At 34.3% G+C, this 72,089-nt stretch overlaps 1 protein-coding gene across 1 annotated transcript; it reads right to left on the bottom strand.

Moving 5' to 3' along the window:
- Positions 1–35,985: 35,985 nt before the first annotated feature.
- On the bottom strand, positions 35,986–64,482 carry LOC145242771 (uncharacterized). The gene is made up of 2 exons (XM_080105909.1): positions 64,432–64,482; positions 35,986–36,537 (listed from the first exon to the last, which is right to left on the bottom strand). Exons 1-2 carry the CDS (start codon positions 64,480–64,482, stop codon positions 35,986–35,988), a joined length of 603 nt encoding a protein of 200 aa, XP_079962035.1.
- Positions 64,483–72,089: the final 7,607 nt, after the last annotated feature.

The following is a 72,089-nucleotide window of genomic DNA, read 5'->3' as shown; positions in this document are numbered from 1 at the left end:
GGAGGTGTATTTCTTTTCTTCCTGAGATTGTTAAGACCCAACTATTGTCATTCAATCGGAGGTGTATTTCTTTTTGTCATGAGATTGTTAAGACCCACCTATTGTCATTCAATCGGAGGTGTATTTCTTTTCTTCCTGAGATTGTTAAGACCCAACTATTGTCATTCAATCGGAGGTGTATTTCTTTTCTTCCTGAGATTGTTAAGACCCAACTATTGTCATTCAATCGGAGGTGTATTTCTTTTCTTCCTGAGATTGTTAAGACCCAACTATTGTCATTCAATCGGAGGTGTATTTCTTTTCTTCCTGAGATTGTTAAGACCCAACTATTGTCATTCAATCGGAGGTGTATTTCTTTTCTTCCTGAGATTGTTAAGACCCAACTATTGTCATTCAATCGGAGGTGTATTTCTTTTCTTCCTGAGATTGTTAAGACCCAACTATTGTCATTCAATCGGAGGTGTATTTCTTTTCTTCCTGGGATTGTTAAGACCCAACTATTGTCATTCAATCGGAGGTGTATTTCTTTTCTTCCTGAGATTGTTAAGACCCAACTATTGTCATTCAATCGGAGGTGTATTTCTTTTCTTCCTGAGATTGTTAAGACCCAACTATTGTCATTCAATCGGAGGTGTATTTCTTTTCTTCCTGAGATTGTTAAGACCCAACTATTGTCATTCAATCGGAGGTGTATTTCTTTTCTTCCTGAGATTGTTAAGACCCAACTATTGTCATTCAATCGGAGGTGTATTTCTTTTCTTCCTGAGATTGTTAAGACCCAACTATTGTCATTCAATCGGAGGTGTATTTCTTTTCTTCCTGAGATTGTTAAGACCCAACTATTGTCATTCAATCGGAGGTGTATTTCTTTTCTTCCTGAGATTGTTAAGACCCAACTATTGTCATTCAATCGGAGGTGTATTTCTTTTCTTCCTGAGATTGTTAAGACCCAACTATTGTCATTCAATCGGAGGTGTATTTCTTTTCTTCCTGAGATTATTAAGACCGAACTATTGTCATTCAATCGGAGGTGTATTTCTTTTCTTCCTGAGATTGTTAAGACCCAACTATTGTCATTCAATCGGAGGTGTATTTCTTTTCTTCCTGAGATTGTTAAGACCCAACTATTGTTATTCAATCGGAGGTGTATTTCTTTTCTTCCTGAGATTGTTAAGACCCAACTATTGCCATTCAATCGGAGGTGTATTTCTTTTCTTCCTGAGATTGTTAAGACCCAACTATTGTCATTCAATCGGAGGTGTATTTCTTTTCTTCCTGAGATTGTTAAGACCCAACTATTGTCATTCAATCGGAGGTGTATTTCTTTTCTTCCTGAGATTGTTAAGACCAAATCATTGTCATTCAATCGGAGGTGTATTTCATTTCTTCCTGAGATTGTTAAGACCCACCAATTGCCATTCAATCGGAGGTGTATTTCTTTTCTTCCTGAGATTGTTACGACCCAACTATTGTCATTCAATCGGAGGTGTATTTCTTTTCTTCCTGAGATTGTTAAGACCCAACTATTGTCATTCAATCGGAGGTGTATTTCTTTTCTTCCTGAGATTGTTAAGACGCAACTATTGTCATTCAATCGGAGATGTATTTCTTTTCTTCCTGTGATTGTTAAGACCCAACTATTGTCATTCAATCGGAGGTGTATTTCTTTTCTTCCTGAGATTGTTAAGACCCAACTATTGTCATTCAATCGGAGGTGTATTTCTTTTCTTCCTGAGATTGTTAAGACCCAACTATTGTCATTCATTCGGAGGTGTATTTCTTTTCTTCCTGAGATTGTTAAGACCCAACTATTGTCATTCAATCGGAGGTGTATTTCTTTTCTTCCTGAGATTGTTAAGACTCAACTATTGTCATTCAATCGGAGGTGTATTTCTTTTCTTCCTGAGATTGTTAAGACCCAACTATTGTCATTCAATCGGAGGTGTATTTCTTTTCTTCCTGAGATTGTTAAGACCCAACTATTGTCATTCAATCGGAGGTGTATTTCTTTTCTTCCTGAGATTGTTAAGACCCAACTATTGTCATTCAATCGGAGGTGTATTTCTTTTCTTCCTGAGATTGTTAAGACCCAACTATTGTCATTCAATCGGAGGTGTATTTCTTTTCTTCCTGAGATTGTTAAGACCCAACTATTGTCATTCAGTCGGAGGTGTATTTCTTTTCTTCCTGAGATTGTTAAGACCCAACTATTGTCATTCAATCGGAGGTGTATTTCTTTCTTCCTCCTGAGATTGTTAAGACACAACTATTGTCATTCAATCGGAGGTGTATTTCTTTTCTTCCTGAGATTGTTAAGACCCAACTATTGTCATTCAATCGGAGGTGTATTTCTTTTCTTCCTGAGATTGTTAAGACCCAACTATTGTCATTCAATCGGAGGTGTATTTCTTTTCTTCCAGAGATTATTAAGACCGAACTATTGTCATTCAATCGGAGGTGTATTTCTTTTCTTCCTGAGATTGTTAAGACCCAACTATTGTCATTCAATCGGAGGTGTATTTCTTTTCTTCCTGAGATTGTTAAGACCCAACTATTGTTATTCAATCGGAGGTGTATTTCTTTTCTTCCTGAGATTGTTAAGACCCAACTATTGCCATTCAATCGGAGGTGTATTTCTTTTCTTCCTGAGATTGTTAAGACCCAACTATTGTCATTCAATCGGAGGTGTATTTCTTTTCTTCCTGAGATTGTTAAGACCCAACTATTGTCATTCAATCGGAGGTGTATTTCTTTTCTTCCTGAGATTGTGAAGACAAAATCATTGTCATTCAATCGGAGGTGTATTTCATTTCTTCCTGAGATTGTTAAGACCCACCAATTGCCATTCAATCGGAGGTATATTTCTTTTCTTCCTGAGATTGTTAAGACCCAACTATTGTCATTCAATCGGAGGTGTATTTCTTTTCTTCCTGAGATTGTTAAGACGCAACTATTGTCATTCAATCGGAGGTGTATTTCTTTTCTTCCTGTGATTGTTAAGACCCAACTATTGTCATTCAATCGGAGGTGTATTTCTTTTCTTCCTGAGATTGTTAAGACCCAACTATTGTCATTCAATCGGAGGTGTATTTCTTTTCTTCCTGAGATTTTTAAGACCCAACTATTGTCATTCAATCGGAGGTGTATTTCTTTTCTTCCTGAGATTGTTAAGACCCAACTATTGTCATTCAATCGGAGGTGTATTTCTTTTCTTCCTGAGATTGTTAAGACCCAACTATTGTCATTCAATCGGAGGTGTATTTCTTTTCTTCCTGAGATTGTTAAGACCCAACTATTGTCATTCAATCGGAGGTGTATTTCTTTTCTTCCTGAGATTGTTAAGACCCAACTATTGTCATTCAATCGGAGGTGTATTTCCTTCCTTCCTGAGATTGTTAAGACCCAACTATTGTCATTCAATCGGAGGTGTATTTCTTTTCTTCCTGAGATTGTTAAGACCCAACTATTGTCATTCAATCGGAGGTGTATTTCTTTTCTTCCTGAGATTGTTAAGACCCAACTATTGTCATTCAATCGGAGGTGTATTTCTTTTCTTCCTGAGATTGTTAAGACCCAACTATTGTCATTCAATCGGAGGTGTATTTCTTTTCTTCCTGAGATTGTTAAGACCCAACTATTGTCATTCAATCGGAGGTGTATTTCTTTTCTTCCTGAGATTGTTAAGACCCCACTATTGTCATTCAATCGGAGGTGTATTTCTTTTCTTCCTGAGATTGTTAAGACCCAACTATTGTCATTCAATCGGAGGTGTATTTCTTTTCTTCCTGAGATTGTTAAGACCCAACTATTGTCATTCAATCGGAGGTGTATTTCTTTTCTTCCTGAGATTGTTAAGACCCAACTATTGTCATTCAATCGGAGGCGTATTTCTTTTCTTCCTGAGATTGTTAAGACCCAACTATTGTCATTCAATCGGAGGTGTATTTCTTTTCTTCCTGAGATTGTTAAGACCCAACTATTGTCATTCAATCGGAGGTGTATTTCTTTTCTTCCTGAGATTGTTAAGACCCAACTATTGTCATTCAATCGGAGGTGTATTTCTTTTCTTCCTGAGATTATTAAGACCGAACTATTGTCATTCAATCGGAGGTGTATTTCTTTTCTTCCTGAGATTGTTAAGACCCAACTATTGTCATTCAATCGGAGGTGTATTTCTTTTCTTCCTGAGATTGTTAAGACCCAACTATTGTTATTCAATCGGAGGTGTATTTCTTTTCTTCCTGAGATTGTTAAGACCCAACTATTGCCATTCAATCGGAGGTGTATTTCTTTTCTTCCTGAGATTGTTAAGACCCAACTATTGTCATTCAATCGGAGGTGTATTTCTTTTCTTCCTGAGATTGTTAAGACCCAACTATTGTCATTCAATCGGAGGTGTATTTCTTTTCTTCCTGAGATTGTTAAGACCAAATCATTGTCATTCAATCGGAGGTGTATTTCATTTCTTCCTGAGATTGTTAAGACCCACCAATTGCCATTCAATCGGAGGTGTATTTCTTTTCCTCCTGAGATTGTTAAGACCCAACTATTGTCATTCAATCGGAGGTGTATTTCTTTTCTTCCTGAGATTGTTAAGACCCAACTATTGTCATTCAATCGGAGGTGTATTTCTTTTCTTCCTGAGATTGTTAAGACCCAACTATTGTCATTCAATCGGAGGTGTATTTCTTTTCTTCCTGTGATTGTTAAGACCCAACTATTGTCATTCAATCGGAGGTGTATTTCTTTTCTTCCTGAGATTGTTAAGACCCAACTATTGTCGTTCAATCGGAGGTGTATTTCTTTTCTTCCTGAGATTGTTAAGACCCAACTATTGTCATTCAATCGGAGGTGTATTTCTTTTCTTCCTGAGATTGTTAAGACCCAACTATTGCCATTCAATCGGAGGTGTATTTCTTTTCTTCCTGAGATTGTTAAGACTCAACTATTGTCATTCAATCGGAGGTGTATTTCTTTTCTTCCTGAGATTGTTAAGACCCAACTATTGTCATTCAATCGGAGGTGTATTTCTTTTCTTCCTGAGATTGTTAAGACCCAACTATTGTCATTCAATCGGAGGTGTATTTCTTTTCTTCCTGAGATTGGTAAGACCCAACTATTGTCATTCAATCGGAGGTGTATTTCTTTTCTTCCTGAGATTGTTAAGACCCAACTATTGTCATTCAATCGGAGGTGTATTTCTTTTCTTCCTGAGATTGTTAAGACCCAACTATTGTCATTCAATCGGAGGTGTATTTCTTTTCTTCCTGAGATTGTTAAGACCCAACTATTGTCATTCAATCGGAGGTGTATTTCTTTTCTTCCTGAGATTGTTAAGACCCAACTATTGTCATTCAATCGGAGGTGTATTTCTTTTCTTCCTGAGATTGTTAAGACCCAACTATTGTCATTCAATCGGAGGTGTATTTCTTTTCTTCCTGAGATTGTTAAGACTCAACTATTGTCATTCAATCGGAGGTGTATTTTCTTTTCTTCCTGAGATTGATTAAGACCCAACTATTGTCATTCAATCGGAGGTGTATTTCTTTTCTTCCTGAGATTGTTAAGACCCAACTATTGTCATTCAATCGATGGTGTATTTCTTTTCTTCCTGAGATTGTTAAGACCCAACTATTGTCATTCAATCGGAGGTGTATTTCTTTTCTTCCTGAGATTGTTAAGACCCAACTATTGTCATTCAATCGGAGGTGTATTTCTTTTCTTCCTGAGATTGTTAAGACCCAACTATTGTCATTCAATCGGAGGTGTATTTCCTTCCTTCCTGAGATTGTTAAGACCCAACTATTGTCATTCAATCGGAGGTGTATTTCTTTTCTTCCTGAGATTGTTACGACCCAACTATTGTCATTCAATCGGAGGTGTATTTCTTTTCTTCCTGAGATTGTTAAGACCCAACTATTGTCATTCAATCGGAGGTGTATTTCTTTTCTTCCTGAGATTGTTAAGACCCAACTATTGCCATTCAATCGGAGGTGTATTTTCTTTTCTTCCTGAGATTGTTAAGACCCAACTATTGTCATTCAATCGGAGGTGTATTTCTTTTCTTCCTGAGATTGTTAAGACCCAACTATTGTCATTCAATCGGAGGTGTATTTCTTTTCTTCCTTAGATTGTTAAGACCCAACTATTGTCATTCAATCGGAGGTGTATTTCTTTTCTTCCTGAGATTGTTAAGACCCAACTATTGTCATTCAATCGGAGGTGTATTTCTTTTCTTCCTGAGATTGTTAAGACCCAACTATTGTCATTCAATCGGAGGTGTATTTCTTTTCTTCCTGAGATTGTTAAGACCCAACTATTGTCATTCAATCGGAGGTGTATTTCTTTTCTTCCTGAGATTATTAAGACCGAACTATTGTCATTCAATCGGAGGTGTATTTCTTTTCTTCCTGAGATTGTTAAGACCCAACTATTGTCATTCAATCGGAGGTGTATTTCTTTTCTTCCTGAGATTGTTAAGACCCAACTATTGTTATTCAATCGGAGGTGTATTTCTTTTCTTCCTGAGATTGTTAAGAGCCAACTATTGCCATTCAATCGGAGGTGTATTTCTTTTCTTCCTGAGATTGTTAAGACCCAACTATTGCCATTCAATCGGAGATGTATTTCTTTTCTTCCTGAGATTGTTAAGACCCAACTATTGTCATTCAATCGGAGGTGTATTTCTTTTCTTCCTGAGATTGTTAAGACCCAACTATTGTCATTCAATCGGAGGTGTATTTCTTTTCTTCCTGAGATTGTTAAGACCCAACTATTGTCATTCAATCGGAGGTGTATTTCTTTTCTTCCTGAGATTGTTAAGACCCAACTATTGTCATTCAATCGGAGGTGTATTTTCTTTTCTTCCTGAGATTGTTAAGACCCAACTATTGCCATTCAATCGGAGGTGTATTTCTTTTCTTCCTGAGATTGTTAAGACCCAACTATTGTCATTCAATCGGAGGTGTATTTCTTTTCTTCCTGAGATTGTTAAGACCCAACTATTGTCATTCAATCGGAGGTGTATTTCTTTTCTTCCTGAGATTGTTAAGACCCAACTATTGCCATTCAATCGGAGGTGTATTTCTTTTCTTCCTGAGATTGTTTAGACCCAACTATTGCCATTCAATCGGAGGTGTATTTCTTTTCTTCCTGAGATTGTTAAGACCCAACTATTGTCATTCAATCGGAGGTGTATTTCTTTTCTTCCTGAGATTGTTAAGACCCAACTATTGTCATTCAATCGGAGGTGTATTTCTTTTCTTCCTGAGATTGTTAAGACCCAACTATTGCCATTCAATCGGAGGTGTATTTCTTTTCTTCCTGAGATTGTTAAGACCCAACTAATGCCATTCAATCGGAGGTGTATTTCTTTTCTTCCTGAGATTGTTAAGACCCAACTATTGTCATTCAATCGGAGGTGTATTTCTTTTCTTCCTGAGATTGTTAAGACCCAACTATTGTCATTCAATCGGAGGTGTATTTCTTTTCTTCCTGAGATTGTTAAGACCCAACTATTGTCATTCAATCGGAGGTGTATTTCTTTTCTTCCTGAGATTGTTAAGACCTAACTATTGTCATTCAATTGCAGGCATGCCTTTTTTCTTCCTCGGATTCATATGGACGACTCTGCTCTCTGGGAGAAATCGACTCTAAAACTTCTTGGTCTTTATTTCTCACCAAATCTTTCTCATATATCTCATATATTGTTGTATTTTAACGAGTCTCTAATTATACTTATGATGATGAATGTTCTTTTGTTTACATGTTAAGAAGTGTAAGAGTCTTAGGAGGGATGAAGAGAGATTGTTCGTTTTATGAAGATTCATATATATTAAAAATATGTTCATTCTTAGGTTAATAGATGTGTTGCTATGTGAAGCTTTTAGAGTGAGGAGATAGTGTTCAGACAGTCTTAGTGTAGATATGAGATGTAGATTCACATTGTGGATATGAGATGTGTATGTCAAGACATTTTATAACACAGACATATAATAACAATTCACTTTACCTTTTTGTAAGAATCACAAACACAACGACGAGCTTTTATCAAAACACATGATGGGTTTATTTCTTCACGACCGGCCGTGGTTTTCTCATCAAGAATTCAAAGCTTCACGTATTAAGTTTAAAAGTGATCGTCTCGCTTCCTAGACGTTCGAATTCGCAGACCCTCTCTGACTTTCTCACTAACTGTCTCTCTGACTAACTAACTAACTCTCACTTCCTATATTGATAAATCCATGCATGTCCGGCCACGTGAGAAAAATTCACGTGTTTCAACATGCGCGACTTTGCACGTTTCCGACATTATGATTTCCCAATAACCTATTTTTTCTTTGATGTTTTTACAAAGGAATTCAACCTACATATCTAATTCATTTAACCCATATTTTATTATCCACATTCTTTCTAACAATTGAAGAGTTTATTTATTATTTATTTCATCAGAATTAACAATTTACTGGACATTCCATTTAAACCTATTGTTCTTTAAAACTTATATCAAAGGTTCGATTTCTGCTTTCTCTCATTCTATTTTCATTTTAAGTAATCTCTCTATTTTTATACTTACATGAAAAGGGGACAGCCCTTATCATGTAACAATATTAAATCCATTGCTCCTTCTGATTCTCATAAAATCGATTCTCTGTCGTTTTAAACACTTTCTCACATCTCTTTCTCTGCAAATCTACTATCAGGCCATGCATGGAGTATTGTTGTCATATTTGGGCTGGTAAATCTTTGTCCCATTTGAAGGTTCTTGATAAATTGCAGAAACGTATCTGTAATTTGATTGGCCCCACAACTTTCTTCTTCATTTCACCCCCTCTGTCTATCACACTCACAGACGTAATACTGCTAGTCTCAGTCTTTTCTACAAATACTATTATGGCATGTGTTTCTCACCTTTTTTTTATTCCAGCTCGTTTGGCTCGTTATACAGAGACCCCCCATCTCGTTGTTTTAATACCTCATTGTAATAAAGATTCCTATTCCAGTAGCTTCTTTTCAACGACTGTAAGGTTGTGGAACTCTCTACCTTCTCACCGTTTTGCTTCTACCAACAGCTTTGTTCTTTTCAAGACTAAGTTCCATAGCTATTTCCTGTCTTTGCAGTAACCAGGTTTTGTTCTTGTTAGTTCCTTACATAAAGTGGCTTCACGCATAGTCTTGAGCGATTTCAACCAGAAAAACTACAGCACATTTTTAAAACAAACTCTGTACTCACGTTTAGCTATAAACCAAACATTAACAACAATATTCCGTTTTCATACGCACTTATTGACTCCAACAACAATGAACTCATTACCTCTCCATATAAATAAATTACCTCCATTAATTCTTGTATATAAGTTGAACTACATAAACGAATGTGCATACCGCTATAAAATCACAATTATGCAAAAAAAAAAAAAAACCCTTATAAACCAGGCTAAATTGATCTCTTCAAACAGGACATTTTTCCTCAATGAATTAAAAAACATTAAACAAGACTTAATTAATCGAATTGACAATTAGAAAACTAGATAAAATCAATAACCAGCCAAACAGTTCTGAAATTTGCATCGTAAATTTGAATTAGACGAAAAAATTATTAAAAACATAACACAGATGCACAGATCAGATTTATCATTTATAAAATGAATTCAAAACTTCTAGCCTTATAATTTAAAATAATATATCCCAGAATGTATTTCCAACAATATAAAAATAACAGATACATTGGCTACAGCACTACTACACTTTCTCAAAGATTTACACTGCATCTTTTTGATCTTAGTACATTATCCCAGCATTTAAAGGAAGACAACCTTTTCCATACATTAGATAGTTTTTAGTAAACAGCATAATGATTGGTCATTACGAGTCCAACGTAAAGATTCAATCCTGTTCAATAAACTCTCTCTCTCTCTCTCTCTCTCTCTCTCTCTCTCTCTCTCTCTCTATCTATCTATCTATCTATCTATCTATCTATCTATCTACTGAAAAATATCCCAATGGTTGGCTTGGTATCAATATAAATATTTAAAAAGAAGAAAAAACAAAAAACAAACAAACAAAAAAAAAACAAACAAATGTCGCCTTTATTTTCTCTTTGCTGATATCCGAAAGAAATACTTCTTTCTTAGAACTGCACGCCTGTGGAATTGTCTTCCGTTTTCCTGCTTTCCAGCTTACAATATGGTTGTCTTCAAGTCTAACGTAAACAAGTTCTTGATTAGCCGTTCCATATAATTTAACAAATTTACCGAATTTCCATTTACTAACGATTACTATATTGTCCAATTTCTACTGTACACTCTTTAACCTTATTCTCGAGTGGCCTCTTGGCCTTAATAAGTGGCCTATGTAAAAAAAAAAAGAAAAGAAATAATGGCGGTACGCTTTAATTGAAAACAAATCTGTAATTGTTAAACACGTAAGACAAACAAACAAATGCGCTGAGAAACAAATCAAATGACTTTGGCGGCGGATGAGAAAAGCGGGCGATTTCATTCTTTCAACTTGTCGCAGGCCGGATAAAAGCTGCGTGATGTCTGCGGGTCGTCGTTCTCGCTACCTGCATATCACAGCAGCGGCCGTCAACGGGAGATCGCACGCACTGTTATAGATATTTATAAAGCAAACAAAAAGTTTCTTTCTTCTCTGTAGAAAATCGAACAGTTAAACTAAAAGAATTTGAAAAAAAAAATAATGCAATTCAAATATTTTTAAAAGTAATTAATGCATTCATCAAAAATGAACGTACGTGTGTCCGGCTCGCTTCGCGGTATGAGTAATCACATATGTAAATTTAATTTCATCAGCTAATAAGAGGCTTAATCTAGATAATTACTGATAATAACAAAAATGCAAAGAATAATATTCACGAATGCAAATAACATTTACATGAGTAAAGATTGTTTTTCTTTTCTTTCTGATTGATTTTTTTTATTTTCATCGATTTGTTTTGTCTTTTTTCTTATCGATTAATTATATCTTATTTTGCTTATCAATTATTTTTGTCTCCTTTTTCTTTTCGATTAAGTTTATTTTATCGATTAAGGGTAGATGGAATTCTCTAGCCGTCGTGAAAGACATACATCTCTGGAAATTCTATTTTGAACACTCACAACGAATAGTAGTATAATCGGTGAAAATTTCGTATTGATTGGATAAGTACTTTATTTTTGGTAAATTTTTAAAGAGACACTTCGTCAAAAAATACGTTCGTTGATGGTCAGTTGATTAGTTTGGACGGGAATCCCGCACGTACAAACATATAAACAGACCAGCATTAACTACCTTTATAAATCTAGAGATAAAAAACAGTCGTCTGCAAGCTACTTCTTTACAAAATATTAACCTACAACCGAATTAATTCGTAACTATCTGTAGATACTAAAAACTTGAAGAATAAACACCTTCTATAAAAATACATTGTCACATTCCTGCACTCGTGGAAGACCCGCGCAGGTGTTGGAACTTTGTTTTTGAGTAAAGTGTAGTTCTGTGTAGCTCCAAGAGGTCAACCATCCCAGGCATTGCCTTTGCTTTTTTTTTCTCTTTCAAAAAATGTTTGTATATTGTTAATCGCCTGAAGCTCCCCTACCGGGCATTTTGTGTAGGCAAGAGTGCATACTCATTTTGTGCCTTGGCTTTTCCAATCTCTACTTTCTGACCACGTGGCGTAGCTTCCCGCTGTGTATGTGTGTGGTGGTGGAGGGGGGGGTGAGCTTCTATTAAAATTCTTGAATTTTGTTTTAAATAATTTGAAAACAGTTGATACACCGTAAAACACGAACCGACCAACTATAAAGGTTAAGAAACACCTATACAATTTTTTCAAGGAAATACGTGTACACGTTCAATAAACACAACCCGAAGAAAGAAGCGGTCTTGGCCACCCGTGTAAAGCCATAGAACAGTCGATTCCATCTTTTATTCTTGTTTTGTTTTTCTGTCATTTTTGTTTTGTTTGTATATAATTTTTTTGTGCGTCCTTCAACTTCCGATCGGGATTTTATCTCTAAATGCTGCATCGACACTTGTAAATATTTACTTATATCTTAGCTAAATAATTTATGTTTCAAACGACCACACGTGCGATTGTGTGTGTGTGTGTATGAATGTAAATATGCAAGTAAAACGCGAATCCTATTGAGGGATAATATTCGACTACAGGGATAGAGGTAGAGACAAGAGTAGCGACGAAGGTTTTTATAAATCTATCTATTTATCTATCTATCTATCTATCTATCTATCTATCTATCTATCTATCTTTCTGTGTCTATCTATCTATTTATCTATGGTTTGGTCGTTTTGTTTTACGGCATATCAACCCTTTTCGTGTTATTTAATGCAGAATCCAGTTATTTTGGAAACAGCATTCATGTTGCATCCAGTTATTTTCGTAGAAGGTTTCCATTCTTCAAGCTATTTCCATCTTTAATCGCTAATTTGTAGTGTTTGGTTTGGTTTGGTTTGGTTGTTTTATAATGGATTTCATCGTGTTTGTTCCCTGTCCCGCAGAATACGAATGAGTTCTGCAATGGGAGAGGGAAAAGAGTTACAGCATTAATGTTTGGTACATTTAAGTTAGGGGACAAGTCAGGAAGTGGAGGAGATAGAGAGAGAAAGGGAAAATGTGAAGAAGGAAAAGGGGAAAAAGGTGGGTTGTTGTGTTTGGTTTTGCAGAACATAATTAAGTTTTGCAAAAGAAAGTAGAAAAACAAAACGCATCAATGTTAGGTGCATTTCGTCTCAGGAAGCCAATATCTATAGACAGCCTGATCTGGTAGCACCAGATCTATCTATCTATCTATCTATCTATCTATCTATCTATCTATCTACAATAATAATAATAATAATAATAATAATAATAATAATAATAATAATAATAATAATAATAATAAAAAACCTGTGGAGATTTGTTGTCACTCAGCTTCCAGGGAACACCACAGGCTGTTTTCAAGAAAAGACCTTTGATGACCTGTGTGAAAGATCCTCGTGAGCCAATAATAATAAAATAGTCGAGAAGGGTAAAAGAGAATGGAGAGAGAGAGAGAGAGAGAGAGAGAGAGTGAGAGAGAGAGAGAGTGTCTCCTTTGAATGAATACGAAGATGACTGGGACTTTGGGGAGGATTATGGTCACTCAAATTTCAGTAATCAATAATGCTCACTGCCAGCGAGAAGTCAATGACAAGTGGGTATTGCAATAACGAAAATTTATTCCGGCTATCGAAAGAGGTGGACAGTACTGGAAATCTGAGGAGACTTGTTGTCACCCATACTCCAGGGAACACTGCTGATTATTGTCAGTGAGTAATCCTTGATGATGACCTGTGTGAGAACTCCCAGTGAGTACAAATAAAATATAAATAAATAAATAATAATAATAACAACAACAACAACAACAACAATAATATCATCATCAACAACAACACCAATAATAATGATAATGATAATAATGATAATAACAACAACAACAATAATATCATCATCAACAACAATAACACCAATAATAATGATAATGGTAATAATGATAATAATAATAACAACAATAATAACAACAACAACAATAATAATAATATCATCATCAACAGCAATAATAATAATAATAATAATAACAATAATAACAACAATAACAATAATAATAATATCAGCATCAACAACAACAACACCAATAATAATAATAATAATAATAGTAACAACAACAACAACAACAATAATAATAATAACAACAACAACAACAATAATAATAATAATAATATCATCATCATCAACAACAACAACAACAATAATAATAATAACAACAATAATAATAATATCATCATCAACAACAATAATAATAATAATAACAACAATAATAACAACAACAACAGTAATAATAATATTATCATCAACAACAACACCAATAATAATAGTAATAATAATAATAACAACAATAATAATAATAATAACAACAACAACAACAATAATAATAATTATAATATCATCATCAACAGCAACAACAATAATAATAATAATAATAATAATAATAATAATAATAATAATAATAATAACAATAATATCCGTTCAAAGACAAGTAAAATTAAGTCTCTAATTCACACAACTTTTATGTCTTATTTCAAAGATTAAAATCTATTTTTATTCGAGAAAATTCCAAGATTTAAGGCTTAAGCTTAAGCGTGTTTTAAGAACACATTTAAATTCTGAGAATTTTGTTTGATTGATGGCGAATGACCAGGGATCAGATTTAATGCAAATCTGAAATATTAAAATTTTCAAACGAGAGGTTGTTGTTAACATAATGACCCCTAAAACTCTTTCGATTGAAATTTAGGGAATATTCGATTACTGATGTCTAACACCCTTCCCGCTTTAATCCCTTTATAGAAATCTAAATCAAAGTAAATATAACCTACATTACGACACCTTACGCTTAGCATATATATTTCAAACTTCAGAATGAACAGTTAACTCTTTTAGAAGTGAACCCAGTACATACAGCTCTGCAAACACATACACAACCATAATTATATATATATATATATATATATATATATATATATATATATATATATATATATATATATATATATATATACTAGCAGAAGTACCCGTCGTTGACTGAGTTCAAAAACAGCCTACAGAAAATGGACTGTGATTGATGAAAGTATGATAGGTTATGAAAAGGAGGGGGGTGTAAAGAGATAGGTTTTGATACTCAAACATTTTACCCTAAGCAAAATATGATGAAAGTAAAGATAATTTTCGCGAAAATATATTTTTTATATTAATTTTGTTTCCATTCGTAGCCAAGAGTGACCAAAATGATGTTTCCTTACAAAGAGAAAATGTTATATATATAATAATATATAATAAACAAGGAATAAATGTTACCATAGTCAATAAAAGTTACTTTTAGGGTAGAAAAGTTCATTGGTTTGTATTTTTAAGTAATTTGTAAATTTTTTTTTTAATTCACGAACCGGTTTAAAAAAATCAAAATGGCAGCGACTTAGAAATGGAGAGCCCCGTTTTCAATTTGAAGGAGGGGCATCTGAGCATTCTGTGTTAACAATTTAAGAGAGTTCCGTCAACGTAAGGAATATTTATAAACATATTTCAATGTTTTCTGTTATTTTGTACTTGAGGAATATTCGATTATGGCATGTGTAGTTTATATAAACATGCATTTAAGTAGTTATCGCCTCAAATTTCGTTTTAATTTCGGTTCGCTGAAATTATTTCAAGTAAAGAGCATTAAAAACTATTTCAAAGCCAAAAAACATGAACTGATTGACTATGATAACATTTATTTCTTGTATATTTATTTTTTCGGGTAGTCGTTTGTTGGCTTTTCTGCTAAACGCTCTTACTAAATAATATCGACGAAATATCGAAAAACAAAGAAACAAAAACAGTTTTGAAAAATAATGAAGCTTTACTTACTTTAGTAAAATAATCCGAAACAGCAAACTGGGATATTAAAAAAAGTAAACACATAATTACTTCAGTTTTTTTTTAAAGCAAAGAATCGATATAAGTATGAATAAGAAGAAAATGGCGTCATTTTCAAGCAGAACAGCTTCGTTTTAGATTCACAGTATTGAACGGTGTAGTATTGCGCCGTCGAATTCAGGGTTGTACTATTGTAATGTAAAGAACACGCAGAAAGGGTTGTACTCAACTGAATTCCTTCTAGTATACTGACAAAAAAAAAAGCTTAAACAGATATATAAATAAAAATAAAAAGGTTATGTAAACGTTTTTAAAAAGACACGTAATCACGTGAGCAGGATTTTTTCCTTCTTTTTAACAAGTAACGTTCTTATTTTTTTTATTATTTATCCATTTATCTATTTTCGGAAGTGCGCCACGTGCAAGGTGCATGTGGAGAAGGGGGGAAAAACAGAGTCGTGCAAAATTTGTGTCGAGAATTGTCTAGAGTTCCAACTTTTTTTTTTGGCTTTCACTTTAATAAGAACGTGAATTTATGAGGTGAATTTATTTGACACAATATGATTCAGCTAAAAAAATAAATAAAAGCTAACGTGAATTAAGATTAAAGTTAAGGTGTTAGTATGAACTCTCACTCCTTTTACAAAAAGATTCAATTGTTTTGCGTGTGTCCAAAAGAATTAGAATTACCAAGTACAACCCTACCATAGATGTGGGTCATCAAAGAAGACAAATATTTTTCTACCTATTCTCTATCTAACCCTATAAATTATTCTCTTATCATCCAATGAAAATAAATGTTGAATTTCTGTGAGTATCTATTACTGAAGAAATTACTGGGATAGATTGAATATGTAATCCATGAAATCGATTAAAATGTCTTTTTGTATGTTTAAAGAATACAGCCTGAAAATGTTCGTAATTCACTGACTAGGCAGAATCAAACCTCAATTTGTAAGATACAATGATACAGTGGTCTAACTTTGAGAATTTGAGTGACTTTTCATAATATATAAGATCAACATATTATTGGAAGAATGTAAATTGGTCGTTTTTTTTATTTATCGTTGTATGTTTTTTTTTATACAATATATGAGTAACTGACAAAATGGTTGGCTCATTCTAACGGTACCGGACTTCTGACGCAATCCTTTATTTTTATAAAAGTCAGATTCATCTCAACATAAGGTACTGATGCCACATCTGAGGAGGTGTCGCTTAGAGCACTCTTTCTTGCTTTCCCACAGTACAAAATCGACTTCACAATCTAGTGGGAGATGATCTTTTCTCTGTAGCCAATTTTTCGCAAGAAAAAAGATGGTTTTCGTCTTTCCATACTCTACCGATATTGACCTTAAACTATATCCGATGGTGAGACCTCAACTATGGGTTAAATAGAAACCGAATTGAAAAAAAAACTCTATTAAAATTTTTCTTCAAAATAACTGAATTCGGCATTAAATAATCTGTAAAGGGCTGATATGCCGCAAAACAAAAAAAACCAACTAAATCTACCGATATATCCATGGTAGATGCTCAATTGAACTTTAAGCTCTAACCCCTACACGAAATACCCTTTTCAGCAAAGAAAAATGCTACAAAACCCCCAACTTCTTTTCTTTGTTTAAAATCATCCACATCCGCTTATTTGCCAGAACTTCCTATCTGTAAAGAAACACGTTTCTACAGGAATGTTTCCTTACAGACTACAATGTCAACAAATTGTCGCGCGAATTAATCATAGTTCCCAATCCTTTCGTAATACACTTCCATTCTGGAACTGAAAATATCACTAAGTATTATCCTCGAGTGGTTTTTGGCCTTGGTAGGTGGCGAGAAATTACTACAAAAAGTAAAACAGCTCTGCTGGTAAATGACGCAATTAAATCCTATTTCTTTAGTTAATCTTGAAAGTTCCAGGGGCGCGGCTAGTTTTGTCGTCACCGACTTTAATTAGAGACGTGGATTAATGGGGTGTGGGAGTGGGTGTGGGTGAGAGGATGTTGGAACGTGTTCTAACTGACCCCACTCATCTTCTTTCAATTAACATCGCTACTTGCACTTAGTTTTCTGGTAAAATTGGGGTACTAAATTACATACAGCCACCCTTACTAAACCCTTGGTCACTTGATATTTTTACAGTTTGGGAAAAAGGCATACCTTCTAATGAAATCAGCCGCGCGCTCCGCCCCCAAGATCTCTATCCTTCCCCCAAAAAAACAAACAAACAAAAAACATAAGGCTGGTAGATAGTGAGCGATGATTTTTTTCGTACTGCCACCGGAACTTCAATTGTTAGTGATTAAGTTAAAGAAGGTAATGTGATTTTTAATGGCTGAATGTCAACATGGGACAACATTCAGAAATGTGTAACGATATTGTTATAAGTGCTTCTGTGCTTCTGGATATAAACTGGTTTTGAAATCGCCTTGAAATAAGCTTAGAATTTAAAGTCAATTCCAACTTCCGTGATCAAGCAATTTTGGGGAACTGCAAATTGGTACCACAATTTTACCACAGAATAACACATTCAATAGTACTGATATATTTTTTTTATGGAAGTAACCACTTATAGAGTCCGAACGCCACTCAAGGATAATGGTTGATGAGTGTTCGGTAGTCACTGAGACAACAGCGTATTAATAGTTAGTGGTGGAAATGGGGTAGAAATGGATTATTTAGGAGAGGGGCCGCTCAACAAGAACTTGTCTACATTGGACTTGAAGACACGTATATTGTTGTCAGCTTGAAAGCGGCCAGCGGACCAAAGATTGAAGCTCAGACGAGCACTTGCCATGAAAATAAGGATAGAGTAAAGACAGATTCGCGATCTCTTTTCTGTGGAAAAGAGGTTGCAGGGAAGAAAAAAGGGCACTACCAACAAGATTTTGAATCCGGTTTGGAACTTCGTCGAAGCAGGATAGTGTGGTACGACAAGCCCTCGCCTAGATATGGCAATCGTACTCCATTTTAGGACATATCTGGATTTTATACATGGGCTTATATAATACCGCCCCCTATATATATATATATATATATATATATATATATATATATATATATATATATATATATATATATATATATATATATTAATTAGTTTTCGGAGTTTTTTAAGAGTGTCCTTTTTATTATAGTGACGGAGAATATATGCTTCATCAGTAATCATTCTAATATTGGTATAAAGTCACAGAATTACTTTGGTAATTTAATTTCATATATATACATTATTTGAGAGACGTGGAGTGCGGAACGAAATAACGTACGAGATCACGCGAGATGCGTGGAGAGCGTTCTAGATTAAGATGGCGTGACAATGAGGAAATGACTGTCGTTGCTACAAAACAAAAACTGAGTGTAAGTTCTTTTCGATCCTTTGTTTGCTTTGTGACTGAAACAACAACGTGTTGGGTAAAAGTGCACAACTGTACACATTGTAAATCAATGTATTTTAAAAGGGTAGTCCTAAACTCTTGCGAATTAAAACAAAAACTAAAAATAGATTCATATTTTACGATACAAATAAACACACACCAACTTTAACTTGCTTTACTTCTTATATATATTTTTAATTAACTTCCTTTAAAATTTTTCTTTTGATTATTGAGAGGTAAAAGTGACGCCGAATTTTAAAAACATCAAAGACGTTAGAAAACTGAAATGAAACTCATCAATACTGGTTGGAAAAAATCAAAAAGAAAACGTCCCACATTGGGAAGTTTAAAGAAAGAAAAATGTAAAGAAAGAAAAACGTATAAATCAAAAAGCAAAAAGAAAGAAAAAAGATTATCATAGTTATATGGATGACAGTAATCGCAATAATATTTCGTTTTATTATTTATGGAAATCGATTTAGGTTCTCCTGTCGTTAAGCAGACTTTTTGTGACGGGAAGGATATATGTTGACAAATGAGTATACATTGCTCCTTAGTAGAGATTGGGTAATTATGCTGTGAAAAACGGAGCAATTATAAACAGCAAATCACTGAATAACATTGCCTGATGGAAACGGGAAATATTATTGATTAAAAGAAATTAATTAATTTTTTTTTTAGATAAAATGTGATAATTTATTTGTATTATTTAAATTACTATCATAATCTTATTATTGTTTCAACATTTTGGCCCATAGTCTGTATAGAATTTTGATCCAAGGAGTAGACTACTATCGTTGCACCGACAAAGTTTATGTTAAGAAGGCATTCCAAATCTAAGCTGAAAAAAGGTGGAAAAATTACATTTTAACGATGCTTAGATGAAATAGTAATTCCTATGAAGAAGACTTCTCGAGTCGCAGTGGTAGTAAATCTGTGCTTAAGAGTAAAAATGCCTCCGATTTCCTGTATGTTCATTCATCTCAAGAAGTCTGACACATGGTCATGTGAAATCTTAAAAACACCCAGCGTATTATGTGAAGTGCAATCTGGCCTACAAAAATGCCTAAGCAGATCCATCGGCATCGCCCGGCAGGAGCACCTCCGGCAGTTAGCAATAAACTAACCACTTCTCAGTGAGATAGTAAAGCCTGGGATAGTGGATCTCTTAGAACTGAACAGAACCATCCCGCAGCTTGATAGCAACATGGTCAGTTTAGGGCTGATTTTCAGCGAGATATCTCCGACTGATACAAATACCTACGCTTCCAACTTACTGTATGGACATTAAGAGAAGATGTCGATTCGAAAAAATTAGATCAGAACCCTTTATTCATAGGCTGAAACTGTTCCTGTTACGTTAGATATATTTATGTGAAGGGACCGTTCCGTATTCAGGTTGAAAATCTAGACAAGAGCGAAAAATGAAATAATAACGAAATAACTATTACACGTAGAAAACTTTCAAGTGTATGTAAGTGGCAATGGGAGTAGATCTGTGCGTAAGGGTGAAAATGGCTCCAACTTCATGTATAGATTACTAGGTTAAGAGCAGCTGTCGAGCTTGAAAATAAAATATAAACATTATTGAAAACGAACGAAAGGGACGCATGTTTGTTTGGAAAACACGAATCAAGAATCGGACTAAATGAGAATGAGCAAGTTTTAGTTAGAAAGCTATGGCTGTCGATGAAGTAGAAAAAAACTGTATAATAAAAAAAAATATAGAAGCAAAGGGACTTAAGACGACCGTCTAGAAAATGAGGCCTAATAACATATTGATGACGTCGCGTATAAAAATACGCTAGAAGGTACAGTTTGTGCCTGCTAGCTTTGCCAGTCTTGTACACGTGCTTCGTTGATATATATATATATATATATATATATATATATATATATATTAAATGTAAATTTGGTTCGTTCTAAACGAATAAAACCATATTTCTACGTTACCAATTTATTTGAAATTTTCAGACAACCCATCGTTAGAGTCGAGGTATGTTTTTATGTTATTAAAATAAATTTACCTCGCGAATTATTAAAATATTAAATAAAATAAATATATATTTTTTAACCGTTACTGCGAATCTGTTCTGTTGATAAAACTGAACTTCCGGTTCGATTCATTTCACAGCCACGAATTGACGAAAGATTTCATTTTCTGTTAACTCGATAAGTAAAAAAAAACAAAAAAACATATTTCATTTGTTTATCTTCCAAATTTTTTAATTTACACATCTTTTCTTTATTATATAAGGCAAAAAAAAGTTTGTCGCTTGCTATGTTAAAACAAAGTCTTTTTGTTTTTTATTTTTCTAATTTCAAAATTTGTTGCACCATTATTGTTATGTTTAATTTGCAGTATATTACAATTTAACTTTTATTATAAAGAGTTAGAGTTTATGATTTGTTTCCTGCAAAAAAAAATAATACCCTCTCTTAAAACAGGCAAAACTAGCTGATAAAATATGTAAGCCTTCTGGGGAGCTAACCGCTTCAATATAATTCCAGAAACATATAGTGAGAAAACACGGAACATTTTATATATTGAATATACTATATTTATAATTTTTTTATTCTAGGATTCTCCTGATCTCGCGGTTTTTTTTAAATCTCAGTTGACAACATTGCATCACTAAAAAAACACAAAATGAATGCCGACGCTCAAAGTGTATACACATTTTGACTCCTCCCTTTACTTAAAAATTCACCAAAAATCAGGAAATTAACGAATTTTAATGAAAATTGCAGTATTTTTCAAATAATGATCGCAGAATATAATGAACTAATTATTTTTACTTAACTCTTAGTGAAAATGTTTTATTTTGTTTAAACAAAAAATAACTTTACTAAAGTTATGGTTTTCAGTAGTAAATAAAAAACACAAGAATTTATTTTTGCTTTTTTTAAAGCATCGTAATTTGTAACAATAAAAAATAATTTTTACAGTAACATTACGAAAAAAGCCCCTAAAGTCCGTATTAATGAATTCGATATAACTCGAAGAAAAATGAATTCTCGCATACTATTCAGGAAATTAAAGATTCAATTAGATTCCTATTTCAGTCACTTAAATTATTTAGGGTGAAATGAGTTTAGGAATTTATAGCCAAACCTAAATATTTTTTTTTTGTAAATATCCAGATACGCTACTACAGAACACCGACCACTCTAATTGGTTGGGGGGATGTGATTTATATTTTTCGTGTTTTTATTCAATGTAACATATTTATTCAGCTCGAAAAACATACAGTGTTTACCGATGTATTGGAAAATTCAAGATGGCGTCTGATTCTCTCTTTAACACGGTAAGTTTGGGAAAAGGTGTTATGAATAAAAACCCAGATAAAATACTGTTAAAAACTCGCTCAATATACGTTACCGTGACAAAGGTTGACATATATTCGGCGGGTTTTTAATAGTATTTTGTATAGTTTTTTTTATTTATAACACCTTTTCCCAAACTTACCGTGTTAAAGAGAGAATCAGACGCCATCTTGAATTTTCCAATACATCGGTAAACACTGTATGTTTTTCGAGCTGAATAAATATGTTACATTGAATAAAAACACGAAAAATATATCCAGTTTAGTAGAAAAGTTATTTATCTTGCCTTTGATTACATTTATTTGTTATATATTTGTTTTTTGACAACTTTTTCGACTCTATGTGTACAGTAATACAAACCCGTTTTTTTTGTCCGCGCTATTTTTTAAAATCGTATTTCCAGGTTTAATTACAATGTTTTTTATTCAATTGTAAGGTTAAAATACACCCTCCCCTCCCCATGTTAAGAATGGCTTTTTAAATATTAACGTTATTATTACAACACGGACCACTCTCTGCATGAGTACTGTACTTTCACCTAACAATTTAATAAACAAAATATGGTACTTATGCAGAGAAGGTACCGTGCTGAAATAACGCTATTACGAAAGCCATTCTTAACATGGGAAAGGGAGAGTGTTCTGTAACTATTTTATATTTTCACCTAACAATTTAATAAACAAAAGATAGTACTTATGCAGAGAAGGCCCCGTGCTGAAATAATACCGTTATTTAGAAAGCTATTCTTAACATGGGGAGGGATTTTTGCATCTATTCTATACTTTCACCTAACAATTTAATAAACAAAAATAGATAGTACGTATGCATAGAAAATACCGTGCTGAAATAATGTTATTTAGAAATACATTCTTAACATGGGGATGGTATTTTGTAACTATTCTGTCCTTTCACCTAACAATTTAAAAACAAAACATGGTACTTATGCAGAGAAGCTACCCCGCTGAAATAATGACGTTATTATTTAGAAAGCCATTCTTAACATGGGGATAGGGGTGTTTTGTAACTATTCTGGACTTTCACCTAACAATTTATTAAACAAAAGTTAAACTTAAAGCAGACAAGGAACAGTACTGAATCATTAACATTATTTAGAAAGCCATTCATAACATGGGGAGGGAGGATGTTTTCTAACTATTCTGTACTTTCGGTGCTGATGCAGAGAGTGATCTCCGCTATTTTTTTAAATCGCATTTGCACGTTTAATTAAAGTTTTATCATTAAGATCGCAAATTATAAAAATATATTTAATAAAATAAAAATATTTTTCGTAACTGCGGGACTATTCGCCATTTCCGGTAGAAATTAGCCTTTCATGTGCACAACACGTGAACGACTTTCGAATTACAACAGTTAACTTTTTAATTAATAGATGGGTAAAAAAAAAACTATTTTTTTAAATTATATATATATATATATATATATATATATATATATATATATATATATATATATATATATATATATTGTACTTTAACCTTACAATTGAATAAAAAAACATATAAAACTTTAATTAAACTTGGAAATACGATTTAAAAAATAGCGCGGTCCGGTAAGTGCACTAGCGGGTTTGTATTACTGTACACATAGATTCGAAAAAGTTGTAAAAAAGAACAAATATATAACAAATAAATGTTATCAAAAGCAAGATAAGTTACTTTTCTACCAAACTGGATATGTTTTTCGTGTTTTTATTCAATGTAACATGTTTATTCAGCTCGAAAAACATACAGTGTTTACCGATGTATTGGAAAATTCAAGATGGCGTCTGATTCTCTCTTTAACACGGTAAGTTTGAGAAAAGGTCTTATAAATAAAAACCCAGATAAAATACTGTTAAAAACTCGCTCAATATATGTTACCGTGACATAGGTTGACATATATTCGGCAAGTTTTTAATAGTATTTCGTATAGTTATTTTTATTTATAACACCTTTTCCCAAACTTACCGTGTTAAAGAGAGAATCAGACGCCATCTTGAATTTTCCAATACATCGGTAAACACTGTATGTTTTTCGAGCTGAATAAATATGTTACATTGAATAAAAACACGAAAAATATATCCAGTTTGGTAGAAAAGTAATTTATCTTGCCTTTGATAACATTTATTTGTTATATATTTGTTTTTTGACAACTTTTTCGAATCTATGTGTACAATAATACAAACCCACTATTTTCTCCCGGATGTTTGATAAAATTTTCCATGCGTGCGTCTCACGTTTGGATATAACAAAAAAAAGTTTTTGTAGATTTCGGTGTGCTGAAAACGAATCTGCAAACCATTTCCGTCGTAAAAAAAATAGTTTTTATGATATGAAGAAATTACTTTTTCGAAAAGTAGGCGATCACTTTTCCATGTAAATTTAACTTAAAATAAGCACCCACTTAGCATCATTTGTTTATCTTATTTTTTTATTTTTAAAATCTTTCCTTGCGAAACCTACCTAAAATAAATTTGTCTAATTCTTAATTTCTTATTTTATTGGTGGGTGGGGGGTAAATATGAAGAATTACTCCACCCTCAAAAATTCCTTTACAATTACCACTCTTATAGGTGTTCGGGGTCGCTGAAAACGAAAATAACGTTTATAATTAAGGCAAACGAGTAGTTTCCAAGATATGAAGAAATGTTAGTTTAAAAAAGTGGAGGATCACTTTTCCATAATAATTTAACGTAAAATGATCACTCAATTTTTTTTTTGGGGGGAGACTTTCTTTTTACCCTTGGAAAATCCTTTAAAATTACCTGTTTAAATTGCAAAATGCAAAAGAAATCAAACAAAAAAACTTTTTTGCCAAGAAACACACAGAAAAATTTAAAAAAATAGCATCCATTTTTTTCTATCGAATTCATTTGCTGTTTTTATTGAAAACTATTTTCTCCCGGATTTTTGATAAAATATTCCATTTTCGTATATAACAAAAAATTTTTTTTGTAGATTTCCGTCGTAAAAAAAATAGTTTTTTTCGAAAAGTAGGCGATCACTTTTCCATGTAAATTTAACTTAAAATAAGCACCCACTTTCTAGCCAGCTGAGAGAGAGGGTGGGACTTTTCCCATGTTTATTCGCTAAACAGCTTTCGCTTATGCTTGCGCGTAGCATAAACGAAGGCTACGGCTGTGAAATGGAAAATAGTCGCAGGGTTCAGGGGTTATTACCATGCAAAAGAAATCAAACAAAAACCTTTTTAGCCAATAAACACACAGAAAAATGCCCCTCTCTCAGGTGGTCAGAAAGTGGGTGCTTATTCTAAGTTAAATTTACATTGAAAAGTGATCACCCACTTTTCGAAAAAGTAATTTCTTCATATCATGAAAACTTTCTTTTTGCGACGGAAACGGTTTGCAGATTGGTTCTTAGTACCCCGAAATCTACAATAAAATATTTCGTTATATACGAACATGAGACGGGCCTTAAAGTAAAATAATACTGGATTTTCGGAGCAGATTTGTCATTTAGTTGTACAAATATCCTCAAACCAGGTAATCATTAAAAGGGACTCTTAAAAGTCGTCACCTGTATCGAGCAAAATTTTAAAACCACTGATTATATGTCAGTCTACGCCACAGTAACATATATTGAGTGAGTTCCTAACAGTATTTTGTATAGTTTTTTAGTTTAAACTCATTTTCCCAAAATTTCCCCAAACTTAATGTGTCTGATACAGTCTGCCGCCATTTGTATTTTTCAACTATACCGATAAACACTGCATGTTTTTGAACCGATTAAACATTATACATTACATAAAAACACTACAATCTTATCCAGTAAGGTAGAACATTTACTTTTCTTGCCTTTGATAACATTTATTTGTTATATATTTATTTTTTGACAACTTCTTTGTATCTGTGTTTAGTAATACAAACCCTTTTCATTTAATGTAACGTTTAGTCGGCTCGAAAAATTGTTTATCGGTGTATTTGAAAGATACAAATGGTGGCGGACACTGTGGATTATGTTAAGTTTGAGAAAGTGAGTTAAAACTAAAAAAACTATACAAAATACTGTTACAAACCCACCGATTATGTCAGCCTATGTCATGGTAACATATATTCGGTGGGTTTTTGACACTGTATTGTATAGTTTTTAGTTTTCAACTTACTTTCCCAAACTTAACTTAATCAACAGAGTCTGCAACCATTTCTGTTTTTCGAGCCAATTAAACATTTTAGATTACATTAAAACACTAAACAATTATCAAGTTAGGTAGAAATATAAATTACCTTACCTTTCATTTATTTGTTTTTGACGACTTTTTCGAATCTGTGTATAGTAACCCTCCTTCCATCACTCAAATATCAATTACTAACTCACATTTTTGTATACAGGAAAAAAAACATTTAGAGTTTCAACATTTTTGCTACGTTCAGCTTTATCCACTGATTGTTGGTCGAGCCAAAGCCGTGATTGACGGTAATCCCGAGGATCAGGAGCCATTTCTGCAAGAGTAACATTTTTTTTCATTTTCGCTTTTTTTTTTTACTTTTTTACTTTTTGAAGTGGATTGCTGTACTAAGAATATAAGAAACATGCATTTTCTCTTTTTATTAGAATTTTCCATTACACCAAATTGAGCCACAGCAACGCGTGGCAGGGTACAGCTAGTATATATATATATATATATATATATATATATATATATATATATATATATGGTAAAACTGGTAATTAGTAAAAACCTGAAGAGAGTGCTCAATACTATTGCAGAGCAAATATGTGTTTTATTTTTTTATTACCGTTTTATCTGTTTGGTTACATATGTTTCGGATGTTGGACCATGTTTAAGATTCAACAGCCTCGTCAGACCTTACAGAAATGGTTGTTAGTATTTGGAAGAAGTGTTTTAGAAGAAATACAAGAAAAAAGAGGGGGTAGGAGATAATAAGGGGGAGGGAGAGGAGTGTCGACAATATTTCAGTTTTGAAGGTTAAAATACATTAGATTGTATTGTGTGTGGGGGGTAGCAGATTCAGGTAGGCGTAGGTGGAGATATATAGATGTAGGAGGTGGAGAGAAGATGGTAAAGAAAAAAGAGAGGGGGTAAGTAGAGGTGGGGGCAGGAGTTTCAATTCTTAGGTTTTAAATTTTGACTGCTTTTTGCTTGTTCAGCCATATATATGAAGTAGATGAGAGAGAGAGGGAGAGAGAGAAAGACAGAGAGAGAGAGAGAGAGAGAGAGAGAGAGAGAGAGAGAGAGAGAGAAAGAAAGGGGTTTTGTAGGTGTTATGTGTTTGACAAGTACAAGGTTCCATTTAAAATTTTCGTAGTCGCTATAAGTTGACTTGTTCATTTCAGTTGACAATGAGTTGTTTTTAGGTAGTTAAGGATTAGTACATACGCTAACGCACGCGAAAATACGCATACGTACACATACATATGAACATTTCTACACATCCATATACAGACACATACGCACATACACACACACACACACACATATATATATATATATATATATATATACAACGTATATGCAGACATAGTGCAGACATACCCGCATCTATATGCAGACATACACGCACATGCACATAAGTCTATACATATACTCACATATATACATAGACACATAGACGCATATATATATGTATATATATATGTGTATATATATACACCTACATATATACATATACGTGAAGATATAGATCTCCAGTAAGAAGTAGATGTACATATACATACATACATACATATATACATACACATGTACCCACATATACGTATACACAATTACATAAATGTACATATTCATAAAAATATAAATATACAGACATATATAGACATATATATATATATATACATATATACACAGACAAGTGTATATTTATACCAAGTAAATGAAGTAAATTTAGGATAAATAAATAATAATAAATAAATAAGTAAATACATGGGTGTAGTTAATAATGCGAGGTTAGATAGACGAATCGTTAAATGTGTAGAAATGTACATATGCATGTGTATGTATGTATGCGTATTTGCGCGTGCGTTAGCGTATGTACTAATCCTTAACTACCTAAAAACAACTCATTGTCAACTGAAATGAACAAGTCAACTTATAGCGACTACGAAAATTTTAAATGGAACCTTGTACTTGTAAAACACATGACACCTACAAAACCCTTTCTCTCTCTCCCTCTCTTTCTCTCTCTCTGTCCCTCTCTCTCTCTCATCCACTTCATATACATGGCTGAACAAGCAAAAAGCAGTCAAAATTTAAAACCTAAGAATTGAAATTCCTCCCCCTCCTCTCCTTACCTCTCTTTTCTTTACCATCCTCTCTCCACCTTCCCCTCCCTATATCCATATATCTCCACCCACGCCTATCTGAATCTGCTACTACCACACACATAATACAATCTAATGTATTTTAACCTTCAAAACTGAAATATTGTCGATACCCGTCTCCCTCCCCCTCATTATCTCCTACCCCCTCTTTTTTTCTCGTATTTCTTCTAAAACATTTCTTCCAAATACTAACAACCATTTCTGTAAGGTCTGATGAGGCTGTTGAATCGTAAACATGGTCCAACATCCGAAACATATGTAACCAAACAGATAAAACGGTAATAAAAAAAGTAAAACATATATATATATATATATATATATATATATATATATATATATATATGGAAGACAGATTGTAATTATACGCGCCTAAAAATTCACTCTGAATTAAAATTAAATATGAAATTTCAGTATTTTATTGGGGAACTGACAGCTTTGGTAAAAATATGAATGAACACGACTTGAAACCACGTAAAAATTTAAACAAAAAAGGCTTTGTTAGTTGGGAAATTTGTAAAACACAAATTGTTGTGTTAGAATTGATTTTTTATAGTACAAGTCAACGGACAATTACGCTCGCGTACAGAAGAAGCGATATAGAGAATGAAATTTACATGTACTGGCATAAGAGCTCTATGATAGATGATCCACTTGCAGCCAATCGGAACTCAGATAATGATTAATTAAACTTAGAAATATCTAATCGAAATTGAAAACAGAGAAACGGTGGCGTATATCTGATGCACTGTTTGTTTTAAAAATACGAACCGAAGAGACTAACAGAGACGGTGAGAAGGGAAAAAAGAAAGAGAGAGAGAAAGAGAGAGAGAAAGAAAGAAAGAGAGAGAGAGAGAGAGAGAGAGAGAGAAAGAGCGGGAATAGGGAGAGATTAGATTGTTTATAAATATATGATTATTTGTAAAGCCAAAAGAAGAACTCCTCGAGTAAACTTAGTAATTATTTTCTAAACTGGGATTTATATTTCCAATGCCAAGAACACATAATAGAGCGCCTAATTAAACACAAGCTTAGATAATGCAAGCATTGATTAACATATCAATCCCAGTACATTCTCCTTAGAAAACGCTATTTAACTATCATTTTCTTTTCTTATCGACATATACATGTATCATTCTCTTTGTTCAGTAAATTACGTCGCGTAATAAGGCGCACATTTTAGTTAGATTAATATATAACTAAATGAATTTTACTGTTCGCTTTTATGAGAGTGAATTTACAAATTAGATATCTTGTTGAAAATCGAGATTTGGTGTTTGTGTTGCATAACGTATGTCGTCTGAGGCGGGTATATAACAAGCTATGCTACCGTTGCTGGTACCCCGTGTGTTGTCCTCATTGTATTCAAGCAATTCACAGAACATTTTAGGCTTATTTAAAATGGAGGACAATTGAGATTATAGAAATCATATATATATATATATATATATATATATATATATATATATAGAGAGAGAGAGAGAGAGAGAGAGAGAGAGGAGATTGAAGGAGAAAGATGAATAGTGTGTGTGTGTGTGAAAGAGAGATAGAGAGAGAGAGGGAGAGAGGGAGAAAAAGAAAGATAAAGAGAGGGAACTTTTGTTGCTTTTTACGTTAGAAAGGCCCCAAAAGCAACAGAGATTAGACCATTCCTGTAATCATCCAGTCCCTGTTGATTTTGCAGAGGGAGTAAGTACTAATCAGGTCGGACATTGCTTAACTTCGGTGATCTAACGGCAACTGGTGTGTCAACGTAATTATGCCGTATGGGAAGTGTAGAGTAATCATTAATTGGACTTTTTTTTACTTTAAGATGACAACTTGTCGTATGACGGGAGATAACTTCACTTATTTTTAGACATTTTTCAACACTTGATTCTAACAAAGATATGTTTTGACCATCGTTTTTATTCATCAAACAACAAAAAATGTTTTATTAGTTTCAAAATGGAAACTAACAATATTAATGAACAATAAAAATGTTAAAAAAAAAACCTCTAAAAATAAGTTGCCACACTAAAGTAAAAACGGGCCGATTTATTTGCCGCTACTCTTTAGTCAACTCTTACACGGAGTCGCATGGTTCTATCTGTAGGTTACAAAATAATGACCATCCACACAAATAGACGATGGTTGCATGAAAGTAGTGACGAAGTCTTTATATTCACGAGATTAAATCTCATGGCAGGACCGCACCACGTCATTTTTCTCTTCCTTGCAGTGCGACCGTACGGAGACATAAAAAAGGTAAAACGTTGTCTGAAAACTTAGTCACAAGGTAATATATATTTAAACACACACACACACACACACACACACACACACACACACACACACACACACACACACACACACACACACACACACACACACACACACACACACACACACACACACACACACACACACACACACATATATATGTTTAAACTTTAACAGTATTTCTTCGCAGTTAACGGTGGTCGTTTACAGCCACCACGTGATTATTCTATTTCATACTTGTCGAGGATCCGTTCTTAGCATTCTCTCCAACAGAGTAAGGACTATCTTGACAGTACCAAATATTTCTTTGTCGGGTGAGGTATAGTCTCGTTCGGCCATACAAGTGCAAAATTCGCCTGAGGTGTTCCTACCAGAGAATGCCGAGGGACCCTCGAGGGGTGACGCTGCCTATCTTTGCTTTCCGGCATTGTGCCACGTCTTGCATTGGTGACGAGAACAAAACAAACAAGGCATCGTGGAAGACGTTTATGTTGATTTCTCAGGTTGATTCCCAAGATAACTGATCGTTGAATAGTTAGAGACGGAGAAAAGCTAAAAGCGTAAAAGCTTAAAGTGTACAAGATTTGCGTCCATCCTTTTACAAGAGTGGAAATAAATCTAAATGAAAATTACTTGTGCCGTTCTGATGTAGAAGTGCTGACAGCATTGTTGGTTTAACCCGAACCCGACCACCACACACCCAATTGTGGTGAGACAGGAGCTGCGATTCTTACAGATCGTGTAAAGATTTTTGGCTTTTATTATGTCTTTTTCTAGGTCTCTCTCTCTGTCTCTCTCTCTCACACACATACACACACACACACACACACTAACACACACACACTCACACACACACACAAATATATATAAGATGTAGTTTGCTTGAAGCATTGCCTGAGATAGATTTATCGAAGAGATTTAGAAGGCTATCACAATGTGAGGAATGGAATGTAGTCGGTGTTGAGGAAGAAAGACGAAAACAAGTGACAACTTGCAAATCAATATGCATACACACACATATTCAATTGTGTTAAGTATCAATATGCATACTTGACTAGGTCTACTGTGTGTGAAAATAATCCATATTTCGGGGAGGCCCCTTTGTCAAATGGTGGATGTTATAAGTCTATTAAAAAATATGTAAAATTTATGGTTTTTTATATTTAAATTTCGTTCAGAAAAATATAATTTTTCCAAACAAAAAATATTATTTTAACAAAAAATACAATTCAAAGTAATTTCTTTAATCCATGGATTTTCGATGTATGGTCATATCCTCAGAGGGAAGTTATCGAAAATCCATGGATTAAGGTAATTACTTTGTTCGAATAATACATTTTTGTTCTAAAAAATTGTATTTTTCTGAATGAAATTTAAATATTGAAAACTATGAATTTTATTTTTCTCTATCTAATATATTGAGCAATTCTTATTTGGCTGGTATTGTCTTATATAAAAATATTACCTTTATTAGTTACATTGTCTGTTTGTTTGGTTTAAAACCGACAAAAATGATTTCGCAATTTATGGTCAATAAACACTGCAATAGGATTTAAATTAGCAGATCTCATTGCGAACAATTTTTAATGTCTAGTATTCAAAAATCAGAATACATGTTTTAACAAAATTAAAAAACGAAACAATTTTTAATGTCTAGTGTTAAAAAATCAGAAGACATGTTTTAACAAAATTAAAAAACGAAACAATTTTTAATGTCTAGTGTTAAAAAATCAGAAGACATGTTTTAACAAAATTAAAAAACGAAACAATTTTTAATGTCTAGTGTTAAAAAATCAGAAGACATGTTTTAACAAAATTAAAAAACGAAACAATTTTTAATGTCTAGTGTTAAAAAATCAGAAGACATGTTTTAACAAAATTAAAAAACGAAACAATTTTTAATGTCTAGTGTTAAAAAATCAGAAGATATGTTTTAACAAAATTAAAAAACGAAACAATTTTTACTCTACGACAATGAACAGAAAATTGTTAGAAGATAGAAATCATTTTAAAAAGACTTTAATGATATTGAATCTGGTATCTCGCATATAAAAAATAGTAGTCAAAAACATACGTTACAAATAAAACCCAATATAACATGGCACTCCAGTGGAAAGTCAGAAAATTACGCATGCACACGGATTAGCTATGCGTGTACCACTGGATATCAGACACACTGACAGGTAAGACCAGAGTGCGCACTAAGGCAGCCAGCGAGATACTGATCAGACGGAGGTTGGAGACCGTGAAAAATCTGGTAACAGAGTACAACCTGTCTGTGGATGCGGTACTGGTCACTTCAAATTGCAACCTTGCTGATAGGCTCACTCGAGTGCCACAGAGATGGTATGGCACCATGAAGAAGAAAGCCGAGCCAGTACCATTATGTGCTGCCTGAAGTGGTGGATGAAATCAGGAAGATACACCACCTCAGTGGACACCCCGGAGTGAGACAGACATGTTATTTTGTGCAGTTGTCCAATCCGTCGGTGTCGAAAAGTGCAGTGAAAGCGGTAGTCAAGGAGTGCCAAACATACCAGTCAATCGACCCCGCCCCGGCCAGATGGCGGAAAGCTCAGCTGTGAGTAGACGCGACTTGGAGCCGACTGGGTATGGACATAACCCGCTACGGTAGCCAGCACTTCCTCGCCCTGATCGATTGTGGACCGACAAGGTTCGCGATCTGGCGCCTTTTAATAAGACAGGATTCCTCCACTGTCATCCGAAAAGAGGCCGCTTGAATAGATCCTCATAAACAATGACAGCCTTCTGCAGTGAGGAGTTCAGACGTTTCGTAGATAAGTGGGGATCCAGCTCAGACGCAGATGTGCATATGTACCGAGTGGCAATGGCTTAGCAAAGCGGTGCCATCGAAGCGTGAAGAGGATCGCGATAAGAAAACAATGCACGATCACAGAGGTGGTCTATAGATATAATGCAACACCAAAGGATGGCATGACTGCTGCAAGCGTACCCACAAATGCTATCCATTCCTATTGAGTGTGCATCAAGGACATTGACGCCCGTCTGCCTGATCTGCAGGAAACCCGAGGGCCGTATGAGTTACGGGACACTGTCTGGGTGAAGCCGCCCAATAATCGATTCACCAACAGCTTTCAAAGAGGGCCGATCACTGGCATTATCAGTCGATCGTACTCCACGCCATGTGAAGGATATCTAGCCTTCCCTAAATACGAACCAGTTGGCGAGTAGCTGTAATCGTGAATCATCCAACGGTGACCTGTGGATCCGACTTATTCCCTGTGATGGTACAACTGCAAACCCCAACACTGACGTCGATAGTTCCAGCACTCATTCTGAGAGCTCCGATGAGAATGAAGAAGTCCAGCCTGATGGTATGACTGTACGCCCTAACGCTGATGCCAATGGTTCCGACACCTCTTCTGAGAGCTCCAATGAAGATGAAGTAGTCTAGCCAATCCCCCTTTGTAGGAGTGCCTGCAACAAACGACCACGTCCTCCATGCCATATGTGTGGTCTGGAGACCAGTGGGGAGTGTAGAGTTGAATGTAATAATCAAAGAAGAAAGCGCTCGTCTGTGTATGTGTATTATGCGGCTATACAACCTACCTTCGGATGGGATCTGAGAAAGACAAATTAAAGATGGCAGCCATGAATTTATAAAGTGTAGTCTCGTGGAATCTCACGAGATCTCATCTTCCACTGCACACGTATGCAAATGGAATGGGGTCAGTTTTCTAATAAAATGCCTGTTGGCAGAGGCAGTTGAGGGAACATGTGCTGGAAGTTGAGAGAGAAAGTTTGCAGTGACGAATTCTAGCTGAACTTTTGCTGATTGTATTTTTTTTATTTTGTTTTGCTGTTTACCATTTAACTGTTTTGTAGTTGTATTTATATAAAACAAAAACAAAAAATAAATAGAACAGGGTGTTACAAAGCGGGGACAAAATAAATCCCAATAAATATTTTTTATTAAATATCGTAACATTACATACATATTGTAACATTACATAAATATCGTAACATTACAGAAATATCGTAACATTACATAAATATTGTAACATTACATAAATATCGTAACATTACATAAATATTGTAACATTACATAAATATTGTAACATTACATAAATATTATAACATTACATAAATATTGTAGCATCACATAAATATTGTAACATTACATAAATATCGTAACATTACATAAATATCGTAACATTACATAAATATTGTAACATTACATAAATATCGTAACATTACATAAATATTGTAACATTACATAATATAGTAACATTACATAAATATTGTAACATTACATAAATATCGTAACATTACATAAATATTGTAACATTACCTATATATTGTAACATTTCATAAATATAGTAACATTACATAAATATTGTAACATTACATAAATATAGTAGCATCACATAAATATCGTAACATTACATAAATATCGTAACATTACATATATATTGTAACATTACATAAATATCGTAACATTACATGAATATTGTAACATTACATAAATATTGTAATATTACATAAATATAGTAACATTACATAAATATTGTATCATTACATAAATATTGTAACATTACATAAATATCGTAAGATTACATAAATATCGTAACATTACATAAAACGCTACACCCCATCGTACTTTGAACTTTAGAAGAAATGTTCTACTTTCCGAACACTTAAATTCAAAACATAGCAATTCACAAAAGAATATACGTTCAATATTATCATATAATGAATGTTTTCTTGTTTTCTTTGTGCCAAACTCGTCAATGACATTGTCAAAATCTATTTGTTTTGAAAGTTCATTTTCAATAGACAGGATAACCAGATCCGACAATTTCGACTGACTCATGGTTGACCGGAGGTAATTTTTTATAAGTTTGATTTTGGGAAACTTCTCTCACGCGATGCCACAGAAACATATTATCAGAAGAGATTTTAGAGCTAGCATAAGATAGTGCAACGATTCAACAAAGTCCCACTTTATAATAAACAGTAGGAATTGCAGTACAGTCCAGTGCTTAGCTTCCTCCAAGTTTATTTCCGCTGCTTGTAGGTGTCGCCTTAAACGTGGACTTTCCACACAAAGGTCTTCATTAGATAGCTCATCATACACAGCCGTGAGCTTGGCAACAGACAACTGTATCCCTTCTTCGCCGGCACAAATAATATTATCTGGCAGAAAATGTCAACAAAATGACATTCACTGCCTGTACTCTGTTATTCAACTCGATATGGAAACGGTTCAGACACTCTTTCTTTTCTTAGTCTCCTACTGCAATGATAATCCAACATCTCTTGCCTCCTCTCTTGACATTCTATTCTTTCTTCTCATTCTCCTCTCTGTAGAGATATCAAGTTTTTCACATTTTGAAAGTGCTTGCTGGACGGCATTGTCAACAACATTCATATGCTGCTCTTCCAAAAAGACACTGAGAGCCCTTAGTTTGGTAGCAATCATGTCCAGCGTAATACCTGGAATTTGTATGTACTTCTGAGCTACATTTATTTCTTGTAAAACGCCATTCCAGAATAACAAGAAAGCAATGAAAGAAAAGTCGCATATAGCTGGTAACAGATTGTGCGCAACGTCTCTTGTTTCGTCGTTTTCTTCGACATCACACAGAGATTCAATAGCTTTCACAAACTGGTTAAACTTCTGTTTCACCGGTTTCACTGCATCAGCATGTGCACTCCAGCAAGTTGTGGATAATTTCTTCACTTTAAGACCTGTGTACTTTACTAACACGTCCAAGCGATGGGTTGACAGAGCGAAAAAGTGCACAGTGCCTCCAAACTGCCAAAAAATGTTACACGAGAGGGACTGTTAGCAAACGAATATTTCCCACAAAGGTTAAAAGAATGATTAGAACAACGTACAAAAATGGTCCTTGGATTAATGTCCTTGATCTTTTTTTTGGACATCACCGTGGATTCCGGCAATGCTTGCAGCATTATTGTACCCTTGACCGCGATAAAACTTAATATCTAGTCCTTCGTTTTCTAATTTCTCGAGGATATCGTAAGTCCATGCAGTAGCTGTTTTACCTTTCAAATGTAAAAATCCCAGGAATGACACGCATTTTAACTGCATCATCCCTGATATATACATATCTAATTCCTGTTGACATTTGATCTGCATACGAAACGTCTGGTGTGCTATGAAAAAGTATACCAAAGTACATTGCATTCTTGATGTCAGCAACGAGTTTTCCAATCACATGTTTTGCTAAAAAAGAAATAAACTCGTTCTGTGTTTCAGGCGATATGTATGAACATATTGCCTGACTGTGCTTTGCTGGAGGCTCAACAGATGCTCATTTAACACAGCATCATAGTGAAATAACAATTCGACAAGTTTCAAGAAGTTACTTGTGTATAATGAGGACGTATTCTCGCGATAGCATTTAAATGCCAGGTTCTGTCGTGCAAGAAAAAGTATCACGTCTAAAACTCTATGCAGAATGTCTCTGAACGTCCTTTTCTCTTTTTCCATAAGGAAAATGTGCGCTGCATCGATAGTTTTTGCAGCTGGAGTCGTGAAGCCAGCGTTTTCCAATTCTCCCAGCACGACAGAAGGTCCTTAGACTGTTCATGCTCAATAATTTTTGGATTTAGCTTTCACCAGGCTTCAAAACTAGTAACGTAAGTAGATGTTCCAGTAGCCTTGTCATCTTTGGCAAACAACTGACAGCAAAAGTAGTACAATTTATCCGTCACGCAGCGAGTAAGCCATCTACGATCGCAAATCTTAGAGAGACGAAATTAGCAAGTCGACTGTACAGACTAGCAAGAAAAAAAACCCTACTCAACTGCGGACAGCAACAACTAATAATAAACGTGTTTTAATTGTTAACTAATCTGTACTTGTTAGGAATATGTCATTAATGAAATGAAATAAGCATTTTTTATTCAACTAGACTGTAGCATTCTAATAAACAAAAGATACCGTAAAACTTGAATTTCATCGACCTTTCTCTGTATAATTAATTACTAAAACAAAACCATGAAATGAAAAATAAAACAAAAACAATGAAATGAATAAACTAGTCGAATGGAAAATAATAAGACAAGCTACAAGTGTAGGGACCTAGACGACCCATGTATATTATGCCTTCATGAAAAATTTGCTATCCTGTACTTTAAAGAACCCCAACATCTATTAACCTATAGAAGAGAAATAGCAAACAACTGTGTTCACAAGATAAAATTTACTCTAGGATAGCGATACAAAATAGTTTTAAAACTAACAAAAGCAATAGAAAATAAACAAATAAATAAACTAAATAAACATGAATACACATAAACGGCCACACATATATATATGTTTATATATGTATATATATATGTGTGCATATATGTATGTACATATATATATATTTATATATAAACTAACATAAAAAACACTAACCTAGATTTAAAACAGATCAAGAAACTAGATATCCAGGCTAAATAGAGTACACACAAAGGAACAGGTCCGATAAGTGCATGCTCATTGGCTGATAGGAAGGGCGCGGTGGATACTAGAAAGCTGATTGGTTAACTAAAATTTCAATCAAAGATGCGTATATAAAAACGACAAACAACCATAAAATTCGCGCATAAGCCTGAAGAATCCTAGAGTGGATAAAACGCGGAATATTCAGTGTAGCTTAATCGCCATATATATTTTATAACTTACTGACTAGCTCTACCTACGTATTGAACACTTTTGAAGTAAATACGAAAGAGTTTACGCATAAATCTATACTTTCGTATATATGTGAGTAAATGAAGTATATATATATATATATATATATATATATATATATATATATATATATATATAATCCTTTTTAAAAATATTTTTTGCAGTTAAAAAATGAAATGAATGGCATCAAATGATTTCAAAAGTACAGGGTTTAGAGTTTTCAATAAAAATCGGCAAAAAGATTTTTCAATGACTAATTAATTTTATTTAAGATTTTGTAATATTCTAAAAAAAATATTTATTTTTAAACTAAAACTTTAAAATCACATAATATATAATAAATAAATTCTATTTCCGACTATTTTCGCACCTTAGCCTGGCAGAATTCTTTTTTTTTTGAGCGGGGGGAGGATTTTGTCACCCCTCTATGGCTGTTACCCGGGGCGGACCGCCCCCCTCCGACCCCTTAGCTACGCTTGTGGTTCCTCCTATCTATTTTCTCTCGAAAAGAAATCCTTTCATACACGAAATAATGGACGCAAGTCTCTTGTGTTTTCTATTTATATAGTTGTTTTTTTATTATGCTTCAGGCATCGGTTCAGAAACGCATCGTCAATTTTTTTCGCTGGCTTTACATCTATGGGGGGGGGGTTCTTTAGCTTACTGCTATAAACCACGACGGGTTCCTCGTATCCATTTGCTCTCGTAGATTTCTCGAGACACTCTTACTCAAGTTCTCTTTCCAATCTCGTTCAGAAACATGATCTCGTCATAAGTCTTCCCAACTCTCGTTCTACCGAGTTGAGCTCAGCATCGCAGGTGTCCATTTATCCTTCTGAGGTGACACATGGTCCTTTTCCTATCACTCAGCTATGGCTGTATTCAAGTTTTTTTTTTTTTTTTAAACTCAATAATTTTCAAATTAAAACAATGAAAACCGGGACGCAAATCCAAATCTATGTACTAGCTGTAACCGCTAGTTTGCTAACGTAGGGTTCCGTTATATAACAGGATGGCATTTTTAGTTACATTTTAGTTACATTTTAGTTACATCTTCATGAAGCTAAATATGAACAGTTTGCTTTTTGTTTGTTTCATCTGATAGAAATTATTACTGAAGAAGTGTCTTTTGATATTGTTTAGAATTGGAGAAAATGTATTCTGATTCTGAATTTTGGAGACGAGGATTGGTAATTAATATTATTAATCGATTGATTGTGTGCTATAGTTATAGCTTCACGTGCCTATCGCAGTGAATTAGTCAACGATACATTGTAATCTAAATTGCCTTGTGGGGAACCGACTGTTGATTTTATAAAATTATTTTTATATATATAATTGCATGAATTAAAGTTTAAAATGCAAAATTCAAGTATCACGTTTCAATTGTGCTTTAAATAGAAACATTCAATTCAAAGACGTCCCTACTGTTGATTCTATATGCCTGTCCTTGCTGCTTGTGCGGCGATAATGGCTTGAATTTAAGTTTAAAATAAAAATGTCAACTATCATGGTGCAATTATGTTTAACAGAAAACTTTATTTCGAACGCGCCCCTGTCATATCAAAGAACCTACTATTGATTTTTATATGTCGAGCTTTATTGCTTGTGCGGTGATAAAACTTTCCAAACGCACTTGTAATGGTCGGCTGTATAAGCCATCAATTTTGGTCAAAATCGTCTGTTCGTCCTTTAATCGAATTATTTCAATTATCGATTATCGATACTTATCGAAAACAGTCCTATGCAAAACATTTAACAACATGCCAAGGAATAGATGGACTGAAACAATGACAAGCTTTAAAAGCGGGCGAAAAAAAGGAATATCTGCCTAACTACAAAAAATGCTAGGTTTATTTTGGTGTCTTTAACACCCCCCCCCCGCACATGAGAAGACTTTGTTTAAAAAATCTTTTTATCCAATTATTGTTCATTACATATTATCTATTTCAATAAAAACATCGTTTCCGAAACGATCGTACAATCTATTGATTTTGTTTGTTTTCCTTTTGATTTTTGATTTATAATTTTGAATTAAAATAATTTACCAATCAAGAGAGAGAGAAAAAAAACTTTATAAATTGCTAAAAACCAGTTAGATTAATCAATCCCTGACGATGAATCCTGAATGATTGGAAATTACTCGGACTTATGATAAATATGGCGATTACACCAACCAGTTCCCGCCAGAAGTGAAGACTGTTATTCGGAAGTTGGGAAGGATTGAAAATAGAATTAATAGACAAAAAGAAAACAACAAAAAACGTCTATTGTATTTAGTGAAACATGCCATATATATATATATATATATATATATATATATATATATATATATATATATATATATATATATATATATATATATATATAAATAAGTAAATATAAAAATCTTTAAAAAAACCTTGGAAGGAAGAGATGTAGGTAAAATATTTTCTCATAAATTTCCTTAAAAGGGGATTGGATTCCATATTGTTCATTGTAAAAGTGTTTTTTAAACGTCTGATGAGATGCTGTTCTTGTGAAAATTTCAAACGAATGGTCTTGAAACAATTGTAACGAACGATGAAATACACTACTTGTTGCTATCAATCCATTCTTTGATGTCTTGATTTTGGTAAAACAATATATGAATGCTCAATTACAAAATATGGTAATTTTGAATCTTACAATTTCAGTCATCCCATGCAGACTTAAAATTTATTTGTATATGAACGGTTACCGAATTATCAATTATATAAACCCAATAAAATTCGAAATACTATAAATAGGATATATATATATATATATATATATATATATATATATATATATATATATATATATATATATATAACACCATATCACTGCATTAGAAATATATCAGAAATATATATGTATGTATATGTCTGTGTACACATAAAATCATATCACTACATTAGACATATATAAAAAGACTAATGATTCATGAATAATTTCTGACAGGGTAATTAATAGTTCATGAGATTATTTGTCCAAATACACGCGTATCTATGTGTGTATGTGTGTAGTGGAAGTAGATGTTTTTTTTTGTTTTGTTTTTTACTTAAGCTAAAAACCCTTTAATGAATTATGTATATTAATAGCGATTGTTAGGATGAATCTCAGCTTCACCGCGCTCAGCATCCGGCAGGTGTTGGAATAGAATTACCTTCACTAAGTGATTATATCACCTGTCATTTCCCGTCAAAAGCGAAGTATCGATACCCCTCCTTACGTTGAACAATAGGTTTTGATTTTTAATTACGTTACCACCAACACCACCACCATTTCCTCTTTACAACAAACTTAAAATGTTACTATTTTACACGATCCAGCTAACTTCCGGCATTTTGAAAGTAGCTTCCGATCAAATATGTTTATATGCATTTTGCTTTGTAGTCGTGAAAGGCCACTTTATTATGACGGAATAGACGCGTACATGCGCTTAGATCGCATGACATCTTATGAATACCGACACTCTTTTTAAGAGTATAAATATAAAGTTGTATATATATACTAGACTACCTGTGACCCGTTGGGTCAGTATGTTATATTAGCTATGGAATTCATGTATGAGCGTGACACTTGTGATGTAAAGAAAATAGTTTTTTTCTGACATAACAGAAACCTTTCTATGAAAGTATATTAAAATGAAAAAAAGAATATAGATAGATGTCTATGAGTCGTTCTGATTATTATAATTGATTATTTTTGAAAAAAATAATTACAGTTACTGAATTATAAGTGGTTGGCCATACTTATAGGTAAATATGCACTGAACAGATACCATAATACTTATTATAGTTAAATTCAAATTTTGATGCTTTTTTTTACATCGTTAATTTCTGTACTACGTTTAAGTTATTTTAAACCCCACTCTTCCCATATTAAATAATATTTTCGAAATAATAACGTTAATATTTCAGTGCGCAGGTCATGCGCGCATGCGCAACCGGATGTCATAAACCGGAAAGTGGGTTACATAAATCGTTACAAGGTCATTTGAGTTTTATAATTATATATATATATATATATATATATATATATATATATATATATATATATATATATATATATACCCGTTCACATACACTTTTTCATGATTAAGCTAGAACCTAGAATTAGACGGAATCGAGCAATTGCATCGATAACGGGTGGGGTCGGCTAATTTCAGTTAATGTTCGTGTATCTCCCGCCTGCATATCAGCAGTAACTATCTTAGTTGTATAAGACGCGTTACTTGTCACATAGTAGAATGTAGAACTGGATGAGAATATAAATTAAAATCGAGGCATAGCCAATAGATTGCGCCGTAGCCCATATGCACATTTCATACGTGCGACGAACTGGGTTCGCGCCTATGTCGGAGCACATCACTGATGAGATGCAGTGCATCGAAACCCACTTTGGGTCTAGCGTTGACTGCTGTCGATGGAATTGCTCGATTCCATCTAATTCTGGGTTCTAGCTTTATCATGAACAAGGCCGATAGCCATTAGTCGCATGCTTTCGTGTAATGAATGAATGCGTGAATGTAGGATTGACATGAAATTCTTAAAGATAAACTAAAATGACCGAAAAATGCGCTTAAATGACTTAAATAAATAAAAAGTAAATGACTTAGAATGACTTTGATGAACTTAAGGCTGAATTGAATGACCTTAAGAATGACTTGAATGCTTAAAAAATAACTGGAATCCTTCAAAAACAACTTGAATGATCTGGAGAATGACTTGAATGGCTTTGAGACTAACTGGAAAGTGGGTGATCATTTTACATTAAATTAATACAGAAAAGTGATCCCCCCTTTATATCACAAAGTTACAAACATAAGTACAGCATGTAGTAAGAACATATACTACACTTTGATCTTGACCAAAAGGCCAAGAAAAGCTGTATCTATTTGCTCCCCCATCGAGCAAATTAGGCACAAGGCCAATTTTTAATGTGAGGAGTGAAGGGGAAATGAGGAACAACTCCCCGGGGAGTAGGGGAGCTGGATAGTGACAATTTGTATGAAGGGCCGCCCCGACATTGACCAATGCCCCATATGTGGGGCCGCCCCCACATATGGTCCCTGCCTGCAGAATCTGCCGGAACAGACACCACACCTTGATCTTGACAAAAAGCCAAGAAAAGCTTAAACAGCTAAGAACAGTATTTATAAACAACAGACCTTTGATAGACCGACCGACGCAGTGACTTATAGAGTCGCTTGCACGCGACTAAAAAGTGTATGTGAACGGGTATTTATATATATCTATCTCCTCTTAATGTCTAATATATATATCTATCTATATATTTATAAAAGTGAACGTGTCTGTGTGTCTGTCTGTGTACATTTCCCTACGCAATAACTCTGTCAATTTTTAGTCTACATACTCGAAATTTGATATGCAGGGTACTAAGATTTGGGAAAATCTATGTGATCGGTTTTCGGCCAGAAATTTGGCTCTTAAGGGGTCAAAGTTCAATGATTTGACCTTTGAGAACTTTACCAAACTCCTCCAACAATTTTGGATCTAAACACTTGAAATTTTAGACGTAACCACTGTACGAACGTGATACGCATATGAACCGCTTAAAAAGCCAAAACTATAAACAAACTAAGATGAATGTACAAAATGTATAAGTATTTTTTTTACTTATATACTTTTTTATATATTATACTAGCGGGGGGGGGCACTCGGTTTTTCTCGGTCGTAAAATACGCTTACATATGATATTTTAATTCGTCCAGACCAAAGCACCGTAGGTTTGCAACAACAGATGCCACATACAAATTAAATACATCTACCCTGGCATCCACTGTCTTATGTAGCTTACAACCATCATTTTTACGGCATTCACTCGTGATAATAAAATGCTACATTACATCCAATGAGCAACACCATCACAATCGTCACATTTACAGAAAAAGAAGTTCCTATTTTTCTTTCTCAATAGTTAGTGCTCCCACAACTACCAGTTGAAACCGGTTACAATTATATATTTTCCTACGATGTTGTGCTTGCACCGTCAAAAACTGGTTATTACATACATACACATAACACAATCTTTCCATTTCTTGATTAAAAAATAATAAATTCCTTTTTCTCCAATTTCGCCCATTTTGATTGGCTGATACATTACTATTCGCATATTCCGGAATTCACTTCTACAATAGATAAACAAACTCTCCAGAAATTATACAAGATGACATCGTTCTTTACAGAAGAAAATCGTGCTAAATACTAACTAAATTAAACATATTAACCAATTGTCGTCGCTGTGTACATATTACAATCGCACTAAAAAGAAAAATTAAATATATTAATCGATTGGCGTCGCAAAAAAAGCTCACAAAATTAAACATTTTAACCTATTTTTGTCGCACTCTATAGATTGTAATCGTGCTAAAAAACAAAAACAAAAACAAAACAAAATGAAACATATTAACCGATTAACGTCGCGCTATACAAAAGACATTAACTTTGATTTTTTTTTGTGGGTAAATCTTTACATTAGCTCCACCTCCACGATTTCATTTAACATGACGACTTTAATAGGTTTCCGAATATGCTGATTACGAAAATCTCATTTAAACTTGGCAGAGACAAGTAATTTTCGATGGTTGTGGGTGTTTATTCTGAAAGGCGTTCTTAACATGGGGAGGTAAGGGGTCGACCACCACCAAGAACCGTACTTTAGATTTTTACGAGGGGCGGGGAGGGGGCTGCGTCAACCGGGAAATGCCGGTTAACGGGTCCTGCTAGTAATATAATATATAAATGTTAAAAAAATTAAATTAATAGAACATATCATTCAATTAATACAGTTAAAACTAATAAAATATCTAAGAATATGTTTATAATATGTAAGAGAGATAATATTGTATACCTCTAATGTAGAACAACGCCAATTGAACAAAAAAGATAAACAAATGTAACGAACATTATGAAATCTCTCATACGAATGGGAACAAATGGTTAATTAATTCTAACTAAATGGCTGTAACAGAAGTATGTTAAAACGTAGAAATATGCATAACAAAAATGTTTATTTATGTAATAATTTTAAAGCCAAGCAAATATTTAAATTTGAACAAATAACTGAAATATCGTATACAAATTCAATAAATTAAAAATTAGTTTCATATAAAAAAATAATACCTAAATGCACAAATTCTAGATTTAACCATTGTTAATATTATCAAAGAAAATAAATATAAACTATTTATAAATAATAAATTAAAAGTATTATAAAAGATATTGTTAGCGTGAATCATAACAATTATATAAATACGTTGTTAATGGTTCTACTTTACAATCAAAGTATAAAAATCAAAACATAATTGCAACTACTTTTCCGATATATATATATATATATATATATATATATATATATGTATATGTATATATATGTATGTATATATATATATATATATATATATATATATATATATATATATACGGGGTGGCCCATAAGGCACTTTATATTTTAAAAATTCAATAAATTTTTTTCTATTAATATATTTTAATTTCTCTTTTCAGAATTATAAAATAAAATCTTTGGAAATATTTTGTATAGATAAGTTTACAACATAACAACGAGTGAGGATAATTAAATTTCACTTTGAAAATGGACGGTCAATTATTGCAATGCAAAGATCTTATATAGTCCATTTCAATGTTCAATATCCTCTTAAAAGATATGCTATTGAATTTGTTCAACCTCAGTTAGTAAACATGCCAGGATATTGGTGGCAAAAAAGGAGCAACTGCATATACAGCTAGAGCAACAATGCAGTTGTTAACTGTGATGTTTCAGGATCGAAAAATCTCTTGAAATTTCGACTTTGAATGGGCTCCACGTTCAGACAGAACAAGATTTTGGCTTTGGGGATATCTTAAAGACAAAGTGTATGCAAATAAGCCTAGAAGAATCCAAGAACTTAAGGCAAACATACACAGGAAATTCTTTCCCTACAACTTCCGATGTTAAGAACTGTCATAAAGAATAGTTTAGAGAGAGGTCGACTTTGCAAAGCCGAGAATGGAGGCTACTTAAGAGATATAATCTTTCGTAATTAACTCAGTACAAATTTCCACACTATAAACTGTTATATAAAAAAAGAATTAATTAAATACAGTCATTTATGAAAAAAGTTATTTGATTTTCAAACTGTAAAGTGACTTATGGGCCACTATATATATATATATATATATATATATATATATATATATATATATATATATATAAGTACATATGTTTATTCACATTTTATTTATACCAATCTTTAATTTATGTAGCTCGATGAAACTTCAGAGCATATAACTAATAAATGACAAATGTCTATATTCCAAGTTTCAAGATGTTGACCATCTTATCGTTTATTCTTTTCAGTACGTTGACATGCACAATTCTTGACAGCGCATGTTGCGGGGTACAAATCGTTCGACTGGTATTAATCATGACACCCTGCACTGAAGATTCCCGAAAGGATGAAACACTAGTGTCTGTAGGTATTTAATTATTATAGTAAAAAATAATTATGACAGACCCTTTAAGAAATTCGTTTCTTATCGTTGATCACTTTCAGTTGAATTAAAGTCGGTCAATTTAGCTCTTATGCACAGATAATCGTATAACGATTAGATCACTGTCTGATTTACGTAAATGAACATTTAAAATGAGGATGTTTTAATTCAACGTTATTTCACGCGGTTAATGGTAGCCGAATGGATTAGGTCTCCGCTAATCGAGACAGAGATGTCTCGTGTTGCGGGGTTCAAATCGTTCGACTGGTATTAATCGTGACACCCTGCACTGAAGATTCCCAAAAGGATGAAACAACTAGTGTCCGTAGGTATTTAATTATTATAGTAAAAAATAATTATATATATATACACACACACACACACACACATATATATATATATATATATATATATATATATATATATAATGATATAAATAGTATTCCGACGAGATAGAGAAATAAAAAAAACAAATTATGTGTTCATCAACGGTTCGTTTTTATTGTAAGACTGTTTCTGGAGTATACGTGTACACACACACACACACACACACACACACACACACACAAACAAACGCACATATATATAACATTTGTGTGTCTGTTTGTTTGTTTTGCTTGTAACATTTTTGTACTGGGATTCTTGGTGCTTCTTTTATTCTCTTTAATTATTGGATATTTATTTTCTTTTTATTTTCAATAACCTCCAGACTGTCTTCTTGGAAAATGACAGTTGGAGACTGGTACGATAATAAAAAGGCACGGGCATGACAGTAAGCCATGGGAAACAGTTCTAAAAGCAGTGGTGGGGCATGAGGCAAAGGGAAACGTCTAGAGCTCTGCTCGTAATTGGTGTGTCGATTCTGTCCCTCTTGGATTTCACCTTTAACGAGACCTAAAAATAATAATGATGATGATAAAAAAAAACTCTTTTGAATGGAGACTTATCAGGTGATTATATAGATGTCGGCTGTGGCAAATAAGTTTCTGATCTGGACTGGCATCTCGAGACAAGGGGATAGAAAAGAGGGAACGAGGGACAATGGTTGGAAGAGAAACGGAGAGGAAGGGCAAGCGAATGAGTGAGAGAGAGAGAGAAGGGAGAGAGATGGAGAGAGAGAGAGAAGGGAGAGAGATGGAGAGAGAGAGAGAGAGAGAGAGAGAGAAGGAAATTAACATATAAGGTTAGTTATATTCAGAGAGAAATTTTCTTTTTTTAATTCCATTTTCACCCCAAACAAGGCAAAGTGCCACTTTGATACAGGAGGGGGGGCTACTGGTATATAAGTTGCAGGGAAGTATGTAGGGAGTTGAGCAGCGAGATCTCTGTTCTCATTACACTTGAACTTCTTAATGTTAGTATAGTTGAGAAAGCAGGAACTCGGAAGGGAGTTCCAAAGTCTAACAGTTCTGGAAGAGAAACTATTAGAGTAGAAAGCTTTCTTACATCTAGGGATCTCTACTGTGTAGGGGTGGGATTTTGCTGATTGTCGGGTTTGTCGGGGATATTCACATCGAGGGGGTACAAGCGCTTGTAGCTTGTCAGAGCATTCACCATTAAAATACTTGCATAACAGGCAGAGGGATGCAACATTACGTCGATGGGACAGAGGCTGAAGTTTAGATGATAGTTAAGGACCTATCAGGTGGGCGACTCCCTTCTGAACCCTGTCCAGAGAGACTAGTAGCAGATGCACCTGCCCAAATGTGACAACAACGGTACTCCATACATGGGCGAATGGCAGCTTTGTACAGATACAGGATACTTTCGGGCCTAAGTAACTTTCTAGCACGGTAGAGCGAGCCCACCTTCTTTGCAGCAGCCTTGGCAATGCTCTCAATGTATCTGTTCCAGCTTATGTTCCCTGTGAATGTTAGATCAAGGGGTTTAAAAGAAGCAGATTCAGGTAGCGAATGTGTAAGAGAGAAAGAAAAAAAGGGTTAATAAGCTATGAATAGACATGGGAGGAAAGGTGAGCACATATCCAAATATCTATAAAAATGAGAATGTGTGTGTGTGAGAGAGAACACTTTTCAACCTATATACTCAACGAATTTTTTATGTACAGTCTTGAAATTTGGTACATAGAATATTCAGACATGCGAAAAAAAAAACTTTTTAATCGGTTTTCATCCGGTAAAAGAGCTGCCAAAGGGAGTCAAAATTGAAAAATAGGTATGTGGTGGTGGTGGTGGTGGTGGTGGTGGTGGTGGTGATCGGATTTTTATCTGTTTTCAACTTTTTCACGACTGCGCATGCAGGGACATGAAATATGGCAGTATTTTTATGTTAAGTATAAGTTTATCTGAAAACACCTATTAAAGAGTTTGTCAAGCTAGCCTAATAGTAATTGTTCCTGACGCACTGTCTTTAGGTTTTGGTTTCGATCTTAGCTAAAGTAATTTTTTTTACTTACAAAAAGTGAACAATTTAGTGGAGTTGTCTGTGTGTGTATGTGAATGTCTGTCTCTGTGTGTACAATTTCCTAAACAAATAACTCTGTCAATGTTCCGTCTACAGACTCGAGATTTAGCATAAGTGGTATTGAGATTTGAGAAAATCTTTTTAATCGGTTTTCGACCAAAGATTTGGCTGTTAAGGGGTCAAAGTTCAACGATTTGACCTTTGAGAACTCTACCAAACTCCTCCGCCAATTTTGGGTTTAAACACTTGCAATTTTAGATATAGATTACTTGGACATTGATCTAACTTTATAACTTGATTTGAGCGCAAAATAATAAATGTTAAAGGGTCATAATAGGAGTCAACGTTTAAAATAAAATTGACCCCTGCGGTGTCTACCAAATTACTCAGCCTATTTTTGGTCTAAACATTTAAAATTTTTACATAAAGTGTATTCAGACATAAGCAAGCTTTTTAATCGTTTTTTTTTTTGCCGTAAATTTGGCTTCCAAGGGGTCAAAGTTCAAAAGATCTTACCTTTGCGGTCTCTAGCAAACTATTAAGGCAATTTTCGGTCTAAATATTTGAAATTTTACATAAAGGGTATTTAGACATGCAGCAAGCTTTTTAATCAGTTTTTGGGCGAAAATTTTGCTGGCAAGAGGTCAGAATTTACAAAGTTGACCTTTGCAGACTCTAACAAACTCCTCCGCCAATTTGTGGTCTGAACACTTGAAATTTTAGATGTAGGTTACTTGGACATGAGTCAAACATTTTAATCTATTTTGAGCTCAAAGCAATAAATGTCAAGGAGTCCAAATTAGAATCAAGGTTAAAAAAAACTTGATGTCCGTATCTACCAACTTTTCTCTATGGTAGTTAAGGAAGCCTATTATATAAAAAGGCATTACCGTACATATTCTCACTTTTTAATATATGCATATGCACTTTAAGTTATGAACAGTACATAGGGCCCGATCAAAGCCGGGCGGAACTACTAGTATATCTATAAAAGTGAAAATGTGTGTGTGTGTGTGTGTATGTCTGTCTGTCCCTCTATCTGCCTGTCTGTGTACATTTCCTTACCAAATAATTCTGTCAATTTTCGGTCTACAGACTCGAAATTTGACATACGGGGTATTGAGATTTGAGAAAATCTTTTTAATTGGATTTCGGCCAGAAATTTTGCTGTTAAGGGGTAAAAGTTTACCAATTTGACCTTTGAGAACTCTACCAAACTCCTCCGCCAATGTTGAATCTAAACACTTGCAATTTTAGATATAGATTACTTGGACATGGATCTAACTTTATAACTTAATTTGAGCCCAAAACAATAAATGCTAACGGGTCATAATTGGGGTCAAACTTTTAAAAAAATTGACCTCTGCGGTCACTACAAAATTACTCAGCCAATTTTTGTTCTAAACATTTAAAATTTTACATAAAATGTATTCAGACATAGGCGAGCTTTTTAATCGTTTTTTTTTTTTGCCGTAAATTTGGCTTCCAAGGGGTCAAAGTTCAAAAGATCTTACCTTACGGCTATTAAGGCAATTTTCGGTCTAAACATTTGAAATTTTACATAAAGGGTATTTAGACATGTAGCAAGCGATCAGTTTTTGGGCGAAAATTTTGCTGGCAAGAGGTCAGAATTTACAAAGTTGACCTTTCAAGATTCTATCAAACTCCTCCCCAAATTGTTGATCTAAACACTTTAAATTTTAAATGTACGTTATTTGGACATAAGTCAAACATTTTAATTTGATTTGAACCTAAAGCAATCAATGTTAAGGGGTTAAAATTGGGGTCAAAGTTTAAAAAATGTTACGTCTGCGGTCTCTACCAACTTTTCTCTATAGTAGTTAAGGAAGCCTGTTATAGAGAAAGGCATTACCGTACATATTCACACTTTTTAATATATACATGTGCACATTAAGTTATGAACAGTACATAGGGCCCGAGCAAAGCCGGGCTGAACTGCTATTATTCTATAAAAGTAAGAATGCGTGTCTGTAAGTGCACTTCTCAACCTATATACTCAACGAATTTTTTTATCTACAAACTTGAAATTTCATGTATAGTGCATTCCGAAATGTGGAAAACTTCATAATAAATTTTCATCCGGAAAAATGGGCTGCCAAAATCGAAAAATTAGTACATGGGGAGGGGCGGGTTTTTATTTGTTTCAAACTGTTTCACGACTGCGTATGCGCGGTTGTAACACTTCCCTATGTTAAGTATGAATTGGTTTGAAAACACTATCTGATAGCCATGCGGAGCTGGAGTAATGGTTATCGTAATTGACTCACTGTCTTTAGGTTTTGGTTTCGATCTCAGCTCGAGTATTTTTTTTTATTCACAGGAAGTGAAGTGTTTAAAAACCCCCACAATACTCGAAGACACATGTCTCTGTTTTTTCCGTTTTTTTATTTATTTTTTTATTTTACTTTATTGTTTTTCATTTGAAAGGAATTCAACGTTACGTTTAATACCTACGGTGTTTCTGTTTAAAATAAATAAAAATGCTGCATTAATTAAAATACAATATTTATGCGTATTTTACGACCGGGCGACGCCGGGTATTTCTTCTAGTCTTATCTTATATTCTAAAAAAGCAAGAATGGGAATGTTTGAGGACACTTCTCAACCTATATACTCAACGAACTTTTCATCTACAGTCTTAAAATTTGGTATATAGGATATTCAGACACGTAAAAAAACTTTTTAATCTGTTTTCACCTGGAAAAGGGGCTGCTAGCGGGTCAAATTAAAAAAATTAGAACGTGGGAGACATCGAATTTTTTATACGTTTGCTGTTTCACGATTGCACATACGTGACTGGTTCACATTGCAAATTCCTTATGCTAAGTATAAATGGGTTTGAAAAACGCTTTTTTGAAGATCGTAGCATGCTGGCCTAATGGTAATCGTATTTGGCCTACCTTCTTTAAGTTTTGGTTTCGAACTCAGCTCGAGTATTTATTTTACTTACAAGGAATGAACTGTTTAGAAAAACCATAATACTCGCATGCAAATGTCTTCTTTCCGTGTTTTTTGCTTCATTTTATTTAAAGGAATTTTACGTTACGTTTAATGCCTACGATATATAAAAATTATGCACTAATTGCAATAAAATAGATGGCCGGCTAGTATTCTATTAAACTTAGAATATGTGTGTGAAGACACTTCTCAACCTATACACGACACGAATTTTTAATCTACAAAGTTGAAATTTGGTATATAGGATATTCAGACACGTGGAAAACTTTTTAATCTGTTTACATCTGCAAAAAAAGGGCTGCTTAGAGGTCAAAACTGAAAAATTGGTATGTGGGAGGCCACCAGATTTTTAACTGTTTGTCAACTGTTTCACGACTGCGCATGCGCGTATCGTTTACAATATGTTAAGAATAAGTAGGTTTGAAAACATGTTGTAAAGAATGTGTAGAGGCCTAGTGGTTGTTGTACTTGGCTCATTGTCCTTAAGGTTTCGGTTTCGATCTTAGCTGAAGTATTTTCTTTTTACTTACAATAATTGAAATTGTCTAGAAAAAAAATAATACTAGCATGACCGTGTCTCAATATTTTTTTCATTTAAAAAAAAAAAAGAATTTAACGTGACGTTTAATAACGGGCAACGCCGGTTAGATAGAGATTGAAAGAGGTGGGTGGGTGGGAGAGTCACACATAATTAGAGAGAGTGTATTAGAAAAACTAAATTGAATGAATGGATATAGCGAATAGATATAAATAAAGATAGAGAGGGAAATAGAGAGAGATAGAGAGAGAGAGAGAGAGAGAGAGAGAGGGGGGGGTGGACTGAAAACAAAGTACAAGCTGAGAAAGAGGATGAGGTGAACATAGAGGGATAGAGAGAAATGCACACACAGAAGAGGGGGAGAAAGGCAGACGAAGGAACGAGGTTTATTAAGACAACAACTTGTAAATGAATGATTACAACAAACAGAAAACTAGGAAAATGAGTAGTAAATTATTTGTTGAGATAACGAAAAAAGTTCGTGGATAGTTTGGATGGAAGGGTAATAAGAGTGAATAACGAATTTGACAAAGAGAGAGAGAAGAGAGAGAGAGAGAGAGAAAGAGAGATGGTAGAGAGGAAAACTAATACAGCAAACCGTATAATCTAATTTATAAAACTCACTATGTCTATCTGTCTGTATGTCTTTCTGTCTCCATCTTCATTGAGACACTAGGTCGCAGAGCGGCGCAAGGCAGGTCAAATGATTGCATTTTTTTGACCGTTTATTTCTGGGTTTGTAGCCGATGAAAGTAGGTGCTAAGGAGTAAAAATTGAAAAACAAAAAATCGGAACTTGGTATCCGTAAGTCGACTAAATATGTTATTTGTACGCATGCGCAAATATACACATTTATAGGGTAAAGTCTATTAATTTTTCACGATTTCTTACCCATCTGATGATATCTCAAACAGTAACGACCAAAACTGGAGCGCTACATATTTTGGTTTCGATTCTAACTACTGGCACCTAAATCACATTTTTTTTTTACTTTTGAAATCATTACTATACATTGGGTACAATATAATATATAATGATCGATAGAGAAAAATATCAAATTTAAGCGTTTTTTACGACCGAGCAACGCCGGGCTAGCAGTTTCAGAAATCGTCAGTAAAAAGTCGTGGTAAACACTGGAATATTTAGACTTCCTGTCTTTCGAAGCTTATAACTTCTTGAAAAATGTAATTCAAACCCTATTTTTTTTAAATCAAAGGAGCAATGACCAAAATTAAAAAAAAAATAACAGGTTTAATAGCAAATCATGAAATATTTGTTTTTTTAAATCGGTTTTCCTTAAAAAAGATAAAAAACCAACGAAATTTTACTTCCTTCGATTATAAAAAATATATATAAATTCCAAAAACATGCTTATCTATAAAAACTAGTATTTGATGAGTAGTTTAATTTTTCATTGTTAAGAATTTATCCATATTTATAGTTATATTCCATGTCCTTTTTAAATAAAATAATTTTTTTAAACAAGGATTAAAAACAAACTCGAACTCTTTTTTTTAACTGTTCAAATGAAGGGAGACTAGTCTGATTTTATTCGCCTTTATATTCCGGCGCCTTGAAAGGACACAATTCATGTGTCTTTTTAATGCGTGCTTTAAATCAAATTTAGTATTTCGGTCCTCCGTACTTAAAAAACGGAAATTATTCACTTATAAGTTTTTATTGTTAAAAAAAAACAAACAAAAAAAAACAAACAGTTGACCGATTTTTTTATTCCCCTAATGAAATACATGAGTATTTTATTTTATTTTAATACTTCTTTATCGACTGAATTTTTTTATATCTAAAAAAAAAACAAAAACATTAAATGAAATCGAAAAAAATGTTGTAAGCATCCCATATTTACTTGACATCCTAAGCATAACATAGGCTTCCACTTAAAAAAAAATTCAACGTGTTTTTTTAAAAAAAATTTTCACACTTTGGATTTACAGGTAAATTTCTAAAAAAAACTATTCTTTTTTTGTTTTTTAAATTACAATATATTATTTATTGATCTTTTATCTTCAATTTGTGATATATAAAACTTTGGTACATAAATTAATTATTAAAGTTTTAATAGACATTTCAAAATGGGGGGGGTGAATAAAAAAAAACGTTTGTCTAAAATATTATATTTGATTTATTGGAAAGAGTATAAAATTTCACATAGACCCTGAAAATATCGTAAAAGTTGAACCAATAGACAAATTTTGATAGATTTTTAAAGTTTAAACATTGAAAAATATTTAACTCGTAAAATTCAATTGATTTCATTACGTAAAAAAATGGCTGTATGAAGACGCGTCGGCACTTTGTAAACACTGTTGTTTTTTTTTTTTAAATAAAAATGATATTTCTATTATTTTTTGAACAACTTTAATAGTTTATTTTGGCAGTATATTCTATAAAGAAAATAAACAATCAACTTTAAAAATTACGAGTTTTTTTTTTATTCGCAGTTTTGTGTTAGGAGTGTCAAAAATTCCCCTCAAATTCTGATACACCAAACGCCGCGCAGCCAGTTACTATTTTATATACATCTGAGAAAAGATGATTAGGTTAAAAGGAAATCAAGAGAGAGAGAGAGAGAGAGAGAGAGAGAGAGAGAGAGAGAGAGAGAGAGAGAGAGAGAGGGGTGTGTGTGTGTGTGTGTGTGTGAAATACACAAACAGAGAGAGAGAGAGAGAGAAAGAAAGAAAGAGAAAGAGAGAGAGAGAGAGAGAGAGTGCGTGTGTAGGAAAGTAACTATTCTTTTTTCTTATTTTGTTTCAGCTACTATTTTATATACATCTAATAAAAGAGAGAGGATGGGGTGAAAGGGAGAACGAGAGCGAGCAAGCGAGAGAGAGAGAGAGAGAGAGAAGGGTGGAGTGAGGTTAGGGTTGGGATAACAAAACACGGAACGGCTGAAAAGAGAGATAAGAGAAGGTCAGTAGACAATATGTTCACCTAAAATGCCTTCAATTTTTGTTCTTTACATATAAATAATTTAAGAAGTAAGAAAATTCAATAAAAGTGATAAAAAACGAAAGAGAGCGAGAGAGATAGAGAGAGAGAGAGAGAGAGAGAGAGAGAGAGAGAGAGAGAAGAAGGGGGAGGTGGCAGGCACGATGAGATGTTGCGGTAAGTGGGTGCGGGTGTAGGCCCTATCTCCAGCATCATATCACAGTTTCCAGATCTGCCGTTGGCGCCAATTTACAGTCGACAGTCGTGTCATATCTGACATCTTCTCTCACTCTCTCCAAAATCCCTCCCCCCACCCCGCCGTCCGCTCACGACACGAATTCTTCTTCCCTTATTTTGTAAGGCAGACATCTAAGTGTGGACCATAGTCAGGACGAACTTTCCCATTGTTTCGGATTAACGTGTCAGCCGTATTCCCAAACTGGAGCTTCGTATAAATGTATTCACCTTAATTCTATCTTTACGAGTTAAATGGACAGGACCCGGTGTGGTCGAAGCCGGCGCCGTGGTCTCACGACAATCCGCTGTTTTCTTTTCCAATAAAGAACCGCGAGATCAGGAGGCGGCGGGGGCGAAAAATTCATTATTTACTTTTATTTTTTTATTTTTATTTTTATTTTTTTTTAACTGTAACACGATTTGGATTTTAGTGTCATGGCATCTTGTATTAAAAACGAGGCAAGTATTTGCCTAAAAATAAAACGTCTTAGTGCTGGCGGGAAAGCGATGGCATACCGCATGCACGCACCTGTCAACCTACACGAACAAACATACACTGGAATCTTAGGAACATATCCATCGTTCCAGTAATCATAGGATCAACCGAACTCACGTAAAAAGAATTAAAAATAACTATCGAATATACCCCGTGAACCAAATGTAAGAGAGATGCAAGCAATTGCACTTAAAGTTACTTAAAAAGACCTCTCGGTTTGAATGTGACATCCGGTAGAATTCACTATCCACAGCTAGAACAAAAAGTTTTTTTTGTTTTTTGTTTTTTAAATAGAAGACAAAATGCTATATTCAAGTTAATTTGTCTTTAGTCAATGTAGGGGAAGCTCTTCTGTTCTAAGGTAATTTTTATTTTTGCCTAAATCTAAAGTACCCCTTCTGGGAAGCTGGATTTCCCACCTTGTGTCACATTTTACTCTCGTGGGGAAGCAAATAAATGTCCTAAACACTTCATCAGAATTAAGTTAAAATAAAATGCTCGATTATCGGTTTTACAAAAATTAAGATAAATTATTTTATTAATTTTTATTTTATTGCAGTACATTATCCTCATCTTTTTCTTAGTTATTTCACGATGTTTCAGCCAATCATGTCTCTGGACTTCGTCAGGTGGTAACCACGACGGGATAGGAACTCTGAATCTCCTGATTGCATCCACTGCAATTACTGCCTTCTGAAATTGTTGTCGTCTCACCACGTTTTGGCTAAGTAAGTCTCTGGCCGGCTTTGGGTAGGATTGAAACCGCTATCTTCAGACAACCCTCACCTGGAATCGTAGATATTCAACGTCTCTATCAACTGCGCCACGGGCCTTGAAGGAAGATCGGATAATAAATAAACATGAATTTATAAGACAAAAAAATTCAACCTTGATCGCCCTTCGGGGCCTGTGGCACAGTTGATAGTAACTTTGAATCTCTACGGTTCCAAGTGAGAATTGTCTGAAGATAGCAGTTTCAATCCTACGCAAAGCCGATGGCCAAAACGTAGTGAGACGACAACAACTACGGAAGACAGTAATTGCAGTGAATTCAATCAGGAGATTCAGAGTTCCTATCAAGTCGCGGTTAGCACCTGACGAAGGCCAGAGGAATGGTTGGCCGAAACGTCGTGAAACAATTAAGAAAAATATGAGGATAATAGTCCGCAATAAATAACAATTAATAAATAATACTCATCACAATAATGAATTCCAATTAAAATAATATATAAATTATTTTATTTAAAAAACTATGCGTTACATTTTTTTTTATTTAAAAAAACTATGCGTAATTGTTAAATACTTACGGACGCTAGTGTTTCATCCTTTCGAGAATCATCAGTGCAGCGTGTCACAACCAACACCAGTCGATAGATTCGAACCCGGCAACAGAAGATATCTCTAGCGTCATTAGCAAGGACCCAATCCATTCGGTTACCGTTAACCGTGTGAAATACTGTTGAAATTTAAACATTTATTTTTTTAAATGCGTTTTAACGACTGTCAGAGTGATTTAATCATTATATGATGAGCTGTGCATAAGAGCTAAATTGACCGACTTTTTATTTCAACTGAAAGTGCTCAACGATAAGAAACGAGTTTCTTAAAGGGGCTGACACACACGCACACACACACACACACACACACACACACACACATATATATATATATATATATATATATATATATATATATATATATATATATAGTCATTCACATACAGTACTGTTTCGCGTTTTCACAGCTCATCAGTGCAACTGTCTCAAGCCAGGATCGAAACCTGACCGCCCAAATGACAGTCACTATACGGCTGATGCTGTGTGGATAATGAATTAACAATGTTTTGACATATATACAGTGGGGAAAATAAGTCTTGGACACATCCCATTATTCTTTATTTAACACATTTTTTATGCAGCGAATGACGCGAAAATTTAACAAGAAGTAGTTACTAATTAAACAATAACAAATAACTTTAGAAATTGGAACTTTTTAATGCAGAACAAAAATTATATAATAAAAACGAGAATAGCCGGAAAAAAAGTATTGGACACACTAACACAATTTGATCTAATATTTAGTTGAAAACCCCTTATTGGCTATTACAGCTTCGAGACGTTTTCTATACGACAAAACTAATTTGTGACAACGTTCAGGCGAGATTTTTGCCCACTCTTCAACACATACTTTCTTCAAATCCTGAATATTATGTGGATCTCGCTTGTGGACCATGATTTTGAGCTCTCTCCATAGATTTTCTATAGGATTTAAGTTTGGGGACTGACTGGGTCACTTAAGAACATCTATTTTGTTCTACACGAACCAATCGGAGGTTATTTTAGCAGTATATTTGGGATCATTATCTTGTTGAAAGATCCATCCTTGTTATATACCTAACGCATTGGAAGCAGGCAAGAGATTATTTTCAAGAATTTCTCGATATTTGGCTGCATTCATCTTTTCATCTATAATATGAAGTGGTCCAGTACCATTTGAAGAGAAGCATCCCCAGAGCATGACATTTCTACCACCAAACTTTACAGTGGGGAGGGTGTCCTTGGAATCGTGCGCTGTGCCATCACTTCTCCATACTCGACGTACAGAGTTAATGCTGAAAAGTTCCACTTTCGTCTCATCGGACCAGATCACATTCTTCCAGTAATCACCTTTTTTCAATAAGTGGTCTCTTGCAAAATCCAGATGAGCATTAAAATGACATTTTTTAGTAATGGTGTCTTTTGAGGTGTACGCGATTTAAGACTCTTGCATCAGAGTATATTACTAATCATTGGTTTCGTTACTACTATCCCTGCTTCTTCCAAATATTTCTGAAGTTCGCCTCGTGTGGTTCTCGGTTGCTGCTGAACTTTTTATACAATTTTTCTCACTGCTCAATCCGATATCTTGCGAGGAGCTCCGGTGTGCGGACGGTTCAGGGTTGAGTCATGCACCTTCCATTTCCTAATAAGGTTTCCTATGGTGCTTACAGGGATTTTGAATTGAGCAGATATACGCCGAAAACCAATTCCATTCTTGTGCTCGGCAATAATCTAATCACGGACGACTTGAGAGAGTTTTTACGTTTACTCATCCTGAGAACCTTCACGCATGATGGCTTACTGGTGACTAACGTGTTTCAATACTTTCCAACGACCTAGAGTATGGTCTACAACAATTAAGAAACTTCTAAAACTTATAATAGTGTCAGAAAATAAAAATACAAATTACAATTGTCAGCATTATTTATAAAAAATGATAATAAAATATAATTTAAAACAATGTGTCCAACACTTTTTTCCAGGCTATTCTCGTTTTTATTATATAATTTTTGTTATGCATTAAAAGGTTCCAATTTCTAAAGTTATTTGTTATTGCTAAGTTAGTAACTATTTCTTGTTAAATTTTCGTGTCATTCGCTGCATAAAAAATGTGTTAAATAAAGAATAATGGGATGTGTCCAAGACTTATTTTCCCCACTGTATATATATATATATATATATATATATATATATATATATATATATATATATATATATATATATATATATATATATAACAAAGTATGCCGACCTGTTCCACAAATCCCAAAACCTCAACATGAAATATCTCCAGAAAAAAAAACTCGAATAAACCTAGAACCCCATCTTCCAACGTAGACCCCTACTACCAGGTCTCCTTCTCCAACATCAGGTGTCTGCGTTCCAACCTTCCAGATGTTGAAACCCAATTACAGGAGACGAACCCGGACATATTCTTTCTAAGTGAAACTGGAATAGGGCCGACCACTTCCCTAGATGAGTTCATAATTAACGAATACTCTAACTTAACAGCTAAATCTGATTCACAAGATCGCCATGGGCATGGAATATGTGCCTACATTAAAGATGGCTTACCGTGTGGCAGGAATATCTCTAGAGAAGATCCTAATTTACCCTATATGTGCTTCCGGGTTGCACTTGCTTACACCACTGCATTTATATTTGCCCTCTATCGACCCCATAACAGCGGAGTTACTATCTTTAAGAGTATATCTGAGAAAATAGACCAGATCCTGTCTGCACATCCCTCGGCTAACATCCACATCTGTGGTGACTTCAACGTCCATAACGTGGAATGTCTGACCCATTCAAATAAGACAGACGATGAGGGGAGGTTCTGTCATGATTTTGCCATTGCTTTTGACCTCACTCAGATTGTTCGCGAACCCACCCGTGTGCCCGATACTACTGGTCAATATGCAAGCCTCCTAGACTTTTTCCCTCAACTTCTCTGAGCTATGTTCATGTTCCGTTCATTCTCCTCTAGGATCCTCCGACCACTCCGTCGTATCAGTTAAGATAAAAATGAAATGTAATAAGTCCCCAGACGTACCCCTCCACCGTACTGTATACCGATACTGTATGGCTGATTGGGATAGCTTCCGTACATTCATATCTGACCTACCTCTGCATTCCATGTTTAAAAAGGATGTGTCCTCTATATTATCAGATCTGACCGAATGGTTAATTGTAGGCATAGACCGATTCATACCATCTAAAAAATTCCAATAAAAACCTTACAGCCAGCCATGGTTCTCCCCAGAATGTGCTGCTGCTATCGCGCACAGAAATCACTTTTTCCATAGCTACCAACGTAATAGATGCACCTAGACTAAAGCAGGAACGCCAGCAACCACTGTAAAAGAGTAATAAAAGATGCAAGAGAGCTATACGCCCAGTCTGTTAAATCCAAAGTAGCTGATCAGCGGTTTGGTTCCCACCAGTTTTGGCAAATAATAAATATGATCCTGAACAGAAGTGTGCGTTCTATCCCAACAATTATCAATGGACCAGAGGTCATCTCATCAGCATCAGACAAGGCCAGACTATTTGCCAAGAAGTTTGCAGCTAATTCTACCCTATGCGACGAAGGCCATCAACTCCCGATATTTCCTACTATAACACAGAACACGCTAGGTAACATACAAATATCTGTGCATGAAGTCGCCAAGATAATCAAGAACCTTGATTCCAGTAAAGCAACTGGCCCTGACGGCATCCCAATTATAGTGTTAAAAAAGCTGCAACCAGAACTTGCTCCCATACTTACGAAACTGTTTAAGTGTTGCCTTAAGGAGAAGTGCTTTTCGACTCCCTGGAAAACCTCATCAGTATGCCCTGTATTTAAGAATTCAGGTGATCTGTTCAAGTCATCTTCCTCTCAGTACAGACCAATAAGTCTCCTGTGTGTGATGAGTAAGTTGTTAGAATCCATATTAAATAGAGAAAGAGTCAACCACCTCAGCAGAAATAACCTTCTTAGTGACACACAATATGGTTTCTGTTCTGCAAGATCTACCGCAGATGTACTAACGGTTATATCTCACAGGATTAGTGAATCTCTTGACAAAGGCTTCCTTTCTAGGGCAATTGCTCTTGACATATCAAAGGCTTTCGACAAGTTATGGCATAAGGGCTTACTTCACAAGATTTCCAGCTACGGTATAACTGGAAATGTTTTCTCGATCATTAAATCATTTCTCTCCGATAGGCTCATAAGAGTAATGGTCGATGGTTAAAAATTAGAGGCCTGCAGTATTAATGCTGGAGTCCCTCAAGGGTCAATCCTGGGCCCAACTCTTTTCCTGATCTACATCAATTATCTCCCTAAACACATACTTAAATCATTCGTTGATATCTATGCTGATGACACGATCATCTACGGCAACACATCAAAGGCTGTAAATGACAAGGTTCTCTCTGATTCTCTCTCCTCTGATCTCGAGCGCGTGGTTCAGTGGGGGAAGACGTGGCTGGTTACCTTTAATGCATCTAAAACCAAACTCTTATCTTTACATCGTTAACGCTCTGATCCCCATCTTGCATCAATTGAAATTAATGGCTCTCGTCTAGGAGAACGCCCATGTTTTGACAAGCTTCTGGGTTTGTCCTTTACTCCTGATCTGAAATGGAACACGAACATCAAGTCTATTGCCAAGGTCGCTGGAAAGATGGTGGGATCCTTCTACCGCTCCAGAAGATATCTCACTACGGATGCAATTCTCTATCTATATAAAAGCCAAGTACGTCCAAGGATGGAATACAGCTGCCATATCTGAGCAGGAGCTGCTAAAAGCAGCCTATCCTGCCTTGACAGAGTACAAAATAGACTTCGTGGTTTTTCTCTACCCTGCAACCTCTCTCCCACAGAAGAGACGTTGCGAGCCTATCCTTGTTTTATCATTATTTCCATGACAGGTGCTCGTCTGAACTCCAATCTCTGGTCCCCCCTCGCCAATCCTTCTCGAAAAACGCCCGTGTAGCTGAATCCACTGTGAAAAATTTCTCCCACTCTTTATCTGTGCCTAAATCAAAACGTAGATTTCATGAACAAAGCTTCTTTCTTAGAACTGCACGCCTGTGGAACTCTGTTCCGTCTGCCTGCTTCCCACCTGACTACAACCTGGATGTCTTTAAGTCCAACGTTAACAAATTCCTAATGAACCGCCCTCTTAAGTAAACACTTCATTAAATCTCCACACTAACGTACTGTACTTGCAATAACCCTTATCCCTGAGTGGCTTCCGGGCCTTGATAATTGGTGACCACCGTGTAAAAAAAGCAATATATATATATATATATATACACACACACACACACACACACACATATATATATATATATATATATATATATATATATATATATATATATATATATATATATATATATATATATATATATATAAAATAAACGAACGATTAATCGAATTGGAACTTTTTGGGGTATCAAAACCGATATCAAAATCATAAAATTGCGCCTATTTTCCGTAGCCGAAAGCGATTTTTAAAAATTGATTTTTAATTGCTTTTTAATTGTTTTTTAATTGTTTTATAATTGATTTTGTTCAAAGCCGAATTGCTGGTAGTAAAAAAGGATAAAATGTCAAATATTTATTGATTTTAAACAAGCAGTAAAAATAAAATCTACAGATTGCCCGTTTAAATGTATTTTTGCATTGCCGAATTCATATGCATACTATCGAGGAGACCCGACTTGCCCGGGATTGAATGATGATCAACGAATATTTCACACTTCTATATTTTTATTGTCATCGAAGTCCGTGAAATCGCCCGGGAGCAAGCTTCCATGCAGTAACTTAGTCCAAAATATATGTTATTCTACATTGCACTTTAGAGAACCTACTGTTTCTTTTATAAAATTATTTTATATAAACTCATTTCCAGTTAACGACTTAACTCATTGCTACAATCCTAAGCAATAATTAAGATATAAAGACATGCATTATGCACTGTAATTCAGTGTCCGCGAGATTTGTACCCACGCGCGATGAACAAATCTATTTTTTTTAGGGTGTTTATAGTTTTTGCGGGTGGGTATGCTGACAACGAATATCAAGGTTAAATTTGGGGCAAATACTTTGACAACCCTCCTCATGAAATAGGGTGTATATTCGGAAAGCCGTTTATACCATGGCGAGGTTGGGGGTGTCTATTCCGAAAGCCGTTCTTAACATGTGGAGGTTGGGGGTCTATTCCGTAAGCCGTTCCTAACATTAGGACCTTGGGGGTTGGCCATCAACAACAATCGGAGTTTAATTTTTTCCTAGGTGGGGAGCATGCTTCCACCAGGCAACGCCGGTTAACACACACACACACACACACATCAAACATATATATATATATATATATATATATATATATATATATATATATATAATCAATGAGGTATTATAAGTTATAGAAATATAACTTATTTAGGCTTAAAGAATTCAACATCATACAACGAGCAATCTCAGTGTGTTTGCGTGTATTAGGATGTTTTCTTAATGTCACTTGATTGACCTTTTCATTAGCCCGCTGTAATGAAAGTTGTAATTGATTCGTATGTCACCTGAAGCGCCTTCTCTTCGACTTCATCACCCATTAACCGTTTTCCCGCCATTTTTCGCCTTATTTTTTTTTAATTTCCTTCGTTTGTATTGCGTGTACCTCTCATTGAAATCTGCTTTTCCCATTGGCAAGAATTGTTTTCAGAAACATTATACGAAATGGCCTTTATTCTTAATAGAATTGTTAAGAAGCCCCCAAATAAAATAAAATAAAATAAAAAATGAATAAATAAAATAAAATAAAAAATGAATAAATAAAATAAATAAATAAAATACATACCAAAAAATTAAAAAAATAAAAAATAATAAAAAATAGAATTAAATACAAATTGCGTTTTCTTTTGTGTTTTTGTTTCAAGAGTAATTACTTTTTTTGCACAAAAAACAAAAGGCCATTTTAGAGAAAAAATTTTCCCTATCGACATTTTGCGTTCGTAAAACAAATCTGAATTCATTTGCTTGATCATAGTTAAAAAAAAGAAGTTTTTCTGATGTTTCTAATTCTTTTTAAATTTCAAAATTAAAAATAATTAATAAATGTTTCATGTGTATTGCGAGTACTTCCGATTATTCGTTGAATTATCTTCAAGTACTTTATCCATTACAACACGGGTCATTGCGGACAATTCTAGAATAAATTTTGGGCACCGTAAACCTAATTCTTGTTTTTATAAGTACAATATGATAACCTATCACTATTTAAGTTTACACATTACTATGATACACACACACACACACACACACACACACACACACACACACACACACACATATATATACATATATATATATATATATATATATATATATATATATATATATATATATAAAGAATAATTATTGGTCCTCCGAAAAAAGGAGGGTGGACCTATAAATTCACCCTTGTCCGTTCGTCCGTTCGTCTGTCCGCACTTTTCTTAATAACTACGCCTTGGAATTTTTTGAAATTTTGTTTGTCTATACTTTGCGATAACTCTTGGGTGTACCCTAGGAGCTCTTTTAGAGCTAATAAAACCACCCCATTGTGGGACTATTTTACCATATTTGTCCAAAATTTTTCCCTGTATGTCTATTTAGCAGTTTTGCATGGTGCTGAACTCAAATCTTGAATATGTTAAGGCCTTGGGGACATTTGGGGCTAAATGGGAGGGGGTAAATGATGGACTTAGTCATTTTAAAGTAAATAACAGGATCCGTTCGAAATTCCGTCCAAATTCCCAAGTTCAACGGAAACATTCCCGAGTTCGACTAGATACACATGGAGAAGGTCTGAGGTCACATCGACCGAAACGTTGTGAAAATGACACTCAATGAGAACAGTAGTTCCAAATAATACGAATGATAAAATGCTGATGACGACTTGAAAGAGGTGTCAACTGCGATGTGTATAATAGATTGTACGGCATAATCACGTTGACACACCGGTTCTCGTCAGATCACGGAAGTTAAGCAACGTTGAGCCTGGCTAGTACCAGATGGGTGACCATTTGGGAATTCTAGACGCCGTATGTGCTTTCAGGAAAGGTGTGGTGGGAGATTGCACACCTCTTGCCACACAAATTTCACGCGCAGGCACCCTTACAGTGGGTATCCATAGTCTGTCAAGACTGAAGGAAGCCTTGGGCGTGTATTTGATTATACACGCCTTGAAGGACACAACCAGAAACAAGAAACCAATCCGTATAATAAAAATGTAAATAGTTCGATAAAATCTGGGGAGAATTTCAAAAGTATTACCACTTATGAACAATATGATCTTTCATTATTAAGTGGTTGTGTTTACAATATTTTTTAGTATCTTTTTTATTTATTTTTCATCTGTTTCACGTTTAATAAAAACAAACGTTATTTTTTTTTATTGAAAATTTATAAAAAACCTTTTCTAAGCAAAAAAAGGCCCTTTGGTAACTTCTTCCTTCTTTGGTGCATTAAAACCGCAAATCAAGGGACGTAATTATCATCATGATAACAACAACGTCAACAGTGAACAACTTTGGACGATTTGGAACATATTTATTGCACAACATGGTGGAGATGATGTTCTCAGTCGAATTTTTTGTCATAATGCTTATTTGTGTTGAGTCTAGCGCTTGACCAATTGTCACCAAAATTGGTCAAAATATCGGTTATAACCTAACAAAACTGATTTAGTTTTGGAATATCGAGGTCAAGTGGCAACGCCAGCGTCACATAAAAGTCACACATTTGATAATAACTTCGGCACGGTTCATTGTAGATATTCTGTAACGTTGTCTTGGCACCAACACACGTTGTATGCTTTAGTTGCTAAGTGGACAAGCATTTCTTTGTAACGACGACATTTATTTCCTCATTGTTACGACCATCACGTCACCCACGAGATCGTCTTCTCGCGTGATATCGAACGTTATTCACGCCTCTCACGAGAACTTGAACGTTATATTGTTCCGAGCTGAACGTCCATTTGGTGACTGCCCTCTTTCTCCTTTTCGTAGCTTTTTTTTTCTTTTACCAGTGACGTCATTCTGCATGCATTTGCCTATAGATGTCCGCGCTTTGTTACAACTCACTACTCGGCCAATATTGCAGCCAACGAGGCGCAGCATCTTAAATATCATTGGTGTTTTGACATTGTACAAGTTCTGTCAGAGTCGAAATTCCGACAGTATTTCAACTTGCGGGTTTTCCAAAATTGATTTGCGGATCCGACGCTCTTTGATAATAATAAAAACAAACATGAAAAATTTCAGTCTGAACAGAAGAATAGCATGGCTAAAAATATAGGAATATTTCATACACTATAGAGAAGAAGAAAAAAACTGTTTTTTCCCTAACGTTGCCAGTAAAGGTAATTAGTATCACGATTGTTATGGTCTTGCTGGATAATATTCTGTGCTACTGAAAGGAAGACATTAATTTAGGTTTATTGTAAAAGAACCGCAATCAACAAATGTAGCCAGTTTTAAAGCATAGTTAATCAACCAATGTTGTCAGTTTTAAAGCATAGTTCATCAACCAATGGTGTCAGTTTTCAAGCATAGTTCATCAACCAATGTTGTCAGTTTTCAAGCATAGTTCATCAACCAATATTGTCCGTTTTCAAGCATAGTTAATCAACAAATGTTGTCAGTTTCAAAGCATAGTTCATCAACCAATGTTGTCAGTTTTTAAGCATAGTTAATCAACCAATGTTGTCAGTTTTCAAGCATAGTTCATCAACCAATATTGTCAGTTTTTAAGCATAGTTCATCAACCAATGTGGTCAGTTTTAAAGCATAGTTAATCAACCAATGTTGTCAGTGTTCAAGCATAGTTAATCAAGCAATGTTGTCAGTTTTCAAGCATAGTTCATCAACCAATGTTGTCAGTTTTAAAGCATAGTTCATCAACCAATGTTGTCAGTCTCCAAGCATAGTTCATCAACGAATGTTATCAGTTTTAAAGGATAGTTAATCAACCAATGTTGTCAGTTTTAAATAATAGTCAATCAACCAATGTTGTCAGTTTTCAAGCATAGTTCATCAACTAATGTTGTCAGTTTTAAAGCAGAGTTCATCAACCAATGTTGTCAGTGTTAAAGTATAGTTCATCAACCAATGTTGTCAGTTTTAAACCATAGTTCATCAACCAATGTTGTCAGTTTTCAAGCATAGTTCATCAACCAATGTTGTCAGTTTTCAAGCATAGTTCATCAACGAATGTTGTCAGTTTTCAAGTATAGTTCATCAACCAATGTTGTTAGTTTTAAAGCATAGTTCATCAACCAATGTTGTCAGTTTTAAAGCATAGTTCATCAACCAATGTTGTCAGTTTTCAAGCATAGTTCATCAACCAATGTTGTCAGTGTTAAAGTATAGTTCATCAACCAATGTTGTCAGTTTTAAAGCATAGTTCATCAACCAATTTTGTCGGTTTTAAAGCATAGTTCATAAACCAATGTCGTCAGTTTTAAAGTATAGTTCATAAACCAATGTTGTCAGTTTTAAAGCATAGTTCATCAACCAATGTTATCAGTTTTAAAGTATAGTTCATCAAACAATGTTGTCAGTTTGAAAGGATAGTTCATCAACCAATGTTGTCAGTTTTAAAGTATAGTTAATCAACCAATGTTGTCAGTTTTAAAGTATAGTTTATCAAACAATGTTGTCAGTTTTGAAGCATAGTTCATCAACCAATGTTGTCAGTTTTAAAGCATAGTTCATTAACCAATGTTGTCAGTTTTCAAGCACAGTTCATCAACCAATGTTGTCAGTTTTATAGGATAGTTCATCAACCAATGTTGTCAGTTTTCAAGCATAGTTCATTAACCAATGTTGTCAGTTTTCAACCATAGTAAATCAAGCAATGTTGTCAGTTTTCAAGCATAGTTAATCAAGCAATGTTGGCAGTTTTCAAGTATAGTTCATCAACCAATGTTGTCAGTTTTCAAGCATAGTTAATCAACCAATGTTGTCAGTTTTCAAGCATAGTTAATCAAGCAATGTTGTCAGTTTTCAAGTATAGTTCATCAACCAATGTTGTCAGTTTTAAAGAATTGTTAATCAATCAATGTTGTCAGTTTTCAAACATAGTTAATCAAGCTATGTTGTCAGTTTTCAAGCATAGTTCATAAACCAATGTTGTCAGTTTTAAAGCATAGCTCATCAACAAAACTTGTCAGTTTTTAAGCATAGTTTATCAACAAATGTTGTCAGTTTTAAAGCATAGTTCATTAAAAAATGTTGTCAGTTTTCAAGCATAGTTAATCAACAAATGCTGTCAGTTTTTATGCATAGTACATCAACAAATGTTGTCAGTTTTAAAGCATAGTTAATCAACCAATGTTGTCAGTTTTCAAGCATAGTTCATAAACCAATGTTGTCAGTGTTAAAGCATAGTTCATCAACCAATGTTGTCAGTTTTCAAGTATAGTTCATAAACCAATGTTGTCAGTTTTGAAGCATAGTTCATCAACCAATGTTGTCAGTTTTAAAGCATAGTTCATTAACCAATGTTGTCAGTTTTCAAGCACAGTTCATCAACCAATGTTGTCGATTTCAAAGCATAGTTCATTAAAAAATGTTGTCAGTTTTCAAGCATAGTTAATCAACCAATGTTGTCAGTTTTAAAGGATAGTTCATCAACCAATGTTGTCAGTTTTAAAGCATAGTTCATTAACCAATGTTGTCAGTTTTCAACCATAGTAAATCAAGCAATGTTGTCAGTTTTCAAGCATAGTTAATCAAGCAATGTTGGCAGTTTTCAAGCATAGTTCATCAACCAATGTTGTCAGTTTTCAAGCATAGTTAATCAACCAATGTTGTCAGTTTTCAAGCATAGTTAATCAAGCAATGTTGTCAGTTTTCAAGTATAGTTCATCAACCAATGTTGTCAGTTTTAAAGAATTGTTAATCAATCAATGTTGTCAGTTTTCAAACATAGTTAATCAAGCTATGTTTTCAGTTTTCAAGCATAGTTCATAAACCAATGTTGTCAGTTTTAAAGCATAGCTCATCAACAAAACTTGTCAGTTTTTAAGCATAGTTTATCAACAAATATTGTCAGTTTTAAAGCATAGTTCATTAAAAAATGTTGTCAGTTTTCAAGCATAGTTAATCAACCAATGCTGTCAGTTTTTATGCATAGTTCATCAACAAATGTTGTCAGTTTTAAAGCATAGTTAATCAACCAATGTTTCAGTTTTCAAGCATAGTTCATAAACCAATGTTGTCAGTGTTAAAGCATAGTTCATCAACCAATGTTGTCAGTTTTCAAGTATAGTTCATAAACCAATGTTGTCAGTTTTCAAGAATAGTTAATCAACCAATGTTGTCAGTTTTCAAGCATAGTTAATCAAGCAATGTTGTCAGTTTTAAAGTATAGTTCATCAACTAATGTTGTCAGTTTTAAAGCATAGTTCATCAACCAATGTTGTCAGTTTTTAAGCATAGTTCATCAAACAATGTTGTCAGTTTTCCAGCATAGTTCATCAAAAAATATTGTCAGTTTTAAAGCATAGCTCATTAACCAATGTTCTCAGTATTCAAGCATAGTTAATCAACAAATGTTCTCAGTATTCGAGCATAGTTCATCAACCAATGTTGTCAGTTTTCAAGCAGATTTCATCAACCAATGGTGTCAGTGTTAAAGCATAGTTCATCAACCAATGTTGTCAGTTTTCAAGTATATTTCATAAACCAATGTTGTCAGTTTTCAAGAATAGTTAATCAACCAATGTTTTCAGTTTTCAAGCATAGTTCATCAACCAATGTTGTCAGTTTTAAAGTATAGTTCATCAACAAATGTTGTCAGTTTTCAAGCATAGTTCATCAACCAATGTTGTCAGTTTTCAAGCATAGTTTATCAACAAATGTTGTTAGTTTTCAAGCATAGTTCATCAACCAATGTTGTCAGTATTCAAGCGTAGTTCATCAAACAATGTTGTCAGTTTTCAAGTATAGTTAATCAACAAATGTTGTCAATTTTTAAGCATAGTTTATCAACAAATGTTGTCAGTTTTAAAGCATAGTTCATCAACCAATGTTGTCAGTTTTCAAGCATAGTTAATCAAACAATGTTGTCAGTTTTCAAGTAAATTTCATCAACAAATGTTGTCAGTTTTCAAGCATAGTTCCTTTTTCTTACATAGGTGTCACTACTTATCAAGGCCCGAAGGCCACTCAGGGATAAGGGTGATTGCGTGCACAATAATCAAGTAAATAGTATTGTAGTAATCATTAGTATTGAGTGTTTTGATAGAGTGTATAACTTAAGGGTGCGATTTCTCAGGAGTTTGTTCATGTTGGACTTTAAGACGTCAAAGTTTAAGTAGGATGGGAAACAGTAAAGCGGCAGAGAGTTCCACTGGCGTGCAGTTCTAAGAAAGAAGGTTTGATCATAGAATCTACGTTTGGATTTAGGCACAGATAAAGAGTGGGGAAAATTATTGATAGTAGTTTCAGCCAGAAGGGTGTTTCTCGTGAAAGATTGGCGAGGGGGGACGAGGGATTGGAGCTCCGACGAGCACCTGTCATGGAAATAACGATAAAACAAAGGCAGGCTCGCAACGTATCTTGTGTTGGAGAGAGGCTGCAGGGAAGAGAAAAGGGCATCCCCCACTAAACCACGAAGTCTATTTTGTACTTTGTCAAGGCAGGATAGGCTGTTTTTAGCAGGTGCTGCCAAGATGTGGCACCAGTACTCCATCCTTGGACGTACTTGACTTTTATACAGATAGAGAATTGCATCAGTAGTGAGATATCTTCTGGAGCGGTAAAGGATACCACCATTTTCCCAGCATCCCTGGCAACAGATGTGATGTACGTGTCCCATTTCAGATCAGGAGTAAAGGTCAAACCCAGAAGCTTGTCAAAACATGGAGCCTCTCCAAGACAAGAGCCATCCATTTCAATTGATGCCGGGTGGGGATCAGAGCATTGATGATGTAAAGATAGAAGCTTGGTTTTGGATGCATTTAAAGTGACCAGCCACCTCTTCCCCCATTGTACAACGTGCTCAAGATCAGAGGAGAGAGAATTAGAGAGAACTTTGTCAGTTACGGCCTTTGATGCGTTGCCATGGATGTTTGTGTCATCAGCATAGATGTCAACGAATTATTTAAGTATGTGTTTTGAGAGAGCATAGTTCATCAACCAATGTTGTCAGTTTTCAAGCATAGTTCATCAACCAATGTTGTCAGTTT

Source organism: Euprymna scolopes, chromosome 21 (assembly GCF_053919585.1).
Source record: "Euprymna scolopes isolate OS-2025 chromosome 21, ASM5391958v1, whole genome shotgun sequence".
In the NCBI taxonomy this organism is placed as follows: Eukaryota; Metazoa; Mollusca; class Cephalopoda; order Sepiida; family Sepiolidae; genus Euprymna; species Euprymna scolopes.
The sequence above is the reverse complement of the archived record's forward strand: the minus strand, read 5'-3'. Positions and strand labels throughout refer to the sequence as shown.

What these genes read in the sequence shown, in the direction of transcription:
- LOC145242771 (XM_080105909.1), bottom strand. Translation starts at nt 64,482, where the DNA reads ATGGCGGGAAAACGGTTAATGGGTGATGAAGTCGAAGAGAAGGCGCTT. An exon ending in TCGAAGAGAAGGCGCTTCAG is followed by an intron (nt 36,538 to 64,431) that starts GTGACATACGAA and finishes GTTTGCTAACAG; the next exon opens with TCCCTCTCGTGTAACATTTT.